We start from the raw sequence: 70312 nt of genomic DNA, 5'->3' as shown, positions 1-70312 counted from the left end.
CCGTTCTAACCGGCCACTTGCATTAACCAGTACAGCAGCAAGTAGGTGAGTCCTAATTACAATAGTTGTTAATACAAATGGATTTGGATGAAGAATGAGCATAAACTGAGATTAAATGTACGTGTGGATTAGATTAGAGGAAGCAGAGATGTGTGTTGTAGTCTTATTTTGCATCACATCCAGCTATTGTCTGACCCGGGGTAAAAACACACTGTCCGTGCAGGGGTCAGTGACTGTGCTCTGAAATGGGTACATCCTCAGACCGATAAAAAGTCAAAAGGACTGTGAAAAACGAGTAAGGACAGGATGCGTGTATGCACGCTTGTGTACACATCATCAGAGGATTAGCGGGGAAAGGGGTTATTAGAGGGCCAAGTTTAAGAACAAAAACAATTGAAGTGTACTTGTGCGTGTGCGTGTGTGCGTGTGTGCGTGTGCGCGCGCGCGCGTGTGTGTGTGTGTGTGTGTGTGCGTGTTCGTGTGCGCGTGTGTGCGTGTGTGTGGTTTGTGGTCCAGGAAAAATGTGTTGGCAACACCTCCTCTAAACTCCTAATCTCTCTCTCTCTCTCTCTTTCTTTCTCTCTCTCACCCCCCCTTGCTTTATGTACATATGCACTCTCACACTTTTCCACATACACACGCACACACCAGCACAAAGAAGTGGAGGAAACACACATCCTTCCTGGAGGCCTTGTGTAGGTCAGGCACTGACAGTGGGGCTGCTAATTTTGCAGGCCCCCCAGAGAGAGAGCAGCTCATGGGGTGGATGTTTAGACCCTCTCTGGGTTGGAGGACTGCACTGCTGCTCCACTAGACTGTATATATGCTTTGGCTTTTTCCTCTGGGAAATAATGATTCATATTTTTCTCTCTCTCCCTCTCTCTCTCTCTCCCTTTCTCTCTCATATCCTCCCAACTTTGCTTCCACATTTCTTTCCATCTTTCCCCCCTTTTCTTTTCTTTCTGTCTGTCTTTCTCTCCCATTTTCTCTCTCTCTCTCTCTCTCTCTCTCTCTCTCTCTCTTTACCTTTTTCTCTATCACTCTCTTTATCTCTGTCTCTCTACCACATAAGGTCTGTCTCAGGTGAGAAACCCTGTTAGTCCTCTACTCCATGGAGAGGGTGGTGTGCTCCAGCAGCCCTGGCCCAGGGTCGACCCAGAATACCTACAGATCCCCGACACCCTGGAGGTGTCTGTACGGGTGAGGCGCGCACGCACACACACACACACACACACGCACACATACACACACACACACAGATATCTAAATACCACTGTTATAATACAGATACTTAGCCCACACCACAAAGGACAAACGCATTCACAGACTATAATTTTCACACCTCAGGATTCACTGTTGAAAACTTTACCCTTAAGAAGAGAGTGATGAAATCCAAGCGTTCGTTTTTTCATGGCACGTTGTGTGATTCACTGAAAGGCGCTGGTCTAATATGACTGCTGTGCACTCAGTATCTTAGGAATCTGTGTGGTATTTATATTTCAAACAAGTGCCCTGCAGAATGGGTTTAGTGTGCACTTCCACCTGTTTTTGATACAACCAGCATTGCTAACACGTAGCAACAACGTTCCTGCAACGTCTTCACAACATCTGTGAGCGTTGTTTAGTTCACAGAGCTTTGCGTCGTGGCTTCGGAGGCTTGGCAGTTTGGTTGCGAGGAGTGTGTGTGTGTGTGTGTGTGTGTGTGTGTGTGCTTTCCCGGTCGAGAGCACTGGTATGCGGAGAACGAGAGTCTTCTTCGCTAATGAGGCCCTGTTCCTTCACAGGCATGTCTGTAATTAATCTGCGTGATCTTGTGTGTGTGTCTGTGTGTGAGATTGAGTATCAAGGGCTGGGTGTATATGGATCAAGGGCTGGGCCTTTGAGCTGTGACGATGAGTTAACCACAATTAAAGACTGTCTTGAAACCCAGCAGGAGCCCATTGAATTCCTCAGGCTGGGATTCTGTCTCTAAGCATGTCGTCATACAACAGAGAGAGAGAGAGAGACAGAGAGAGAGAGTGAAAGCAGTGAGTTGGTAAGGACGATGGGTCCTGAATAGCTGGGCTAATAAGACGGCAGAGTCCAGCTGTGGAGGGCGGGGTCAGTGACTCAGTTGCACGGAGATCAAAGTCTTTCAGAGAGTCCCCGCTGGTGGAGACGAGACCAGAGTCTTCTTAAACGTGACCTCCTCACCTTAGTACACACACACATCCACACACACACCCACACACACACATAAACACACACACACATACACATATAGACACATGATCTCTCTCTCTTTCTGGTTCATACATGCACACATACACACATACATACACATGATCTCTCTCTCTTTCTGTGACATACATGCACACGTACACACAGACCCTTTTGTTCACACGCTCTCTTGATCTGTTTCTCTCTCTCTCTCTCACACACACACACACACACACACACACACACACACACATTATATGTGCACGTACATGCAGTATATGAGCACTCCCACAGTGAAATATCTGCACATATTAACCTATGTATTCGTCTACGCATGCAAGAAAGCTTTGCATAGAACAAACACACACACACACACACAGAGAAGAGTCTGTCCTACATTCTTTACGTAACACGACATGTAAACACCCATCATTTATAAAGTGGGGAGACATATAAAAGCCAAGGCCGTGTTTTTCCTTTCCTCTCCTCTCCCCAGAGAAGAGCGTCACGGCCGCACCACTGGCGCTCCTCTCCGGCGTTTAGGAAGCGAAGAGAGGGAAACGCGCTCCGTTATGTTCAGCAGACTTCTGTCCTTCATTTTTCTCTTTCACTGGGATCTTAAAGGAGCTGCTGCGCTGGCTTTTAAGTGGTCTTGGCTTTCTCCCGTGTTTTCTCCGCTTTACAGAAAGGAGAAAAAAAAAACAAACCCATGCTGTGTGTGAGATTGCCACTGAAAGATTTGTGGTAAGGGATCTAGAATATCAAAGCTTTCATCTACGTTTTTCCTCTCTGTTACATTATTCATCACGTTTTGTAGACACCCCCCCCTCTACCACCACCCATGCCCGCCATGTCCCTGCCCCCCCCCACACTTTGTCTTGATTGGTTCTGGCACCTGCACGGGTAAGGTTTGGTGCTGATTGGGCATGGGTGTGCCGCGTTTGGGTTTTTTTTTTTTTTTTTTTTGGGAATTCCCAGCCCAGCGCTAAAGGGTTGGGTCCCATGGGGCCTGTAATGACAGGGTAAAACATCTCCCACAGTGCACCACCGCTTTCTGGATGCAGTACATTCCAGTGCACACACACACACACACACACACACACACACAAACGAAGCCAGATGATATCAGTAGTCAGTTTCATCACATCCAAAACCAGACACAGACACACACACACTGGCTGACACACTGAGGAGAAGAAACTAGGAGGACGCCTCGTAAGAGACAAAACATCATTAATTCCCAACCCTCTTTCTCCACCGATGATTCAGAGCTGAAATGTGTCCAGGTTTAAGAAAGAAATCCACATCTAAAAAAAAGACAGGAAAAACAGCTTCATCATAGAGAATGAGGAGACAGTGTGGTTAATCTCACTGACACTGTGGCCTGTTCTTTTTTTTTTCCTTACCTGCTCAAATGAATGTTTTGAACGTTATGGTTTCATTCAGAAATTCCAGTTAGCTGTTTTGGCTTTTGTCACTCACATGTTACCACTTGTCTCTGGTTTAAGCAAAGTTATACTTTAATCTCTTCAGATTACATTTGAACCTCTCTTACATCTCCTCCTCTTTATAATCCCTCTGCATTATGTTCTGACATCTCTCTCACTCTCTCCTCCTTTTTTCTCTCAGATTAATAACAAGACGTGCGGGACGGTGACAGTTCCTCGGCAGGTGGCTCAGGACACGGAGAAAGTCCGAGAGCTGGTGCTAGCGAGCCCGCTCGGCGACAGTCTCCTTGGTAACCGGGTCATAAAGAAAGCCATCCTCTCCCCAAGGACTGCCCTCATCAACTTCCTAGTGGAGGACTGAAGTGGGCGGGGTATCTGTGCCTCTTTTGAAGCCTGATTGGTGCACTTTTGCTGTCAACAGCGTAAGACTCGGACACAGACCTGAAAGTGTTTGCTGTTATTGGCCAGAGTCAGCGATGGCGTATGGACGAAGTGGTAGACGTGTTCTCACTTTGAGTGAAAAGAAAAAAGAAAAGTGTTGTATTTTGGCTATTTTTATATACAAAAAAAAATGTCCTGTTAAAGGAAAATAAACTGTTGATACAGGAGGTCATTTCTCAGTTCACAGCTCATAAACCAAACACGACGAGAAACTCTTTATTGTTTACTGTTAAATGAATAGGAAATCTATCTGTGTCCATGGTGATGACAGATAACTCATTTGCAGTGCCTCACATATTTTTTTTTTTTTATTTCCCAGAATGACATGTTTATCACCTTCCCTGCTGTTTGCTATTGTCACCCCCAGCCTGTGGTCCGGGAAGAGGGGGGGGTGTAATTTTGGCTGTTGTCCTCAGCCACTCCTAAGCTCTCCTGCTTTGGCACAGCAGCAGAGGTGTTTGGTTTGATTTGCTGGCTCCCTTCCAAAGCCAGGCATGTACGAGCCGATCCCTGTTTCCTAAAAATGGGAAGAAAGCGAGCTTGCCGTGCTCTCGGAGAGCTTTTGCGTCCCTCCTATCTCTCGTAATGCCGATAAGAGCCAGCCAGGCCTCGCGTCTTTCGCCCGGGCCGGAGCAGGTCCCGACACGGGCCGACTCTGAACGACTGAACCCGATTTAACAGACAGCGTAAGGCAGGCTTGGGCCACAGGCTGTCTCAATCAACCTCCGTTCCCCTCCCTGTTCTCCAAACACAGATAAGAGGACCTCAGCATGTCCTGCCCTAACCCAGTGTTTAACAGAACGTCCAAATCTGTCTGGCTTCGGTGAGTGTCATTGTGTTACTGTCTGTGAGCTGTGGAGAAGGCCCATCAGCAATTCTGTTCTACTGCTGACAGAGCCAGCGGCCTTAGTCATCGCATTGCAACATCGGAATTATTCAACCCCCCGGCCCCCCCCCACGCACACACACACACACACACACACACTCGCCTCAATACCCATTCCAAATGATATGACCGGCACTGACGCCAGCTCAGCTTAGCTCAGCGCTAAATAGCAAAAGAAAAAAAAATCCCCGTGACTCTATACATGCGTATTGCCTGGCTCCACCAAATATGTCAACAAATGATCCCCCCCCCCCGCCCCCCCCCCCTTTTAATTTTTTTTTTTTTTTTTGCTCCCAAGAGAAATTTAACAAAGAAAACCAGGCTGTTCTTTTGTAATTTTTTTTTTTTATCTCAGATGTTGATGGATGGTTGTCTCTTGAGTATCGAGGCCCTGGCGACAGCAGAGTTAGACAGTGTCTCCATTGTACATGAATAGTCTTCTTAACACAGCTAGAAGCTTCTAACTGACTACGCGTAATTCACAGCGACCGTCTCTGAAATCTATCTCCCTCCCGCATCCCTCGTGGCTCCGCTGCGAGACCATTTGAAAATGAGTCACCAATATTAAATTGCTGAGTTAGATCCTCCTCCTCTTCCATCTACGCTTTCTCCCGACGAAATGACCGCGCGAATCGGAAAGTCTTTCTCACCGAAGTTACGCTCACATGATCTGACATGATCTCACGATGACTAACTGTTTCTGAAATCACTTTCCTCTATTCCAGCACTTTCCAGCAAAGTTTAATATATTAACAGGCCTTCTTGACACACCTCACACTTGAAAAAAATTCTTTTGAATTCTGTTTTCAATAGAAGTCCCTGTATTGTTATAGTAACAATTTCCTTTAAAAAGTTGGCCCTTGAAAGACCTCTGTAGATCTCTCAAAGGCAGATGAGTCTTTAAACCGTTGGCATTTGTCAGTGTTTTGTTATCTGGTCACTGTGACTGCTATTGAGAGAATGCAGAGACATGTAGCAGATTCATTTAAAACACGCTCTAAAAAAAATAAGGACAGGATGACATCAAGGCTTATAATTCAAAATGTAAGTTTATTCAGAGATTTTCATTCCTTGCGTGAGAAAGCGGTTTATCCGGGGGACTAACTAAGCATAACGGTTGCCTTAGAAACCGGACCTGAAGAAACATTGAGACTGAAATTAATGACACAAAGACAAAGATTGTTCTAAATCTGGCGTATTCGCTTTGGCTTTCATTTTACATGAGGATTCTTAGCTGATAGATTAACCTAGACCGATTGCTGATTTGTACTATTTTAATTCATTGAGAATATGTTATGTAATGGGAGGGGCTGTTGCGTTTGAGTGATGTTAATGATTCAGAGCAGACATGAGTAACCGCATTGGATAACTTTCCTGTCAGTCATGTTCCTCCGGTTCTATTTCCAACTTCAGTCAGGATAATGTCAAATATCTTAATGAACGCTAAGATAAAAAAGAAACAAACACCAGTGGTAAGAAAAAAACCCTATTAGACAGAAACATGGCAAAGAAAATGATGGAATATTGTGAAATAAAAGAGAAATGTCAGGGAAAGAGATAATGGAGAGAGATAGTGGTGAATGAAGTTACAATAATGGATGATATGAAGACTGGAATAGAAAAGAGGCCATGTGGGTGTTGATCTGAGGTACAAACATTAATCTCCTGCTTGACTTACTGCATTTTCCCCTCCCTAACTTCTCTTATTCTTGACATCACCTCAAATCTAGCCTTTTTTTTTTTAAAGGGAGAGTCACAGAGGAGAAAGGAGTGTACAAAGACATGTTTCTGGATTTCATATTGCTGATAGAGGAGGTTTCGGTTGAATTTTTAGGTGAAAAAAAAAAGTTTTAGATGCAGGACCAGTTTCTTGGTCAGACATTAAACTTGGTCTTAGGGGGGACAGCACTCTGACTTAAGCAAAAGGATTCTGACGGGCTACAAATCCAGAGGAATTCTCTCTGTAATTCGTAACAGGACCAATTTAAATGTAGGGAAGTACACTCGGTGTACAACATCAGAACTACAGCTTCCGTCAACAAACCTGCTCTTTTCTCCTTCATTCCTGTAACCTCTTCAGCTGTTGTAAGATTCTCTGTGGGCCACATGTATGATTTGGATCACCTCACCATAACCTGAAGCCACTGATGTTGTTTGTCGTGGAGTAATGGCCTCAGTGCATTGTTTTTCTCTGACACCAATGAAATGTAAGACTCCTTTCAGATGGCACTGTTCATTATCAGTCAAATATCGCATTTATCAAATGTAAAATAGAAAAAAAAAGGCTGAGTGAAAATGACCTCATGAAAGAGAATCAACGAGCGTTAAATCTCGGCAACACGGAACGCTAATCTCCGCGAAACTTTGTTTTGTGATGTGATTTTGACTAATTTTGCGACTGGTTTATTGGAAACTCATCTCATTTTACAGGGTGATGTGCTGTTCGCAGCTTTTATTTATTTATTTATTTTAAAAGAAAAAAAAAAAATCTGGCCGCGGCATTCCACTCTCCCTTCGCTCTGAAGATAGAGTTGCTCCAGTGGAATGCTCGGCTCGCGGCTCGAGAGCGGAGTGTGTTTTCTCACACGGCACGCACGTCTCTGGTGATAACGGGAGCACACGGACGGCGGAACGCGGAGTCCGCTATCTGCCACCTGGCCCTCCCACTCACACGGCACCCCCCCCCCCCCCCCAATATGTTTGTGTTTCCCCTTAGCTGCTGGGTGTGTGTGTGTGTGTGTGTGTGTCTGAGTGTGTTTCTGTGTGGGTGGGGGGGGGGGGGGGGGGGGCAAAGAACTAAACTGTTTTCTCTTAACTGAACACATCTGCAGACCTTCCACTCTTTTTTTCCTTGTTCAATCTGGGTGGCTTTTTTTGTCAGGCGCCTGCTGCTGTTATTTTTCACCTTTTTTCATTCTTTCTTTCTTTCTTTCTTTCCTTCTTTCTTTTTTTTTTACATAAAAAAATCTTGCCCTTTGGCTCAATCTCCATCCAGCACAAGGCTGTAAATAATTATCTCTGATCTATGCAGAACTACTGTTAGCGAGTTAGTCTCCTAGAAAAATTTAAAACAAACAGATCTTAATCTTAAAAGAAAAGGTCCCTCCATGTCCAGATGTGGTTAACGTCTGTGTATCCACGCTGTACTAAAAAGTCTTCCTTCAGTCACAGTTAATTATGAGTGTAGCTCAGTGTCTGTGGTTTCCATGGTTACGCGGAGAAGGGTTGAGGCTATTGTACATACTTAATGACACAAAGAGGCTCAGGACATTGAAAAAAAAAATCTTAATTTGACAGGGGCAATTCTTTGTTTTGTTTTTTTTTTTGTTTTTTTTTTCCTTTTCACCGTCTCCTACCATTATACAATTAGTCTGGTATTGTGTCATGGCTCTGTGGTTTTTGGAAGATTTTTTTTTCCTTAATAAGAAACAAGCTTATGAAGCACAACCCAAAATTAAATTGGATAATTTTTGGTTGTCCTTTGCTATTTCTGCTCTAACGTGAATGCAGAACTGACTGATAACTTGGCCTCTAAATAACTTCATAAGTGGAGACTCTGAATCTGTGCTACTACAGGCGGTTGTGCTAACATCTCTTGTTTACCTTATTGCCATCTTGAACAAATTACGATGTACATCTAACAACAAAAGGCCACAGATTGCAATTTTAACAATGAAATGACTAGCTATTCGTGACTTGTAGTATACATACAATTAAGTTAGTCTGTTTTGTTCTACCACCAAATTCTCATAATTTAATTACCGCCTCTAATGTACTGCATGTAAGTTCCTCTGGCTGTGAAGACTTGCGTGGGAAAAATATAAACACGGACTGGCTGTAAAGACGAGGCCTGTGTTGTGGCGAACGTTTCCTTATTGTACAGATGGTTGCGCTCTATAAAGATTCTGCTGTAATTACAATACGCAACAAACAGAACTCGGTGCCTTCAGTCCCAGCGGTTCCAGGCTTTTTGGAACAGAACGTTTTCTAGAGCTGATTGAGATAGACGTGCAGAGCACTATGACCGTTCTGCGCGCTGCGTTTCAATATTGACGTTTCGGTTTATGTGCAAACACTCTTCTCTCATCACTTTCATCAGAGGTGGCAAAAGTTAAAGTAGAAGTAATCTTGCTAAAAAAAAACTCGTGAAAAAATAAGAGTAAAATAGTCACTCATTTACAATTTACAAAAACGATTGTCAGTTTAACTGTACTTAGAGTACTTTCTTTGGCACGAGTTCTGCTTTTACTTTTGCCGCCTCTGACTTTCATCGCGTCACCTTTGCCCCGCTCGTCCAATGAATCTCTTTCTCGTCATGATCACTGCACAGCTGTCCTCGGTGTCCTGATGACGCTGAATCTTGTTGACTTTGCCATCAAAGAGTGATAAAAGACCGTATGACGTAGGCCTATGTAAAACTTTAATTTGAAGTACAATGTTTAAAGGGGACTTTGTTTTTAGCTGGTCCAATTACATATTTTAAGTACAGTCTTCATTTTCATGTGAATCCTGTTATTAAATGATTATTAAAACCTGTCATTTTCTTTTTTAAAACCTGTGAACATACAATGTGTTCTGTATATAGCCTATGTCATTTTGTGTTTACCTTCTTTATAAGATATATAAAGATTTTAATAAGTGGGACCATTCTGTAAAAACTATGTTAAGATGATCAGATTCCAGGGCCGTACACAAGCAAAAGACTGTTTAAAAGTGTTGATCTTTTCAGCAAAATGAACACTAAATTATTTATCAGCTTGTCATCTCAAATGCATGCAATCGCACGGCCTGTCTCCTTTACTTTCTTCCCTGGGACATATTTAGCCTCATACTAAATATCTCACGTCCATGGAATGTTATTACAGTTCATAGATACTGGTGTAAGGATTTGTATGATGACGTATCCTGTGAGCATAACAGATAGAACAGCGGCACGTGGACCTTTAAAATACCCAGAAGTGGTTTACAATTATTGCTTACCGATTTAACGAAACGTATCTGATACCTGGATACTTTTGCAAACAAGTCTAGGGTAATAGAAACATGTCAGTTGTCACCTCCTAGACTACAGTGACAAACAAACAAAAGACATAAACGTAAAGGTGCGTTCACATATAATTTATAGGACACGATGTTCAGCAGTCATGGTAAAAAACTTGTTTGTCTGTTTATTTGGTATCACAGTCAAACGATTAGTTTTAATGGGTACACAACCGACGACGGACTTGTCAATAGGCGCTTCCCTGTGTGTCTTTTACTGTTAACTTTGTAATTATGTTCACTGTACCTTTAAGTATCAAGCGTCCAGTCCCATGGCCAACGTAACGCACACCAGCCTACCTCTAATTTCCCTTCACAATAGTGGACCTTGTTCGAAGGTGTTTTAGTACGAGTTCAGCCCGTCGTCGGAAAATGTTTAAGTAGGTTGTGTCAACAGTAGTTCTGCCTCTGACAGCTACTAACAAAGTTGCACAGAACTTTTTGCGGACGGATTGTACGGTTCGCGCCATTGCGAGGGTTGGAACAGAACAGTCTCCGACTGTTTTACTTTAAAAGCCTGCAGCATCCTGTTGCAACCCATTTGAGGGAGCCGTCTGTCTATACGGACAACTTCGCTTCAGTTTCAACCGGGCTGGTTTCACACGGCGTTGGTTTCTTGACAGCGACAGACTTTTTGGTTTGATATTTAATAGCAGACATCGTATTTAGAAACTTACACCCTATTTTTAGACTTGACTGTCTGAAGTTGACCACTTTGTAGCGCATAGAAAACCGCTTTGTGAAAGATTGTTCAACTCGGATTTTAAGTAACACTTGTTAATCGACTTGTAATGTTAATGTTTGCTTTCCGAAGAATATTTTTTGACCGCGTGGAATTTTCTTAGCGTTTTAAGAAGAGCTCGAATCTTTTGGCATCCATACCGCTACTCAACATCAATGAATTAAGAACGCCCAGAGGACGAGTTGTCTGGAAGTTTGTTTATTTATTTATTTTTCGATTTGCCTGATAATTTGGTAAGTTTCAACAACATGGATAAATACGATGATTTGGGACTTGAGGCAAGTAAATTTATTGAGGATCTCAACATGTACGAGGCATCCAAGGACGGTTTGTTCCGAATGAAACGGGATGCAGGCAATAACCCTGACTTTGAAGAAACCAGGAGAGTATTCGCATCTAAAATGACTAAAATTCACATGCAAAAACACCAAGAAGAAATGGCAAGAAACAACTTGGCGGTAAGGATGAACGGTGGTCACGCGAGAGCGTCAGACAACACTATTTACACCAAAGACCGGCCGCCTATCAACAGTTACAAACCGGGAGGCGAAGCGGCTGCCAAACCTCCTATACTGTCTGGCCCCACGCCAAGCGCGAGCAGCGTGAATCAGTACGTCTCTTACGAGGGACAGAAACAACATCCCGCCACATTGCAGGATACCCCTGGCAGCAGGGGCTATGGTTACGGCTCTGCTGTTGTTGCCCCTGGAAACTTCTCTTACAACCAAGCACCCTTGGCTACTCACGGAGGCCACCCAAGTGCTCCCTCAGGCTCTTGGTCCTCCCCCAAGACTGGTCTGCCCACCTCGGGTGACCGTAGTCCAGGAGCAACTCCTGTTTATCCCCCCCATCAGCAGCCTCCTCGCCAGGCTCCGTCGCCCTCCTTCACCAATAGTCTCCCCTCCCCAAGCTCCCCGGGTTTAAACCAGAAACAAGGAGTGACTCCACCGCTCCACCAGACCTCCCCATCTTACTCCCAGGCAGTAAAACCTGACTCCATCCCGGCATCTCCCACGGGCTCCTTCAGAGGAGGTGCAGACTGTCACCAGCAGTCTCCTCAGGTCAGCCCCATTCAGTACGCTCATCCTAACAACGTGGCCCAGAGACCGGCTCACGGAGACCTCCGACAAAACGGGCTCTCTCAGAACCTGGGCCCCCAACCGGCTTCGCCTGCTCGGGTGACTCAGCCATCGTACGGCCAGTCCTCCGCGCCCCCAGAGCCTTCGCTGGCCAAGACAGCTGCTGCTGCTCCTGCCACCACTCAAGGCCAGGTGACCGCAGTGGGTCCCCCTGTGCCAAGCAGCCCAACAGCCCCCTCCACGCAGGTGCTGGCGGCAGAACCCAGCCAACATGAAGGTTCCAGTTCCCCCAGAGCACTCAAACTGCCCTGCCAGACCCTCCACACGCAGACAGAACAGGGGCCATCTGCAGCAGAAATAAAATTAGAAGCTCTTACGGAACGGCTGGAAAAGGAGATGGACGCTCAGCCTAAGGCCGAGTACTTCGGTAAGCACAACTTGATCGCCCGGGTTTATTTTTCATTCTCTCTCTCTCTCTTACTCACTCATTCACTTTCTCTTTCATCTGCCCTTCTAATGAATTAGTGCCTAACATCTGCCTGACTGGAAAACCTTCTTGTTTGACTGTCTCGATATCTGTGTGTCTGTGTGTGTGAAAGAAAGAAAACAATGATATATATAAACACTGCAGGAGTGCCGCTAGAAATTTTGGGCCCTATGAAAGAATATAACATTGGGCCCCCCAAATCTTAATAGTATTATTAATAGTGTTCTATGAGGGCCCCCTGTCAGTGCTGGGCCCTTGGAATCGTCCTAGCCCCCCCCCCTCCCCCCCTCCACACACACACACACACACACACACACACACACACACACACACACACACACACATGCACACATGCACACACACACCCACACACACACCCACACACCGCCCCTGCATGAATGTGTATGTCTGTGTGTGAGAGAGAGAGAGTGAGAGAGATGTTGCTCCTGTCAGATCTAGCACCATAGGTGAGTATCTCTGTGGTTAGATTTATGCTACCACAGAATCTCTTCCTGTATTCAAACACACAGGGTTTATTCAGAGCAGCCTTACGTCAGGTCTAGAGTTAATCATTGTCTTACTTGTTTCGCCAGCCTTAAAATCTTGCCAGTTTTCCTTTTACATGTGTGCAGTAACCTCTTTACTTTAATGGGACGGCCTGAGGCCTGGAAAAGACTTGTTTCTTCATTTGGTCCCAGCCACTAAAAATCTGAAGAGGGACCCACAGCTACGTGAAGCCATTTGTTCTATGTATCAATTATTTTTACAGGCTAATATATGAAGTACATTTAGTTGGCTCTGATTTTTGGTTATGTGATGGCGCCGAGTGGATGTGTTTCAAAGATTTTTGGGAATCGAGGTTTTTCTGACTCTCTGTGCCATAAATTAGACACATTTTTTTTTTAGAAAAAAAGGATCATCCACACTACAGAAATGTAAACACTATTGATATTTCTAATATTTGCTTTTCTGGGTGTAAACTAGTCAATAGCCAGCTCAGTTTGAATGTGACTGGTTCATTGATTGGAGCATCTTGAACCCACTGTTATACAGTGACAGTGTTGGTCTTCAAGATGCTATCAGACAGGTAAGTAAACATCTGGTGCTTTGACATTAGTACACGTGGTCGGAGCACATTCACATGAATGCATAGTGTTCAAAATGACACAGAAATCGTTGACAGAGTCAATGCACAAATGTAATTCGTGTCAAATGACAATAATTATTCTTAATTTACCTTAATGCACTTCCTGCTCTTCATTTTATTTCAGAAGTCAAACTTTGTGTGCTGATATGTTCCATTTTTTGCATCACATTCTTAACAGTGCAGTTGGACATAACCTCACACCTTCAGCCAGAGAGAAATATTACTTGTTATTTCATGTTTGATTAAGCTTGGACACTGAGATTAAAACGCTAGGCTTTTCTCTCTGACTGCATACACATTAAATCAAAAGTTAATGTTCTATGTAGTGTCAAATTGCAAAACTTTGGCAAAAGATGAGGTAATGTTAAGAAACAAAAGTTAAAGAGAGGAGTTGAGAGAGAGAGCAGGTTTAAACAGCAGATGACAAATCCGTAGAGGGAGAGAGAGAACAGAGGGCAACGGAAGAGTTTTCCTTCGTCAGCAAAATCTTGAGGTTTTTTTTTTTTGCTACAGTTTCTGTTCTGTTTTATTAATATCTTTAGGATAAACATCTGAGCACGTTTCCCACTTCTGGAGCGTGTGAGTCGACGCACAGGAAATTGAAACGAGGTGGAGTTTGACCCCTTTCCCTGTGTGTTACATCCACCGTTTTTTTTTTTTCATATTAATTATTCTGCACGTAAGGACCGTTTGAAAAATCTGTTCCAAACCTTAGCGTATTTATAATACGCTTTCCATTCACACTATGGAACAGAATGGTACAGCTGATACTAGTCATGGAGCAGATTCCAAGAAAAACTTGGCAGTTTATTTAATGGTGATCAGGGGATAGCAATTCTTTAAGAAAAATAATAAGATTAAATCTGCTAATTTGGATCTAATGCTTAGACCTGTGATTGTCAAAAGAAAGAAAGAAAGAAAGAAAAAAAGAAAGAAAGAAAGAAAGCGAGTGATTCCTACCCATGTCTGTGCTCCCCTTACACTTGTTCAGCAGTCGTAGAACATTCCCTCTTCGCTAGTGAAAAAGATTCGTGCTGGAATGTCAGGGGATTGTAATTCAAAGCTCGGGTATCTCCCATATATTTTGTGGATGATTCCTGGTCCATGTAACTGTCATGTAGAGAAGATGAAGACAGACAGACAGACATACGAAGACATATGCAAACCTACATGTCCTGCAGGTGCTGCTGTGATGTGACATATTCATATATGCCTATATATATAAATAGCTTTGACGTTCTGACAGGACCTCTTGCGTTATACATTCTCTTATGTTCACACATGCTTTTATGGAAAAATACCTCTGTGTGATGATGTAGCCGCTGTGGCTCGGTTGGTTAGGTGCCCACTTCGCAATGTGAGGGTCAGGCGTTCGAGCTTGGCTGAGCCACAGTTGACGTCAACAAGGATATGCGGTCAGGTAAAGTGCTACAGCACCACATCCAAAGTCCCTACAACTGGGCACCACCTTAGCCCCTATACAAAAAAGGGGGAGTCCCTGGCATAAAACAGGAGTAGCAGCCTCTGTGTGACAGCACGCCATGCAAGGCTTGCGTTTGAAAGTCGGCTAGGCCGCTCACGGACGCGAATTTCCTCCTGACCCCTGGCCTTTTTTTTTTTTTTTCCCTTTTAGACCTATCATAACTCACGGCAGACTGTCACACCGTGTGACAAACGCCCCGTCACGTCACAGCACCATGCCGTGAGACAAATGCAGTCTCTGGCCTTGGACACAGTGAACAATGAGAGTGTTTCACACACAGTCAGGCTTTTCAGAGCTCTTTCTCTTTTTTCCATAGAGGAGAGTTGAGCTTTTCAGATCTGTCTGTGTCTCTCTCTCTCTTTTTCTCCCATATATTAGGACCATTATTTGTGCTGTAACTGTTTCTAGATATAGCACAGTAATGATATGGAACAATTTCTCAGACAGAAACTTTGTTGTCAGTTTTGAAGCATTAATCTTTAGTAATTAATATTACTTAGTTTTCTCACTGTGAAATAAAAAGTGATAGTTTCGGTTAAAAATCATGTATACTTTTATAGAGTCCTCTGAACCCCTCTGAAATGAATACATGTGCTCATTTTTTATTTATTCATTGCAAAAACAAAATAACTTTTAACAAACTTTTTTTCTTCTGAAGCATTGAACTCTGTTCTGACTGGCAAAGTTTGTATCCAAAGGTTCTGAGAAAATAAATATCAAGCCAAAGTGTTGCGCCAGGGGACTTGTAGGAATGTCTGGAAAAACGGCGGGAAGGGGGGGGGGTGGCGTATAAACGGTAAGAGCCACAGTATAGCTCAGAGATGACTGGGGGTCTGCCATTCCATAGAAATGGAAGAAAGACAGAAGAACTTCCCCTCTGTCTGAAGTTGGTTAAGCATAACCCCTCCCTTGTTGTCTCCTGTTGTTTGGGGAGAGACAGGCGGGTAAGAAATGGGGGGGGGGGGGGGGGGGGGGGGTGAGGTGGGATGGTGGTGGGGGGGGGGTCTTAGGAAAGAGGTATTGGCAAGAGGAGTGAAACTTGCGCTTACATACACAAACCCACGCACGGAAGACACTTAGTGTGTGTGTGTTTTTTTTAATCGTCTGTTTTGATTAAGAATGACCTAATCTGACTGTCTGCAGAAGGGTTTTTATCCTAATTCTACCCTGTGATTCTTGGCATCGACTCACGCTTGTCTGCTTCACTTATGGCAAGTCCTTGAGGGCTCTTCTGCTCTCTGGCTGTGTGATAGCACTGGCTCAATAAGTAGAAAGGGAAAACCATGAAGGAGATATTGTCAGTATTATTTCCAGGTGAAAAGTGAAACTAGATGTCCCCATGTGTTCTTTGGCAGCCCATTGCTTGAGCTTGTTTTTTTTTTTTTTTTTTTTTTTTTCTTATAGCCTGTTTATCTCGATAAGTCTTGTGTTCTCATGCTTTTTTTAAAAAAAAATTTTCTCCGAATGTTTTGAGCCAAATTCGTTTGTGGGTTGTTTACTGTTATTGTGATCTATGTTTGTTTGTACTTCTTTGGAATGGTCCATTCCTTTGGAGAAAACTCAAGGGCATTCCTGAATGGCATTATAAGCAGTCCGATCCTTAATGGAATCCGATGTATTTTTGTTCCCTTTGTCTCTCTCCGATGATCCATAGGGAATTTAACGAAGAAAAAAGGAACGGAACATTAAGAGCCAATTATAGTCTTTTTATATAGTCCATTATAGTCCTGTTTGGAGAGCTAACCCCTATGAATGGATACTGTGTGAAGTCTGAGCCCAGTTTTGATATTATGTGAGATTTAAAAATGCCAAATGCTCCACGAAAGGTCGATGAGACATCAACCTTCAAAATGGGATAGAGAAAAGCCCACTGAGAAACCGGTCAGAGTCCTATTGATTTTGTTTCCCAGCTGGAAGAGAGAGACTGAGTTTACCGATATGGTCTGTCATAGATAGTAACCTAAAAAAAACCCTTTGGAGCATTTGTAGTACGGGAATGATGAGGTCAGTGAACCATTAACAGCTAATCTTGCGTGCCTCAGACCTGAATCTGTTTGCGCTTCCATTTGACACAGAGGTCATTGGAGATAGTCATGGAGTAAAAATACGGGCACTAACCCCCCCCCCCAAAACCACACACACACACACACACACCCTGCCGCCTTCTCTGGAGACGAGAGAGGAAACTGATGCTTATTCCAGGAAGTTAATGATTTGTCGTATCATTCTTTTCCTGTCTTCTCTGAATTCTGTGCCCTGCTAATTTCATGAAGCTCAGCACAGTATATGGTTGATTGTATGTAGCTGACTGTTCAGCTAATTTAGTGAAATCAAATTGAAGGTTAATTTTGGTTTAATTTATCTCGGTGGTGTTATTGTATGACTTGAGAAGTCGAAGTCCTCTTTTCTGTGTTATAATGTTTATAGTTAGTGAATCTACAAATGCAGCATTTGTGCCTCTGTGATTTAGCTAAAAGAAACAGACGCTAACTTAGTTCAGCTGTTTTACGAGGTAAAAGTTGAGTAGCTCACTTTGACAGTTTGCTCTTTGAGAGGTGGAATTAGGATACAGATCGCTCTCTGGGATCTCCATCACTCCTCTGTCGGAGCAGCGTGTCAACAGCAGGGCTAAATGGTCCTTTCCAGGCCCCGTTCGGCGGCCCGTCGACAGACTTATTTGCTGTGGTGTTCGGGGAGGGAGCGTAACTCTGGTTTCTTGAGTCTGGTCTTTGTTGGGTAGGCAGAAGCAGTGGGTAGCACTTGGATTCATGATGTTTGTTCGATACCAGAAGAAACAGAGGGTCCTTTATAAGATTCCCGACACTCTCTCTCTCTTAGACTCTCTCTCTCTCTCTCTTTCCTTGGCATGGTCCTTTTCCTCTGGGGAAAGTTCCTCTGTGTTTAACGCTGTTAGCTTGGCAGGACGGTGCTGCCGGTCATGCCGTGTCTTCTCATACTGTGTACTGTTAACCATGCTAATGTTACATAAAAACAGAACGTACAGATGCGACTCACTGAGGACCATTCACAAAGCTGCTTTTGTGTGATCTCCAATGTCTTTTTAGCAGCGGTTGATAAAGGTCTTGTGACCACACGCTGTGCTTTAATTAAATTACCATGTTTTCCAGAAGCCATCTGAAATATCTCAGACATTGGTTGTTAGGAAGCAGTGGGGGATTTACCATTTATCACGGTATCTTATCCTCGCACCTCATACCTCGGGTCTGTCAAAGTATCAAAAACCTGGTGCTGCAAAATTAGCATCCTGAACTCAAAATGTTAGACAGTGTGGAAAAAAAAAAATTAAAAAATGAGCAGATAGTATTATTCCTGTCTCCTTCACCGGGTGAGGACGTTACGGCCTGTATCTTTGTTATGTAAATGAAATTTGCGTTCTCTCATTAGCGGTTTGGTGTTAAAGTGAAATGTCAGAGAAGTGACACTTAGTTAAAGGAGCCGCGCTGTCCTTTGTGTGGCTTCACTGTGAAGTAAATGAGCCTCATTACTGACACGGCGCTGTAATTGTGCGTCTGCTCCACATTTAAAACACCTCCTGCCGCGCTCTGTTTACATAGTCAGCAGAGGAGGTGGCGTTGCTTAAGGGGAGAAGAGAGAGAGAGTGAGAGAGGGAGAACAAACGGGGTGTGTCAGTCTCTCAGTGACATTCTTCCCTTGTCATAGAGTTTGCAGCGAACAGTATTCGTTGGACCCCATGATAGGAAATGTCACAACACGCTAAGCCTCAGCTGTCCGAGACATTGTGCTCAGTTGGTGTCCAGTTACAGTACAGTAGAGCACAGCACAACGCAGCACAGGGCAGGGCAGCCTGTGTCTATGCCAGCTGGGCCCACTCCCTGTCCTTCTTGCTTTCTGTCCTCTCTTTCTCACCTTCTCTCTCTCTCTCTCTCTCACGCACTCACACACACACACACACACACAGAAACATGCATATACATATGTGTTTTTCTTTCTTTCTTTCTTTCTTTCTTTCTTTCTTTCTTTCTTTCACATTCTCTCTCTCTCTCTCTGTCTCTCTCTCCCACATACATACACACACACACACACACACACACACATCTGTGTTCTTTCTTTCTTTCTTTCTTTCTTTCTTTCTTTCTTTCTTTCTTTCTTTCTTTCTTTCTTTGACATACTCTCTCTCTCTCTCTCTCACCCCCCCCCCCCCCTCCTCTCTCACACACACAGACACACACGTAACACTTTAAGTCTTTCCCTCTGTAACTCTCTCTCTGCAGAGGTTGCTGCGTCTTCTCTTTCCTCCTCATCCCCCCCCCCCTTTTTCCACTTCCTGTTGATGGAGGGACAGAGAGAGTGTGTCATAGGAGGAGGTGGGACCAGCATGCAGGAGGGAAGGAGATTTTGTCACCAGCGTGTGGGGCTTTGTTTGGTGGGAACCCTTCACGATTTGATTACCGCGTTCAGGGAACGAATTCTGGGCGCATGTGCCAAGCCAAACAGCTAAATCTGATTATATTTCCATCCTTAATGATACCATGTGGTAACAGCCCTCCCTTGAACTTTATTTTTCCTCCGTCTGGTGACTCCACACTGCCTCTCTCCTTAATATCAGAGCTGTTTACGGTTTTTTTTTTTTTTAATGCGTTAAAATGAAATGCCATGACCTTTAGCCGCTTACATGCCCCCCACACACACACATGCAGACCAAACACAAATAGTTAAGCTACATTTATCTGTGAATTACAAGGTCTTGTGTGGTATATAGCAGCATGTAATACATTATACACAAGGTCTCTATGAGTCGTAATCTGCTATGGGATCTGTCATTCATTTGGCTGTGTTTCTGCTTGTGTCTTAAGGTTTATGATATGAACTGTGTATTCTGTTGGTGTTTTGAGGTTTTTATGATATTGTGTGTTATGAGTTGTGTGTTCTCTTGATGTTTTGAGGTTTTGTTATGGGTTGTGTGTTCTCTGGGTTTTTTGTGGTTTATGGTATGAAATGTGTGTAGTGTGTATCCTGTTGGTGTTATGGGGTTTTTATGACACGAGTTGTGTATTCTGTTGGTGTTTTGAGGTTTTTATGATATGGGTTGTGTTTTATATCTGTGTTTTGTGGTCTGTGCTATGAATTGTGTTTCTGTTGTTGTTTTGAGGTTTTTATTATATGAGCTGTGTATTCTGTTGGTGTTTTGTCGTTTTTATGATATGAGTTGTGTGTCCTGTTGGTGTTTTGTGGTTTACAGTATGAAATGTATGTGCTCTGTTGTTGATTTGAGGTTTTTATGACATGAGTTGTGTATTCTGTTGGTGTTTTGAGGTTTCTATGATGTGAGTTGTGTGTCCTGACGGTGTTTTTTGGTTTACGATGTGAACTGTGTGTGTTCTGTTGTTGTTGTTGTTGCAGGTAGCTGTGTGAAGTGCAGTGCGGCGGTTTATGGGGCCACTCAGGCCTGCCAGGCCATGGGGAGTCTGTACCACGACGCCTGCTTCACCTGCAGTGCCTGCAGTAAGTACCCACAAAACATCTCCAACAGCACGCTCTCTCGCACACACTGTCCTTTCTCTTCCGTTTTGTTTTATCACCCTCTCTTCCTTTTCAACCCTGTTTATCTCCTCGACAATCTGTGTTTATTCCCTAACAGTCAGTTATCCATGGTTGTTCTTTGGTTAGAACCTAGGGAAATGACTTAATGCAGGTGCGTGACGAAGTTTTAAAGCAGAACGTTACCCGTTTATGTCCCCATTATTTGTGCGCGAGTTTCTGTTTGCAGCTCTGTGTGTGTGTGTGTGTGTGTGTGTGTGTGTGTGTCAGTGTGAGTCTGTATGTGTTTGTATGTATCTGTGTCTGTGTAGCCTATATGTGTGTGAGAGAAACTGCAGTGGACTGTATGAGAAGGTAAGCAGTGAAGTGGGAAACTGTAGGTAAGTGGTGCTGTTGAAGGTTCAGTGGACTTTTGCCTGTCCAGTGTGAAGCTTCTCTTTTTACACTGGAAGTCAAGTCAATGTGTGCTGGGGGGGGGGGGGGGGGGGCTCTGGGGTTTGGGGCCAGGTGGGTTTTAGCCTTCATCTCCAAACAGAGCCTTTATTTTCCACGTGTCCCTCGTTCCTGCGAAATGTACAGATGCCCTCCCCCACCCCTTCACACATGCACACACACACCCACCTCTCCACACACGCACACACACACCCCTCACATGGCTTCGACTCACATGAATCCATCCTCTGCCTGAAACGCCGCTCCATCACACGGTGCCTTTGCCTGATAACACTTAAATGGGGTGAGAGAAGAAGAAGAAAAAAAAAAAAACGACAGCGCTGTTATTAAACCCTCTCATCCGTTCCGCTGCCACTACAGGACGGTTGAGTGCTCTAATTAAAATCTCTCTCTCTCTCTCTCAATTACCCGCGGAAACTCGGCAGGAAAGCTCCTTGCCTCTGCCGTCAGTCATCAGCTCCTGCTTCGAGGACCTCTGATGTAGTCCGTCGATCATATTAAAAAGAACCTTCGCCGCCGCGGTCGCATACATCCGTGTGCCCGTGCCTTTTTTTTCCCCTCCCGCGCCTGGATTGGCCTAACACACCTGTGTGTAGGCGAGAAGTATTCTGGGTTGCGTGTAGATAGGGAGTGAGAATTCACACTGCATGCCTGTCCCTCCGTGCTTAGGGGGGCCCTGAAGGAGAGGAGCCCCTGCTGAGGAGGAATGCAGGAGAAGGGATCAAGCAAAAGATGAGCGTATGGACTCGTGGTGTGTTATGTCAGCTGGGTTAAAGGGAGGGTATGGGGCACAGGGAAGAGTTAGAGGGGCAAGACAGTGTGTCGAATTCTCTGGTCACATGCTATGCTCTAGTCACAGCACACACACACTCACACAAATATAAACACACACTCTCCCTCCCTCTAACTCATACACACACACACACAGGCGCACACACAGGCGCACACAGGCGCACCAAGAAAGAGAAAGAATCAGAAACTCTGGAACCAGCTGTTCACAGTTCACAGTTTTCTTTCTCCCCAGCTTGCTCGTTCTCTCTCTCTCTCTCTCTGTCTCTCTCTCTCTCTCTCTCTCTCTCTCTCTCTCTCTCTCTCTCTTCCTCCCTTTCTGTCTCCTTTCGCGCTCTCTCTCTCTCTCTTTCTCTCTCTCTCTCTCTCCAATCCCCTCTGTTGTTGCATAACAGAAAACATCTATTACCCAGTACCACAATACTTTCACATGGGAGTTTTGTGGGGGAGCTGTTGCTTTCAAATGGGGGGGGGGGGGGGGGGGGGGGGGGGGTTGTTAAAGAATTTAGATCGGGATGAGACAGGCTGCATCAATGCTTGGGTCATTTTGGGCTAATCACTGACTGATTTAGTAATGTTGTTGTTTTTTTTTTGTTTGTTTTTAAAATATATAAATAGACCGCCTCTCGGTACTCCTCAGAAAGCAGGGGTTACGGTCACTCCAGCTGTAGAAGCAAACCCTCATTAGAATCCCCTCAGTAGTGGAGGCTTTCTTTGTGCTCTGCTATCAACACATTTGGACAACTCCTGCAAGCCCATAAAAAGGGAAAACAGAGAAAGTCTTTGAAGAGAGCTAAGCCCCCCGCATAAGATTTCAAACTCAAGTGAGAAGTACGAGAGATTACAGAACCCACATATCCAGACACACAAGGAACATCAGAGACCGGGGAGCAGGAAATGACATAGACGGCGTGGGTTGTGCCAGTGTCTGGGTGGTAGGATGTGACTTCCTTTTCACATGCCTTATTTTTTCTTCCGAGGCGTGTGTGTGTTTTTTTTTGTTTTGTTGTTTTTTTTTTTTTTAATTTGTGGCGCTTTGTGCCATCACCCTGTAAGTGGAGTTTTATGGTCTGCTTTACTTTACTGCCTGTCCATACCCAGTAATGCATATCTGGACAGAAAGCCCTGAGGTCAGTGTTTTGACGCCTCTGTGGTCCAGAAGTTCCTCCGTTCCTGCCTCTGGATGTCATTCTGACACCTTGGCCTTTTTCCCTTCCCGAACTCGATTTGGCTTCATCTGATATTGTAGGGTTTTTTTGTTTTTTTTTGGGCTCCTCTGTTATCTCTCTGAGTTTGGCAGGGCTGGCAGTAGAGTTGACTTTTTCTCCTTTTCTTTTATGTGAGAGAACAGACTGCTGATTGTCGCGAATCTGTCAGGAGACAAACTTTCTGCTTCCCGTTGAACTCCGTCTTTTTCCCGCTATCTGCCCCATCCATCAGCCAATCCCCTGCCTCCAGCTGAACAAGCAAGAGTGGAGCTTCACGTGTTCGTTTTGTCTTTCTTTCTTTTTCTTTCTTTCTTTCTTTCTTTCTTTCTTTTAATACAACAATTAAATAAGTGGTATCTTGAGATGGAAAATTCAATTTCCACACAGTTAAGGCTCTTTTTGTGAACTGTGAACTGAACGTAACCTCAGACAAGCATTTCAGTGGGATTTCCCTGATAAAAGACCGCTCTGATTCTCTTTGGTGTGAACTAATGCTTTGCTTCTGTTAGATTAATGGTCGTTTTTAGCATGAGTGTTTTTTGTTTGTTTGTTTGGTTTGTTTTGTTTTTTAGCACCTGAGGGAAAGTAGGATTAAACGAGATTCAGAAAGATTTGGGCCCTTATGTAAAACCAGGTGCTTGTAGGCTCTCCCAAAAAGAAAAAAAAAAAAAAAAAAGGATAGAGGAAGATATACTCATTTATCTCTAGTTATTTATCAAGTTGTAATTCTTTTGCATAAATTGAATGTCATAAACTGAAGTATTTCTGTGGCTCAGCTGGTTAAAGTGTGTCCATGTGAGTCTGCTAGTCTGCCAAAAATTCCGGAACGTTCTGTCTTTTTTTATTTTTTCTCTTTAGAGGGAGAGAGTTCTAAAGCACTTCATTTTTTTTTTTTTATCAGGGGAAATAGCCTTCATTCTTTCCCCCTGCTTTCATTGAAGAAGGACAGACCCTGACGTTAGACGTTAATGAAGTTCTTTTCATCCCCAAACACTCATGCTGTTCTCTCAGCGATGCTGAAAAAAAAGGAGAAACAGAAGAATGTGAAAAAAGAGAAAAAAAAAAATATAGTATTAGTTCCATTCTTTCTTCTAGCTGGGTTTTTCAGAGGGAGGTGTGGACCCTAGTTCTTTTCTTTTTTTCTTTCTTTTTTTGTTGTTTTTTTCGTTGGTGTCTGCTAAAACCCAGCAGTCTCTGTTCTTTCCCCAGTAAGACTTTGAAACACTGGTGGACTCAAGACTAGTGCTGAGCAGAGCAAGGTCTATAGTTAGATAACATCTTGGCTTAAATGTTTCTCTGTAGATTTTTTTTCTCACTGCTCACTCTTAGCAGACTTATTCTGAACCCTCAAATTTGTTTTTTTTTGTTTGTGTATGTGTGAAGACTATGATGTTTTATAGATTCGAAGCAGATGGATTTTGGGGGAATGTCTACGGAAATTTCCTTTTTTTCTATGCATGCATGTATGTATGTATGTATCTATCTATCTATCTATCTATCTATCTATCTATCTATCTATCTATCTTCTCTGGAGAGCATTAGGCTTGCCAACCCATCTGCAATCCTGTCTTCCATGCTTCTTGTGTGACTGACAATTGTATCCTAGCAACAGATTGTGCTGTCACATCTGTCTGAGGTGTTGCTCCCTCAGGGCAAACCCATCATCTCGTCAACCTTATTACTGGCAATCACAAAACTCAAGACCTTACTCGGTATAGCAGAATGGTAGTTCACCCCAGACTGTGGTTACTCTGTATGACATCATAATTATCATTATCATCATCATCATCATCATCATCATCATCATCATTTGGGGCAGCCAATGGAGAACATACATATACAAAACCATCTGAAGATGTTGACATCCTGGCTCTGGTGACCTTATACCTAGAAAGGGTTTACCATCAGTGGAGCTGGTTCACTGTGTATATTTAAATCAGATTGGTCCCATTCAGTGACTTAAGCTACCTGACACTGAGGTATTTGTTGCTCTTTTTAACGTGACTAAGGAGGAAGAAAAAAAAAAAAACCTCCTTACTTTGCATTTTTCCCCCTCTGGTTGTGGCTGCTGCCAACAGTTGGGTGTTTTTCATATGATTCAACACGCACTCGTCCCCCATCTGGAGACCTACAATGTGCAACCAGAAGAATTGGACCCGCAAATATTTCCACAAAGTCCAGCTGTTTTCGCTAGCCCCCCCCCCCCCCTTCACTTTTTTTCTTTCTGTTTCTGCTCTCTGCTAGGAGATGAAGGCTGCTATTGATGTCCTTTTTAGGTGTCCTGCAAGGGTTAAACATATTACAACCCCCCCCCCCCACCATGCCCCCTCCCTTCCCTCTGAAAATATGTGGAATGTTCCCCTTTCCTGTGGGACAGGGGCTCTGTGAATGTGAAAGGGGGAGGGGGTGGTGGGGGGAGCAAAAAAAAAAAAGTCTTCACTCAGACAGGAAGCGCTTGCAGTTAGCTCCAGTCACATGGAATGAAAAGACAGAGAGAAAGAGAGAGAGAAAGATAGAGAGGGAAAAAAAACAGACGAGTGCGAGAGAGACGGAGGTCCACGTGGCGCTCACCTTCTGCCTCGTGCACACAGAGAGAGAGAGAGAGAGAGAGAGAGAGAGAGAGAGACAGGCGTTAAATCGTTTTAGCGTATTCGATAATTAGATTCAAACAAACACCATTACCCTCATGTGGTATTTTTTTGTTACTGTAAGGGCCAACAGCTGATATCTCCCCCACCTTCTGTCACAAAGTTGTGTTGACACATTGGCTTAAATCATGGAAATGTTTATTTGATTTCTGTGTCTGGGGGGATTACCCGGGACCAAATAAGCTCCAGATTCCAGTTTTTTCTTTGTTTCCAGAGGCTTCTGAACTTGTGCACGAAGCGTAATCATCTGGAAATTCAGATGTCTTGAATTAAAAGGAAGCGACACCATTACACCCGTGTTATAAAATAGTACATCTATTCATCAAAGCTGACTGTCAAGCACGTGTTGGGGAGTCCAGCACGAAAAAAAAAAAAAAAAAAACGCTCCAGACGCATCGTTCGCCTCTTACCCATTTAAATGAAATCCTCACATTTTGCTAAGTTTCCCTTTGGGAATTGAAATGGGAACCGTATGTCCTCATAATGCAGGATAATGAAAAGTCTTTTTGTGTGTGTGTCTTTTCAGTTAACCTGTGTCAAAAAGTCCTTGAGTAAAGAGACCTCAAAATTCTCTCTCTCTCTCTCTCTCTCTCTTTCTCTTTCTCTTTCTTTCTCTCTCTCTCTCCCTTTCTTTCTCTCTGTCTGTCTGTCCTCTGCAGGTCGAAGGCTGAGGGGAAAAGCCTTTTACTATGTTTGCGGGAAGGTTTTTTGTGAAGAGGACTTCCTGGTAAGTGTCTTGACTTTTTGACTTGCCCTGGTCTTCCTCATACACATTCCTTCAGTACTGTTACATTCAGGTTACACAGCACTAAGGTTCAGCTGAACCTTCAGGGGGTGTTTGGCTCAAATTTGTACTGACACTCTATGTGTGTGTGTGTGTGTGTGTGTGTGCGTGCGTGTTCATGTGTGTGTGTGTAATTCCGTCCTGGGTGTAAGTTTTTGTGGAAGATTGAGTGGGTCTATGGGGTGTGTGTGTGTGTGTGTGTTCCTGTCCGTATGTGTGTGCGCATCAGTACAAATCCTCACACATTTTTGGAACATCTGTTCCTGCTCCTTGAATTTTTCCAACATTCACGACCATCTCACACTTTTCTCTCTGCCTAAGAGGAATCTGTCTTTTTACAAACACATTAGATCAAATTGTTTACTTACGCTTTTCATCTCCAGATTTCCTCAGCTGAGAAGTGTGGGAGTCCTAACAAAAAGAAAAGAGTTATATTTTTGCACTGATGTCAAACGGTACATTTTGACCCAAACATCTTATGAGGGCAAAAGTATGTATTAGTCAACCCCCCCCCCCCCCCCCCCACACACACCACAAGCGCTACATGTGTTTAAGACGTGATTACAAAGTGCGGAGCTGTGTCTCACAACTGGCTGTCACGCTTGAGCGCACACCAGCTGGGCTCTCTCGGCCAGGTGAGAAAACCAAGGTCGCTCTCCGTCTCCCTGTTGATTGGTTGTTCGATGACAACCAGTCGCCTGCGTGGTCACAGATGTTCTCGTGCGAACCGCGTGCTCCTTCAGGTGTTGGCGCGCCGGTCGTGGATGTTACGCAACCTGTGTCCGGGCGTGGAAAGACGGATATTCCGTGTCGGGAGAAAACGTGTCGATAAAAAGCAAAAGCTGTCCTTGAGGCTTCATGCAGGTAATCCTGCATTTCTTTTTTTTTTGTGCAGAAACAGACAGATTAGGCGTGGCACGAGAGAAAAGGAGAAAAGGAACGGCTTAAAATAAACTCGGCGTGATAGGACGACACGCCAAAGAGACGCACGAGTGGCTTTGTGAAAATAGAACCAAATTTGTTCCATGTTGACTGCTAATTAAAAGCTTTAGATAGTTTTTTTTTTTTAAACCCAGTTTCTTTTTTTTAGCTACTCGTTTTCTCCTGTCGTTCTTATGGATCTACTGAAATGTTGTGTTTTGGCCATTACGCTCTTCCTTTTATTTCACGAGACATAAAATAACTTCTCCGTTTGTGCCAGAAGAGGCTTCCGACACACTCTGACCCTAGGTCCGTTAAAAAATGTTCCCCACACTTCACCTGAAGTTATGACCCTGAATAAGTGTCTTTATTGTCTACTTCCCAAAGGCGTGCGTGTCTCATGACTGCTGGCCTTAGACTGTACTGCTCCTAAAATGTGCCTCATGAACTTTTTAAAGCGGTTTATCCGTCGCTTATTAATTATGAAACCCACACCGATTAGAGCCTGAAGAGAGAAAACTCTAGTGTTTCAGTAGCTTTTCTAATGATCTCTGATCTCTCTCTCTCCTTTCTCTCTCTGTTGCTTTCTCTCTCTCCTTATCTTTTTTTCTCTCTCTCTCTCTCTCTTTCGTTCTCTCCCCACCTCAATCTCTTGCAGTACTCTGGATTCCAGCAGTCTGCAGATAAATGCAATGTGTGTGGACACTTGATCATGGATATGGTGAGTGAATAACACTGATGCTAAATACCACAGAGATGATGATGATGATGATGATATCTATTTAAAGCCCACACAGTGTATCATTCACATTTGATTGAGACACACACATACACACACACTCCACTGAAACAGCTAATGAATAACACAGTTGTCTAAGTGTGTACAAGGATTGTTAGTGAGTGATGACAGTGTGGGTTTGGTAACTCCCACAGTCTGTAACATCAGCAAACAGAAGAGATGAAACTCCCCCTTCAGTCTTTAGCTGACTGGACGCCTTTGCACCAGACCTCCCTGTCACACACACAGAGCTAGACAGATGACAGAATGACTATACTGCATTACAATGCACATGCATACACACTCACACTTACACATACACACAGACACACAAAGGCACACGCACACAGTAACTCTCTTTCAGCTGTGTTGGGAACATTGAGACATGTGTAACTTTTCCCATCGGCACATCTGGAGAAAAGATTGGGAGGGAAGTGGTTATTTTTGTGTGCTGTGCGCTCTCTCTCTCTCTCTCTCTCACACACACACACACACACACACACACACGCACACACATATAGAGGGGTTTAAATGAGGACATAATATTGTGAGATCATAGGCCTTGCATTGTATACATCATCTGGGTCTCTGAAGAATTTCCTTTGACATGTGTCCACATATGTTCCCCATTCACACAGACAGCGTGTGGACTGCACAGACAAAAACCTAGCTCTGTTTACGTAGCCTCTGTCCCCAGACAGGCGCTAAACAGGATGGAACATATTTTAGTTGAGTCATAGACAGCGTGTTAAAGGTGATACACCATACACCCTCAGAATGTCTCACAGTTTCGGTGAGGAAGACTGAAAACGGAGGGGAATAGATGCTTTATTGTGAAGTTAAGACGGTGGACAATTCAAAGCTCTGTTCCCTGTTTCCAGATCCTGCAGGCGCTGGGCAAATCGTATCATCCCGGCTGCTTCCGCTGCGTCATCTGTAATGAGAGTCTGGATGGAGTCCCCTTTACTGTGGACACAGAGAACAAGATCTACTGTGTGAAAGACTACCACAGGTGCGTGTGCGTGCGTGTACGTGCGTGTGTGTGTGTGTGTGTGTGTGTGTGTGTGCGTGCCTGTGTGTTTTTCCTGTGAGACGGATCCATGAGTGGGTGTCACACTTGTGTACATAAAACAGAACCCAACCACTCCCCTGATAAGAAGGAGCGTTAAATCATAAAACAATCATCTTCATGCTCCTAAAGCTATAACTCTGCAGTCATATTTGTCATGTGACAGAGATGATCTGTCAAGGTTACGGCATCTGGAATGCCGGTGAAGCATGAAAATGATGTCAGTGATGGATAATCAAGTGACAGTTCATCTACTGGAAATATTCAGCTCGAGGTAAAAATAAAATGACTAATTTCGTATGAACTTAATGGAGGCCCTACCAGCTGTTTTCGCAGATTTCATGCTTTTGCATCTGGTTGACATTAACAACCTGACCAGTCGGGACTGATGGTTATGTTAGTGTAATCGTGTATAATTGTGCGTAGTTTGTACGTGCGTGCGTGTTTATGTGCACATGTGCGTGATGGCCCGTAGAGAGAACATTTAGTTTCCGAAGGGGGGGGGGGGGGTCACATTTGTGAGGTAGGGGCCACCCCTTGGGGAAGCCTTTTAACTTGGCTGTGTTAGCGTGCTTTTGGCTCTGAATAAAGACAGGAAAATAAAAATAGAAACATTTGAGAGTCTTTCTTGAACCCCACATTGTGCTCCCAAATGCACTCAAGTCAAGAAAAACGCACAGCCATGTGTCACATTGTGTGTGTGTGTGTGTGTGTGTGTGTGTCTTTCTGTCTCCCTCATTATACCGTAGCAGTGTGTCACTGTCCTTGTCACAGGAAAGGAGAGGACAGTTTGAAAGAAAGAGCATGATGAGCACAGCAGTTTCAGGGGTTGAAAAGAAAAAAAAAAGAAAAATCACATTAAAAAGACGAGAGGAGAAGTCGAGGACGAACTGAGGGAGGAGAGAAGACGTGAAGGTTCGAAGTGATAACTGAGAAAACCGAAGGAAGAAAGAGAAGCGAGAAGAGCAGAGAACGGCGTACCCGTCACATATAACGATCGAGTGAATCGTCAGTACTCTCCAGTCAAGGCCTAGTGTCTGAGACAGAGAAATGACACCATGGGATTCTATGGCCCATTTCACTTCGTTGGCAGCGGTCGGTGGAGGGGCGACTGTTAAAACCATCATAACCTGTACCAGTTCTGTTAGTCTCAATCTGTCAAAAAGAAAAAAAAAAAACCCAGAAAAACTCCAGTGACTGCCTGACAGGGCAGAATCATGAGCGACGGAATTTTCTCACCAGGAATTTTTCATTTATGAGTCAAAAATGTCTGCTGGCAGTTGGAAGATTTGAATGGAAGATTTGAAAATTCTTTTGAAATGTTTGCGCTCTTCGTTAGGTCACATCGAGCAGGAAATCTGCCCAGTAGGTGTTTGGAAATTCAACATCTTAGCCCCTTATTTTTCTAGCACATGTTTACACAGACAGACAGACAGATAGACAAATAGACAGAGAGAGAGAGAGAGAGAGAGAATGTTTTAAATTCCCCTCTCATAGATCAGGTGTTGGCCATATGTGGAGAGGGGACAGCCCATGGAATCAAAACTGCACACTCGCTTCCTCCTCTTGGTTTTTCTTTTCTTTTTGAGGTTTGCCTTTTCTTTTTAATGCTTCGAGAGACAGGGAGACAGCCAACACATCTGCACATGCAAACCCTCCAACCCCCCCCCTCTCCCTTCCACATTCTCTCTCTGAGTCAATTCTTTGTCTTCCCAGAGGGAGAGATTAAAAAAAAAAGAGCACATTTCCATCCTTGACTACCCCTCTGCATCTCACAGTATGGCTTTCTTTCAAGACTACTCAGCCGTGTACTTTATCATAATTCATTTAATTATTTATTTATTTATTTTTTTTGTCATTAGGGTCCTAGCACCAAAATGCGCCGCCTGCAACCAACCTATTCTTCCCTCTGAGGTAAGCTTCCCGAACGACCAACAAAACGATCCTACATCATAATCCAAGATACACGATACAACTGTCAATTCGATTTTATTTTTTTAATTCATCTTTATTTGTGTCATCTGCTGATACATGAAGGGTACGCGGGAGGACATTAGAGCTGACGTCTCTCTCTCTCTCTCTCGCGCATTCTCTCCTAGCTTTGTTTTCCTCAAACAACGTTTAGTTCAGGTTCCTGACCTGTTGTCAGCCTGCTTCACCCCCGAGACTTCCTGGCCTGGTCCTCTTAAACATGCAGAGCAGACGTGGGATATTAACAGGGTTTTTTTGTTTTTTTTGACCAGAATAGAGAGGCTTCGGCACGTGTGTTTAGACCCCCTGCGTCTTCCTGTTGTAAACCTGAACCAGATAATCCACACAGAGTCACCCGCATCACATCCGATGATCGTATGTCCTGTCGACCCCCCCTCAGGTCGTGCTCCAGAATGTGGAGGGGGGGGAGGGGGGGGGGGAGTGATGTCTTGAGCATGTGGCAAATTAGGGTCATCCACTCGGGCATGGTGCTGCTGATTGGGGGGGGGGACCAAAGGCCAATCAGATCATTCGATTACCTCTCTTCCTGGCCAAGGTTTCAACTTAAGATCTGAGAACTGAGCTGAGCGTTTTATGCAGTAAAGAACCTCAGACAGTTCTTAGTGCTTGAGACTAAATATATTCTCTGTTTGCCCTGTTTGGCATATATACCCCCCCCACCCCCCTCACTGAAGAGTTCACTGATTTACACCATCACAGAGAAACATGGAGATGCTGTCAGAGCTGCGTGGCCTGATTAGGATGTTCTCTCTGGGGTTGGATGTGTTTATAGTCAGCGTTTATAGGAGCGATAACATGGAAGTGATTTAGAGAAGATTGTTATTGGGTGGCAAGGGTGTTGTTGGTTATTTTGATGATATGTTTTAGAGTCATAGCACCCCCGTGTTTCCTGTCATCTGTGACCATACCATTTCGTGCACCCCCCCCCCCCCCCCCACCCCCGACTCCCTGCAGGAGTCCATAATTAGAGACGACCCCATTGGAATGCAGCCCCCCCTCTGTGAACAGCATAAGGGTAGAATTCAGAACACAGACGGGGGCTTGGGGGGGGGGGGGGGTAGTTTGTTTTGCCCATGCATTCAGGCAGTAGAGAAAACCTCAGAAGAATGTAGCCATGGCAGGGTAATGACTCAGACCGGGATCACCGCTCCGGATTAGACCCACGGTTCATAAAGTTCAACTCGCGTTAATGAATGTTGAGTCAGGCTAGTAAAGGGTTAATGGAGGAAAAATGTGGCCATGTCGCTGTTCCTCTCCTCATTTCTGATGGGAGCAAATCAGATATCTTTGACTATTAGTCATAACTGTATCCCTGAGGCAAAAGAATGAAAATTTGAAGGGGGGGGGGGTGTACAACCCCCCTCCCCCTGCCCAGGGTCAGGGAAGCAGAGTAATCAGGGTGGTTTGTGGTGACGACTCCAGCTCATGTCACTGTATAGCTCAGGGGAGGGCTGTGTGGAGAACTCCCCTCACTGGGTGGAGCTGTAGGACTCAGAATGACCGAAATGTAATAATAATAATAATAATAATAATAATAATAATAAAGATGTGAGCGTACACTGCTCGACAGTGACTCTCATCAGAAAGACTCCCCCTAAACCAGAGGCCCGGTGATGAAATGCCAGATGCTCGATAAATGTCATTCTCAACAAAAAACAAAGGGGGGAGAATGGATATGCAGTGGAATGAAGTGGAAAAGGGGAAATTGAGTGGAATGATTCATTTCTCTCTGTGATGTGTGTCTTTGGCCTAGAATGATTTAATCAGGCACTGAGAAGAGACAGGTTCATTGTGTTTGGAGAGAGAGTGAGAGAGAGAGAGAGCGAGATAGCTGCGTCGATGAGTGTTTATCTAACCTGGTTCTTTGACGTAGGTGAGTGATATTTTTAACCCAAACACAGTTCAGAACCTGGTTTTCACTGTTTACCTCCACAGGGATCTGACGAAACTATCCGAGTAGTGTCCATGGACAAGGATTACCACGTGGAGTGTTACCACTGCGAGGTGAGATCAGCTCAACCTTTACTGTCATATTACAGTCAAATGTATCATTACCCAAATGTCCACTCCATCTGCAAACCCCTCACTCGATATCCTCTCCCAGACAGAACTGATTGGTTCTGATCACAAAGCTGCCTGTGTGTTAAGGAAGTTCACATGTGGCCACTGGGCTGCAGGGTCATAGTCTCGGTGCAAAGGTCGTTTGTCATGCCCTCCACACCACTGCTGCCATACCCCTTTTTCTGTGTTTAATTGAAACCCTTAAATTTGCACCGGGGGGGGTCCCTCAGCGTAGCATCCTGCCCCGTCCTTATACCGTCCTGTCGCGAAAAAGGATAGACGGATATTGCTATAAATGAATCATAAAAACATATAGGGTTGCTTTTGACCTTTACCTTTTGACCTAATGGCTTTTTAAAAGACTCAGCGACTTTAGTGTTGAGGTTTCATAACTAATTCAAAATCTGAACTGTCAAATCCAAAGCATCAGTTAAAGCGGGAGGCATTTGACGTCAGTGTTGTGCTTTGACGAGTGCATTCCTGTGGTATACGTGACACAGTGGGAATGTCGGTAAAAAAAAAACTCGGCCACTCTTCAAGGAGATTTCAATGACGGCTTGCGGCACACGTCAAAATAAAAGGACGAGATTTTTATGTCATGTTTTGAGTCAGCTTGTGTATGTGCCCCGGTATGTAGATGGGCCATAGGGGACCAGGAGGTTATTTAAAGTCAGGTGGGAAAGTGCTCCACAGCATAGAGACAGAGAGAGATAGAGAGAGAGAGAAAGAGAGAGAGAGTGAGAGAGAGAAAGAAGGAAAAAAAGAAAGAAAGAAAGAGAAAAAGAAAACAAAGAAAGCTGTCTTTGTCGCGTCTGACTTTCCTGAAGTGCCTATCTAAGTGTGTCAGAAGTTGATTGACAGCCGGTGGTCGGGGAGTAGTCACAGACAGAAGCTGTAGTGTAATGAAGGCTCTGAGGAGTGCTTGTTTAGTCGCTCCGTGTGCAGTGGCAACATTAAACGGCTCGTAAGAGCACTTACGCACTCAGCTCTCCTGCTTAAGACGGCCACTTTGCTTTTATTCTGATGGGTAAATTCAAGGTGAATTTGAGGAATCCCTTTCATCTTTTCTCCCCTCCCAGAGCTCTGAAGAATACCAGCCTTCCATTTTTTTCCCCCTCACTTTCACTGGTCCAATCAGAAGGACCTGGAAAAGGGTTGTTTTTTTTACCTCGATTTTCTGTGCATTTTGTCTTTTTCAAAATTCATCTGTGGTTTCTGATTTTTTAGTAGTGTCTAATGATGTTCCCATTTGAAAAAATGTTTTTGTTATTTTTTAATGTAGTATGTAGAATTAGATGTGATTTGACGCAAGTGGTGCTCTCTCAAAACAGGAAATCTGTCTTTTTATGTGTTATTCAGTGCATGTTATATCTTGAAATGACATTTCTGTGTGCACTACTATTGTCTTTCAGAAAACATTTTTTTTTCTTTTCTTTTTTTTTTCTTTTTAGATGTATTTGTGTCAGAGAATTCACAGCTGTACAAATGGCTGTCACATAAAAGCAATTTCTGCCTCACATGACACCATGGTCTGAGCTGAATTTTGCTTTACAGGACTGTCATATGGAGCTGAATGATGAAGAGGGCCATCGCTGCTATCCGTTAGACGGACACCTTCTCTGTCACGCATGTCACCTCAAACACATCGAGCCCGGTGCCTCTTCTCCCGCGGCTGCAAATTTCCAGCATCAGTTTTAGATATCTGGTGCCCTCTGCTGGCTGATTTCAGACATTGCTATAATACGTGCCAAAGCCAAACACCAGGATGGTCTTCTTTTTTTCTTTTCTTTCCGTCTTTTTTGTTGTTGTTGTTTGTTCGTTTGTTTGTTTTTTACAATCTCAGGTGAAACTGGGGTTGCAGGTCGTTGTAATTAAAAAGCAAATGTGTTTAAATGTTTGTTTTTTGATTTAAGAAGACAGAACTGTCGGTGTTGTCTGGAAAGTCATTTTAATTTTACGTTTAGAAATCACTAAAATGTTAAGGATGTGAGATGATAAAGTATTATTATTAAGAGAGTATTCATTTCATCATACTGAGGTATTTGAGTGGATGACTGGATTTTGAGCCAATAGTTGTGCCACGTTTTTTGTTTTTTTTTTAAGTATGTTCCAGTTTTGAAAAAACATTCAGCTCTGGATTAGGCGCACATCATATCTGATTTTTACCTGAATAAATATGTGTGTTTTTCTTTAAACGCAGCTTTTGAGAAGGGAGAGAAGAGAGATGTGTTCTGTATGTATGTACGTGTAAGAGAGAAGAGCGAATGCTAAACCGCTTGAGAGGGGCCTGCATTATAAATTTTGTCATAATCCTTTTTTGTATTTAAATATTATTTATCCATCCCTATCGTAGAAACGGCATGTTTAGAAGAATGAAGATAATTCTACCTATAAATATATATATATATATTTTTAAATACCACACACTACATACCACGTCTGTTAGTCCTTGTCGTTGGAAATATGGCTGTCTTTCCCCCTCAATAAATCAGAATCTCGCAGGGATACTGGTATGTTTCTGTCACTACCTTGGTTTCAGGATTTGTTATTCGTCGTGTAATTTAGCAGATGAGTGACTTAAATAACAGGAGGAAAAGAGGCATTTATGTATGCTACTACGTAGAAAAGCTCAATTAACGCCCTTCTCTGATTGTCCAAAACTGCAGTTGTCTGTGATGATTTTAATGCTATGAGACGATTGCGATCACGCTATTTTAATAAAACGATCATATTCTATTACTAATATAGTGTGCTGAAAAAAAGACGAATATTCATGTACGTTATTTTTACCAATAAATTTTCGTTGTGGTGTATCTTGTTTGTTGTGCATTACTGAATACAGTTCACACAGTGTATAATTTGCTGATATTAGTACTCTGGTGTGCAAACTAAACAAAGGTAAATCGTGTTAAATAAATGTAAAAGTAAATAAGTAAAATAAACAAACGTGATTCAGCATGGGAGACCCCGACCTTTTGAAAATCTTAACACCAGTAGTGCATTCACACCCCAAAGTCCCACTGAATGATTTGATTAAAAAGTGCTGGTTAACAGCAAAATCGAATTTACAGACCTAAGCTTTCATTGTGGCCATATTTATAGTCGCTGCTGCCTCACCTCTCATGAACATATTTTATCTAGAATGAAGCCAGTGTTCACATAAGTTTCAAAATTAGCGGGCCAACGCATTTGGCGAAATCTAACGACAGGCCTACCAATAACTGTAGATCTGAGCATGTTAGTTCGATAGTGACAATAAACGTAAAATATTGTACCAAAGTTTTTAAAAAAGGACCACTTGCCTTAAATTCTTCAGTCGGGCCAGTGGCGCAATGGATAACGCGTCTGACTACGGATCAGAAGATTCTAGGTTCGACTCCTGGCTGGCTCGAAAAACCTTTTCTCTCCAATTATACCCAATTCTAATCATTGATAATCGACCGGGTTGCTACCTACAAAGATTGAAATACACAACATATTAGAGCTTTCTTTCGGAATCCTCCCAAGAATTAACCGAGCTGTGGACAACTGGCAAATCAACAACAAGCATAAATGATTTGACCCCGGTAACTGCAAACCGTAATATGTCATTTGCAACCACCATAGTGATTATTGACAACATTCTTCTAAACAAATTGGAGGGCATATATATCTATATATATATGTAAATATTGGCGATATTTTTAGTTCAACCAACATGACTGCACGTCGCTTCTGATTATTTAAGCTAAACGTTCTTTTTAAAATCGTAATGACTGAAAGAAAAAGTTTTTCGAGCCAGCCAGGAGTCGAACCTAGAATCTTCTGATCCGTAGTCAGACGCGTTATCCATTGCGCCACTGGCCCGTTACGAGTTTTGTTAAAGAAATGTCACCATAAGAAGTTGGTAGTATAATTAGACATAATATAAAATTTCAACTGTGTTAATGCTTAGAGTACGCTGGTTGACAGTAATCTTTTTCAGTAACTTAAAATATCGCATCACACTTGACTGTACTGGTCGTTAGCTGACCTTTTCCTCAGAACGGCCTCATTCGGTAGCAAGCTAACTTAGCTGTTTGCTAACAGTTGAAGCCACCCCAGTTACAATGTGCTCATTCATTGACACGTCACGAAGGTCAGGCAGACGCCGATGGAAAGATGGCGACTACCTACGAAAGCTTCAAATTGTAAGTAGCTGTTTACTTTGTATTCTCGAGCTGGTCTGCTGTATCTGACCAGAACAGCCGCGTGTATCTTCGGCAATGCATTTCTTGTTGTAAGGTTGCCGAAAATCTGAGATTTATGGACATATAATTTACCATATTGAGCTAATCTACATCATTTGTTGCTAGTGACTAGTCATACTAGCACGAAAGATATAGCTAGCTGTCTAGGCGAAATGAATATATTTGAGCAAATTCGCCTATTTTGAACAATAGGCATTCTACAAAAAATCGATAGTTTGGAAGCTGCTCTTGACTCACATTTACTTGACGGAACGCACACAGGCACAGCAGTCACAAAGTGTAATGGGGTAACTTACGCCCAAAGTTCATGAAGCTCTACCTTGCTTCACCTGCATGTCTGTGCAACTGACGTGTCATATGTGTATCGTAAAGTGGCCAGGTCAGGTTAAACGGATCATTGCATTGGTAGGCTAATTATTTTGGTGGTTAAGATGCACTAGGACGAAGCTGGGCACTTAATGTCGCCATGTCTTAATTTCTTAGTTTTAGAGCACAGCTCTTTTCATTTAAAATACACGGTAGAATCCCAAAATAATGTAATAATGGTGTCATAATCTTTAAAAACACTGTCGTTAAAGTGTTAAGGGTCAGGTTGTAACGATCATCAATGTTAGTGATTCAGATTTTCTCCTCAAAAGGCACACGACTCCCGAAAAATTTTACATCGAGGCCTGTGATGATGGGGTCAATGATGTCCTTTCCATCGATAGAGTGTCTACAGAAATGACACTCACAGGTATAGTTTTACAATCTTACTACCTCATCTTGAAATGCTTGGAATGCAGCAGCGGTTTACGCAGAATTGTCAGAAGTTCGTTATACTTTCCTTTCCCTGTAGTAACAACAACAATAGGTGGTGGAGTAACGTAGCCTGTCTGCCCTCAAAGACTTGAGTAATGAAGAGCATAGGGAGTTTTGCCCTTTTGAACTTTAGAGTCTCGCAAAGAGTGGTACAAAATGTTTTATAATACTTGACTGGAGAATACTGATATAGCATTAACCAAAATCCTTTTGGTAAACAGTCGGATATGTTTAAAAACCCAGAATGTTGAGTTATAACAAGAAGACCCTGTGTAGACCTTTGAAAATGACATGTTTGCTACTGCTACTGCGTTCACCACACTCGGTATCCATGCATTACACAAAATATTCATGTTTGTTCTTTTTTTTCCCCTCAGTGAGAAAGGACATTCCTCCATCCGCCGTAACCCGACCAATCTACGGTATAATGGGAACAATTCGACTGGTGGCGGGTACGAGATCTCAAAATTTCTTTTGTTAAAAACATGAGCCCTCTTCGTGGATAAGCGTGTATTTAGCGTGACATGAAAGGCTTCTGTCTCGTATCTTCCCCTGCTTTTCAGATTATGATCATAATTTGAGTTTGACCTTTCAGATTATGATAATTCCCTGAGTTTGACCTTTATGTAATGAGAGGAAATTTGACATTTTGCCTGCAAGTTTGTACTGAATGGCCCTTTATATGTCCTAACCTGATCTGTTTTCATAGGCATGTACCTTATTGTAATCACAAAGAAGAAAAAGATGGGAGACTTACTGGGCCATCCCATTTGGAAGGCGGTTGAGTTTGATGTCATCTCCTACAAGAAGACTGTTTTGCACCTTACAGATAGCCAGGTTATTTTTGTCTTTTTTGTCTCCTTATGGGCTGTTCTGTTCTCCTATTTTTTCTTTCTTTGATTTCAGCCACAAGAGAACAAGCCTTATCCTATTTTTTTCCCCCCACTTCACCTTCTTTCCCTTCACCTTGTCGTCAAGCTCAAACTAAAGGAGAGGCAGATCTTAGGCAATAGTAGGACAATTAAAAAAAAAAACAAAAAAACACAACTGTCTTCATTATAGGAGTCACTTTCCCTCATCTCTTTCTGAAAACTTTAACTGTTGCTCAGTTATTTGACTTGAGCGTTTGCTCTGTTGTTAATTAAGAACGAATTTGACTGTTCAAGCAGAACGTCGAAGAAGATTTTCTTTCACTTTGGGGAACGTAGTATTTTGATGACAAAGGGACACGTGTCACAGAGCCCGGCTGGAAGTGACACTTAGACTTTGTCAGTGCCGCGAAAGAGAGACAGACCGTCTCTAATTAGAAATGAAACTAACACAAAGCGTAGCTCTATTGCCTGTCCTACATAACAGTGTTCTGTTTGAGACGGACAGTATGGCCAGATGTCTAAATGAATCAGAATGTGAAATCAGACAGAGCTATTCTGTTCACAGATCCGTTTCATCAAGCGCATCCACAGTGTATACATATAACAGAAGCTATTTCTTTTTTTTTTTTTCCCTAGTTGTTTCTCTAAAGATTTTCAGCAAATTATTTCTGTTTCTATTTGCAGATGCAAGACAACAAGACCTTCTTATCCATGATCAACAATGTCCTCAACACAGACGGTTTTTATTTCGCCACCAATTATGACCTGACGCACACCCTTCAACGCTTATCCAACACCAGTCCTGAGTTTCAGGAAATGAGCTTACTGGAGAGGGTAAGAGAGAGCGAGAACAAAAAAAAAAGAAAGAGAGAGTGATAACAAATTTCTAGAACAGACCCTGTTTTGATATGGATTGCTATTGTGTGGCATTATCTGAGATGTTATCCATTGTTTCCTGTTGTGTGCAGGCGGATCAGAGATTTGTGTGGAACGGACATCTGCTCAGAGAATTCCTTGCACAGCCAGAGGTAATGAAGACGCTGCTCACTGAATGAACAGTAGCTTTCAACCATCTTTACGACACAAGCTTTTAATCAGTAACATCCCATTATAGCTAAATGTGGATAGCATTTATGTGTCTGTCTATCTATCTATCTATCTATCTATCTATCTATCTATCTATCTATCTATCTATCTATCTATCTATCTATCTATCTATCTATCTATCTATCTATCTACATATATAAAACTGCTTTTACATACTCTGCATTCTCTAGAGTAATGGAATATCAAACTTTTAACCCAGATAGTAATAACAGTGAGATGGAAAATGGTTCATTTATTGTGATTCAGTGGTGAAACTTCATTAATGCTCTGTTTCTCTTACAGCTGCATAAGTTTGCCTTCCCTGTTATTCATGGCTGTATCCTTTCATGTCTGTGTACAAATCCAAACAGACACCGGTAGAAGGGAGGCAGCTTAGGTCTAAGTGTGTTGTGTTTTTGGTAGATTTAGTTTCATATTCATTTTTTAGGTGTGTAAGTATGACTGGGAGTTCTTCCTGACCATAAGATAGTAAGACTAGAAATCTATCTGGGTGTATCTACCATAGCCTCAACATATGAGAGAGAGAGAGACAGAAAGAGAGAGAGAGCACACAAAGAATGTTTAAATGACTACTGTCTTGATGTGTAATTTGTCCTTTCAGGCACTAGGTGGAGGCTTAAGTGCATGTCACAGCTTTTAGTTTTTCTAATTTCAAATTTTGAAGCATTTTGTCCTGGAGTGATCTCACAGCACATTGGTATATTTCTAACTCAGGAAAGGTTTCTGTTCATGGTTATTATTTTTCATACATACATACAAACACACACACACACACACATACACACACACACACACACATACATATATATCCAAATGTTTGGAAATATACACCTCACGCAAGTGAGATGATTTCATGGCTCACTGGCTCAAGTCTGTTTCTGAAAAGCCAGTGTCGTGTAAAATCTCGTTGTAGTGGTTTTAGAACGAGAAGGGGAAAAAAAAAAGTCTTTCGTTTCTGCGACATTCTCGTCTTTGTGATCCCGGATACGGTGAGTGTGTCCAAAGGTCAAGTGCCCCTTCAGGATGCATATCAGGGCTCCCTGGTTGACATGACCCAGAAGCTGTGCTTTATCAAAGCTTTTAAGGGGTTATATTTGGTAGGTGACTCACAGTGTTGACTCTCTGAGGAAAGCTCCGTCTACAGATGATTAAAATGTGAGGTATGACGGCCTGGTGTGTTGGTGTGTTGAGCTCCTTTACGTTTTGTTTTACTGTTTCCTTTTTATTGAAGATCTTATTTTTGAAGATCTATGTATGTTGTGTTGTGCTGTGAACTTCCTGATTGTATCCTTATAAGAAATATGAAGGTTGAAATCCTTGACTTTTTGGCTTTCCAGTCATTGTAATGAAGTCCTGCTGTATCAATGGTAAAGTCTTTGACTGGAACATCATTTCTAGGAGGAGCTGCTTTCGGGCCGGAGTACGTTATTATGTTCGAGGTGAGGAATGTCTGAGGTCATGGATGTTTTTAGGGCCACCTCCTTGACCCCCCCTGGCTTTTTAACCATCAGGTCACTCTCTAGAATACTGCTGCATGAGTCATCTCCAGAATGATGGCTCCCATGTCGCATTCCAGAATGTTCTGCTATGTTCTAGAATGTCAATTTGTGATTCGTATTATAGATTCATCCTGCGTAACAATGTCTTCTTTAGAGGGCTCTGATGGTTCATGCTATAGAACACCAGTTCATGAGTCTTAACTTAGAATAAATGGGGAATTTAATTTTCTTAAGAAAACTCTGGAGTGTTTTAGCAACATACTTTCGAACAATGGTTCCCAATCCTCTTCTCGGAAACCCAAAGCCCTGCACATTTCAAATCTCTCTCGGGTCTTAACACCCCCTAAACACAACTCGTCGGCTAATTATCAAGCCCTTGACTAGCCGGAGCAGGTGTGTGTGAGAACGAGGAGGGACCTAATACGTACACTGCAGTGGGCCTCCAGGAGCAGGACTGAGAGACTCTCAGCCAGCACAAAAAAGAATCGCTGTAATTTATATGCGAAGCTGGTTTGTCATTCAGTGTTTCTGACATGATGTGGCTGTGGTTTACCCTCTGTCCCTCTTTCAGGAATCGACTCAGAAGGCCACGCTGCTAACTTTGTGGAAACAGAGCAGATAGTCCAGTACAACGGAGGGAAGGCTTCCTTTGTACAGGCGAGTCACAGAGTCTCTTTTACATCAACATCAACTCCGTGGGAATAGTTAACATACCATCGCTTCGCCTCAAATTAGGGTAAAGCCAAATTTCAAAGGAGCTTTTTAGATCATCTTAGAAATATCCTTCCAAAACCTATGAGTGTATGTGTAAATCATGTATGGTTGTCAGAGATGAACATCCTAACCCAACGTGGAAATCTCCACTGTCAAAAAACTGGGGCGTATCTTTTCCAGTACAGGGAAAGTTACCGGAATGCTCCTGGGGCAACTTACTGTTTAGTAAGGCTTTATGGGAAACATGGGATGAAAGTTTGTCCTGAGAGAAACTTTGAAAGAGCTTCCACTCTATCCCCACATTTTTCTCCTTCGTTGTCTTTTTTTTTTTTTTCCCCTCAAGGGAACGTTACCCTGGCATACTTGTACATGCTTGAATAGTTTGTTGCTCCAAAAGAGCAGTTTGTTTGTTTTTTCTTTGTCTTTTCTCTGGAGTGTATGTATTGAAGTTTTACTGTAGCTTGTTTTCTGCAGGTTAGGCATCATCATTATGTGTATAAGATTTAGGTCTACTTGTTAAAAAGTCTAAAATATTGAAACGCTGAAGCAGACGGCCACAACAGTGATTATAACAGCAAAATGGAGTCAGTCCCAAAGCTATTGCAGTCAACAATAACAGCAGTGATGTGTTCACCCCCCCCCCCCCCCCCCCCCCACAGACACACACACACACACACACACACACACACACAAACAAAGTGATGTTCTATGCAATAGTCAAAATACCATTCCATGCTTTTGGAGCTGTTGCAGACAAGCATGTTTTGTGTTAGCATGAAGAACAGAGTCAAGACAGAAAAGTATTCAAATCATACGTGCCCCCCCCCCCCCCCCCTTTTTTTTTTTTTTAAATCTCTCTTTCCACTCATCATATTTCTGCAGACTAGGGGTTCGATTCCCTTTTACTGGTCTCAGAGGCCTAACCTGAAGTACAAACCAAAGCCACAGATCAGCAAATACGTCAATCATGTAAGACCTGTTTTTTTCCTTTTTATTCAGCATGTACCTGCCTAGTACAGAGAAACACAAGATATTCTGAACCATTAGTGTAACTACACATCTGTCTTTTTTATAAAGGCTTTCTTTGACACTGATTTAATTTAGCAAGCGCACAGTGAAAGCTGAACGTAACATAATATTTGTTTGCTGTGTCCCTGACATTCATGTGTGATCACTGATGTCAGTCATGCATGTAGGTAATTTACTGTTGGAAATGTTTTTTAAAATAATAAATAAGGAAAGGTCTCTGCATTTTGAAGAAAAAAAAAAGGTTTTGATTTTTTTTTTACTTGCCATTGGACTGTTTACATGCACTGTTCACTAAGCCTTCTGCTCCTTTTTCTCTCTCAGCTCGACGGCTTCCAAAGACATTTCGATTCCCAGATCATAACGTATGGAAAACAAGTTATTTTAAACCTGGTACGGATTTCATCATATTTACCACTAAGTAGTCTCTCTCAGTCAGAAGCCTTGTCATTACTGACTTATTTTCTCATCATAGCGAATTTGCAGTTTTTAATGTACTCTGTTTTATGTTTTACCGCGAAGTTTTGTCTTGATTTTAACTTTTTTTGCTCTGGACTGTGTATGTCTTGTGTTGGTAAGTGGTTTCACGCGTTTCACTTCTTCTCCTGTCTCTAAGATCAATCAGAAAGGTTCGGAAAAACCACTCGAGCAGGCTTTTGCGAAGATGGTGGCCAGTTTGGGGAACGGGATGGTTAAATACGTAGCGTTCGACTTCCATAAAGAGTGCAGTCGAATGAGGTGGCACCGTCTGCAGATCTTAGTGGACACGGTCGCAGAGATGCAGGACGAGTATGGGTGAGCGTCTGAACTGTCCCCTCGATAGGGTTGTCCGTTTCGCTTGCGCAAAGTTTTACCGGCGTTCTAACAAACGGAAAGTCGTGAGCGCACACACAAATTCACGTCGTAGATGTTCAGCGTCGGATGTTGCCTCCGGGAACGTGGGGCGGGTTGGCCTAAAAAAAGGGTTAGGCAGGTAAGGTCAAAGGTCGCAGAAGAAGGGTGTGGTATCATGCAGAGAAATAGATTGGCATCGCTGATGTTTGATTGCAAGATTGTTGGAGTTCAAAATGACAATTTGTGTGACTTATGCATCCTCAACATGTTTGGATTGCTCAGACTGTGGCGTCAATCATTGCTGTAATCAAACAAACCAGACACTGAGCTGAGGGAAGGTTTACCACTTGTCTTACCTCCTTTCCAAATGCTGGAGAAACAGTAACAGTCGTAATAATGCTAAAAATAATTACTATTGTTTATATTGAACATATGGCGATCCTGAGAATGGAAGTTTATGTTAGTCTAAGATCGATTCTGCCTGTTAGTCAGAGCACAAACATGTTATTTTAAAGGATCGACAGTCCCGGAAGTGTTATCGTTTATCGCTTCGCCTTTATAAGGATACGGCTTCATGTTTTTATTTGTTTGCTCAGACAAAATCGTCAGCTGTTATTGCTGCTTTTCATAAATCAAGTGTAGTTTGAAGCAGATTTGAAGGCAGTTTGATAGTTCTGTATAACAGAACCACTAATCGACGTCCTGACCGAACAAAACGGTGATGTTTTGCTTTTAAGTGTCTTGATATTGAGTTGACAGCGCGGGTCACAATGCTGCGTTTGTGTACAGCTACTTCTTGGTGGACGCGGATGGAACGGTCCAACTCCAGCAGGAGGGGACATTTCGCAGTAACTGCATGGACTGCCTGGACCGTACCAACGTCATTCAGAGTCTGCTGGCTCGCAGGTCTTTACAGTCACAATTAGAGGTGAGATCAGTGTGTGCTCACTCAAACAAAACATGGAGCTATAGACACAAATGTCAAGTGTGATTTTATTTTTTTTTTTCTCTTATACCCCTTTTTTTTTGGCAATTTCTTTTTTTCACCTGCTTTGATCTCAGTTGGCTTCTTTTGGTAAATGCTTTGTGGAACTTAAAAGGAAAGTAACCAGTTCATTTGACTGGTGCATTTTTATCTCTTTCCTTTCACAGTTCTGGTTTGGAAAAGACATTGCTTATTTTTTTTTTCCTTTCTTGTGTACAAATAGCAGATTTGTAGTTGGAGAGCTATTGGAGCTGTTGTTTCTTTTCCGTACTCACTGAACCGAACATAACAGTGCCTGTCTTTAGCCTCTCTCGCTCTCACGAAAACGGACTTTGTATTTTAACAGTCTTCAAATGGGCCATTATCTTTATCAGGAAAGTCTAAACTGACCCGCTGCTTTTACAAGCATCTGGTGATCGTAAATGAAATAGCTGGTTCTGTATAGGTGCATGAACATGTTATGTGAGTCCTGGGTCATGCTGTTGTTTGGTGTTGTATCGGAGATAGCGGAGATAATAGTATCAAGGTCTCCCTCATAAAATGTCGCGCGCTAGGCACCAGTATGGCGGGTATCGCTTTAACCCCTACGCCTTCTCCATACTCTTTTTGTCCGCAGCGAATGGGAGTTCTCCATGTAGGCCAGAGAATCGAGGAGCAGGCCGACTTTGAGAAGATTTATAAAAACGGTGAGCGTCTTCCCAGTTCAGAGTTTGCTTAGTACCTTTCATCTTTTACTTGTGTGTATCTTTTGAGTTTGTTATGACTCGCTCCCTTTTTTTTTCTTTCTCTCTCTCTCTCTCTCTTCCTCCTGTTGCAGCGTGGGCAGACAATGCCAATGCTTGTGCCAAGCAGTACGCTGGCACAGGGGCTCTGAAGACGGATTTCACAAGGTGGGGGAATCCTCACTGATCTTCCATTCCTCCTCACAAATAGCACAACACTAGAGCCAAAGTCCCTGACTCTCACACTGAACAGACACGCAGCGGCGTGTCCTGACCGTTCTAATGACTTTAACCAGCAATAAACCAACACCTAGCACACCCCACACTTCACAAGGTCAGGCTGAAGGGATTTTTTTTTTTTGTATGGCGGGTTTTGGTGTTTTTGGAATCTGAACCAGTCGCTGAGAGAACTCTCATGTTGGGGGAGAAAACAGAAGTAAACATGGGTTTGTGTGAATGTGTGGTTATTCAGAACTGTGCATGTGTCTGTGAGTGAATGAGTGAGAGTGTGACAGAGAGAGAGAGAAAGAGATCATTACAGTGTACCTGTAAATGAGAGGTGACTTATTCAGAACTGTGTGTGTGTCTGTGAATTAGTGAAAGAGAGAGTGAGTGAGAGAAAGATAGAGAGATCATTGCGTTACACTTGTGAATAAGATGTGACTTATTCAGAACTGTGTGTGTGGACAGAACTGGAAAGAGGACCCACTGGGGCTTGATGATGGACGGCTGGAACTCCATGGTCAGATACTACAGGAATAACTTCTCAGATGGCTTTAGACAGGTGTGTGAGAGGTCAGATGGGATGGGGGGGGGGGGGGGGCAGGCCAAATTGGTTAAAGGGGAGAGCAGTGGGTGTAACAGTTTTGCACCCACAGTTCACGACCTGTGGATTAACCTCGTTTGCCCTTCTCACTCATCTCCGACACAGGACTCCATTGACCTTTTCCTGGGCAACTATGCTGTGGATGAGGCAGATATGGGCTCCGTCCTTCACGAGCCCAAAGACTGGAAGTTCCTCACGGTGAGAGGCGGGGCTAGCCTGTGGGTTACTGTGACAACACTGGTTAGAAGTGTCCAGTTATTTTAATGCCCTCTGCTACAAAATCAAAAAAACAAAACAAACTAACACCCCGCCCCCCCCCCCCCTTCCTGTCTTTCCTTTTCTCCAGCTTCCCATCATTATGGTGGTTGCCTTCTCCATGTGTATTATCTGTCTGCTGATGGCGGGTAAGAAAGTTCTGTCCAGTTTTACTGACTGACTGTCACTGACGCACGCAGTCAAGCACTTTCCATCAACTTAGATAAAAAAATAAAAGTTTGCAGGAAATAAAGAAGCCAGTATATATTCGGTTGATCATAAAATAATGATGTACGGTAAAAAGAAAAGAACTGTTCAGTGTACAGTGGCATAGTTTAATATGAACTCCTATGATGATTTTATGGTGGTTTGTTTGAGTTAGGCCTAGCTTCCGTTTGTATGTTGAAGTAATCGATATCTTGGGGGGGGGGGGGGGGAGAGTTTTTGTTGATGTACAGTGTAATGTGGAGATAACTGAAGTTTGTTACTGTGAAATGAAACGGCCCAGGTGACACGTGGACGGAGACGTTGGCCTACGTGCTGTTTTGGGGAACGGCGAGCTTCGCCACCGGTGGTTTCATCCTCTTCAACGGCCGAGACTTCGTGGACGCCCCGAAGCTGGTGCAGAAGGAGAAGATGGACTGAATGTGTGTGTGTGGAAAGCAGCTGGGTCCCGCAGACTCTTCTTCATCCTCCTCTTCCTCCTCCGCCCCATCCTCTTACTCTCGGCTCCGTCAGGGCTGGAGCCTGTACTGATGCCGCGTCTCCGTGGAACGGGAAGATGGCGGAGTCAAACCAGGAGGAATAAGAAGGAGGAGGAGGAGGAGGAGGGGAAAGAAGAAGAGTGGGGGCCAGACGGGGCCTGGAAGGTCGTGTGTCAGAAAGACAGTAACTTCACGTCTTCATACTGCAGCTCACACATGCCTGCTGCTCTCCACACTGTTGTCGTGTCTCGGAGGAGGAGAACAAAAAAAAAAACAGGAAAAAAAACCCCTCCTCTATCACCAGCCTTGCACTCTTTTCACTTCAAATGCTTTACCAATGTCCCGTTGGAGCACTTTGGAGTGGGACCACATCCTTCTCTATCTCTCTCTCTCCTACGGATGCCTGGACCATATCATGTTCACTCACCTACTGCCATGAGGGCCTGGCCCCATTCTCTCGTGGCGTACACATACCGAAACGCCGTGTTTTTCGTCGGTGGCTGTTTTTCCATTTTGACGCCTGTCGGCAGATCCGTGCTTCTTCATTTCATTGGTTTACGTTGATTGAGGAGGCGGGGTCGAAGGTGGCAGGGCGTCTTTAATGGAAACTCCTTTGTATTCGAAAACATCGCCATTGTAATCCCGGTATAACCATTAGGAGTTAGAAATTTACCCAATGGTTAGACACTAGAGCCAAGGATGTATTTGGACATTTAGCGAGTCATGTTTTTGTCTTGGTCTTCCCTCCACAAGTCGGACTTTTTCTTTTTTCCTCAGTTTGTTTATTTCTCGTAAGGTCCATCATTTCAGCCAATGAAGAGCAAACATCATTTAGAATGAAAAATTTCATTAGTTGACCCCCGGAGCAATGAGTCGGTCCAACCTGTGCTATGTTAGGGTTAAAAAACAAAACAAAATTGATGATGTTAACCTGTAACAAGAAATGGGACCAAAGTCTCATTGTCCAGTGGGAAAAGAGTTCTTAAGGGTGGCGGATACACATCTGCTTTCTTTCTTTCATCTCTCTCTCTTCTCTCTCTCTCTCTCTGTTTGACTGAATTTTCTGCATCTTAGGAAGTGGCCTGTCACTAAATGGTGGCATTTTAAACCTCTCTCTCTCTCTCTCTCTCTCATATGTGCTTTTATTTCTGTGACTCTGTGGGAGATGCCGTGCAGTCTTGCAGAGTCCACTGGAGGAACGCCTGCCTTAAGTTTGGGAAGAGGGATCGTCCGCAAGAGAGAACTGTACATAAAATCATACTGCATTGTTATTATTGTAATAACGCAGGAGTTCCTGCTCCTCTGTGACATCCTGCTTATCACAGAATGTAAAAGGAATATATCTGTAATATTGTTAGTATTAAAAATGGATGATCATGTTATCTGCATATCCTGTTACACTCTGTTTTTCCCCAAAAAAACCCCCCATCTATCCATCTATCTATCTATCTATCTCTCTCTCATGTATCTCAGAATTAAAATTCTAAAGTATTAGCTTCTAACCCTTATGCAGAACTGATGTTTAAGTATATGGAGTACTTACGTTACATTTGTTTTTTCAAACTCTTTCCTATATACCAACAAACCAAAAAGTTGTCTTCATGCTATTTTTACAATGAGTGTTTGAGGTATTTGGACAAATAAGAGATCTGTTGAATATCTTACTTGAGTGTACAACTCCCACCCCCGCACTCACTCTCTCTCTCTCTCTCTCAACACACACACACACGTGCATGCGAAAAGCTTAATGGGTAACTAACCGAGACAGAATTGTGATTTGTAAGCAATCGCAAATCCCAGATTAGTCCCCCCCCCCCACCCCCCCCCCCACCCCCCCCCCCCCCCCCCCAATTTTATTCTACCATGAGTCTTAATGTAGGCTGAACAACTTGTTTATGGCAATAATTAGCAGGTGTGACCTTGTAAGCAAAAAGTTATTGGATCATATTCACAAAATCAAGGTTAATCATTACTCATTTACATCAGTTACCATTTCACCCATAGACATGGTCTTTTCCTCCTCTTCCTGGAAGTCATTTTCTTTATATATATGCGTGTGTGTGCATATACATATACACACGCACATAAACACGTGTATGTATATATGTGTGTGTGTGTTTAATTGATTACATACTAGCTTTCATCTACATTAATCCAGTCAGTACATTAACAGAGAGGAGAGGTGTTTGATGTCTTTATGTGCTCTTAACTGTGAAACGTGCCAGATTCCATTTGGATCCTGTGCTGACATTCCAGAGCGAAATTCCGTAACACCAGTTTGTTTTGAATTTCAGACCCAGTCCGAAAGGGGAATAAAAGGCTTAAAATGCCATTCCAGATCAGTCAAACCCAGCTGACAAACAAGTGCAAGTTGACGGTGAGGGCACTTAGACACGCACACCACTGGCAGCTAGAGGTTGCCAATTAAGAACATTTTGTCTGCGTCGCCTTGATGCCCAGACAATGAAGGACAAAATGTCGTTTAGGAATAAGACATTCATCGACACAGGACCGCGCATGTCCTACCGGCTCCAGCCATGTGTAAACGTCTTGAGGGGCCAGAGATGGGACGAGAAACAGGCCTGCTACAGCACTCATGAAAGCCAAGTAAAAAAAACGGCTATTGGCCAGTAGCACTTTTCAGGCTGACTGGAGTAGTCGCTGGAACAGACGCAGCATTTTGTGTGTGGGGAAATAGGGTGACCATCCATCCTTTTTTTCCCGGACATGTCCTCTTTTTCGGACCTAAAAATGTATTTTGCCTCCCACAGTCGCCAGTCATTGTGTGCATCTATACATTGCTTTTACCTTTTTCTATACGTCCCGCCATCTCGCACGCCACCAATGGACGGTCATGTGCACTACCATTCCATAAACATTGGTTAATAAGGTCTCTTGGTTGTTACTGCGGTGTTAACGGTAATGAATGAGATGCAGTTTAAGAGAGCCGAAACGCCACCAAACTTGAATGGAAAGAAAAAAGGTCATCTTGTAATGACTTTTACAAGATGGCCTTGCATAAGTGTTTCATAACGAGCATAACTGTTATTAGGCTAATATTTGTCTTACTAAAGATTAACCGGCTATGTATTGCGGCATAAGCACCGATGCAGTTTCACATTGCATTGTCAAGCGTCAGCCTTACTTACTTCATACTTTCAACGACAGGAACCAAAAGTGACATACACTCAAATTTCGCCATAAATTAGGAGGGGAATGCCTTTTTTTATTATTTTTTTATTTTTTTGGAAAACCAAATATGGTCACCCTATAGACACAGTCACTCTATAGACACTGTAGCGTTGCCAGGCTTCCATCATATATCGTTGTAGACTCTAAGAAGGGTGGCATTTTACTGTTCATTTTAGTTTGCAATATTTTCCGTTCTCTCTTCCACTGTCTCGGAAGATGAGGTTTAGGATTTGGGCAAGGACGCATCTAACGTGATATAGCTGTTAGGTCAAAAACAGCAGCGGCTGGGTCTAGTCTGAGTGTACCATCCACAAACTTTCAAAGCGTCGTTGTTTGCCACAACCAAGCGCATTGCAGGCACAGTTTCAAAGCTGCGACACTGTGGTCTTTCCTTGCACGCAGCGGTTGTTTACTTGTTAACATGGGTAAGGCAGTACATGCCACTTTCTATTCCAGACGCTGCACTCCTGTCTACCACTGCAGAGTAGTGGGGAGAAAGTTGGCATGGGAGAGAGACGACTGCCATGTCCATACTGTCCGACTTGCAGGAGTGAACTGGATTGGGTTTGTCGAGGTAACTGTCTTGATGCAGGGACAAAGCGTCATTCAGGCGGTTGGTAGGGCTGTGAAATGTTAGGCCAGTCAAAGCCTACCGACCGCCGACTTTCTCTACAAAAGCCTGGAAGATCTGAAGAGCGCTGCTCACCTCCTAGGGTGTAGGCCCGCTATTAAGGGTCGCCTGTTTCAAAGTAACATGGTGAAAAATCGGGGGGAAGTGTCAGTGAGCATGCAAAAACACGACACAAAGCCGATAATTTATTTACGAAGCTTGTTCGTTTCAGCTTGAAAGGACACACAAACAATTTACGACTTCACAAGGACACATCCTCCTCCTTATCCCTCTCACTTCATTTTCAAATACAGGTTTATAATTCTAACGTGTCCGTCATCGAGGCAAACACTGGAGAAAAATCAACAGGAATGAGTGGGCAGTAAAGAACCCTGAGCCAAATCGCTCGTGTCAGTATATTATATAGCTTACACACCTGCTGGAGTCAATAAAAAATTTAACATTGATAACATTGCTATAGGATCAGTTATCATACATTCAAAGCGATGAGATATGAATATAGTTATAATTAACATTTGTTATTAGAACTAGGGACTATTAAAATATTCTCTCAAAATTTCTCTTAAAATGCCCATAATAATAATAATAATAATAATAATAATAATAATATAATTACGTGCATTTTAGGAAGAATATTGAGAGAATATTTTAATAGTCTCTAGTTCTAATACCAAAAGTTAATTAGAACTATACTCAATAATAATAATAATTTATTAATTCGGCGGTGAAGTTGATAACAGCATTCCTCTTGGTCCTCCCTTATCTTATATTTCCACAGGGAGGCGCCACACGCAGATTAGAAAACGTATTAATTTCCGGTGGCAAAACAGTTCAAATGCCGTTTCCAGTGCGATGTAGAAGATGAAGTAGTTCAACCTGTCAGGGTTTAGATGTGATTTTTCCTCCCCACAATATAGCGGAGGATTTCTTTGGAATCTCATGTCATCATGAAACTTGTTAGGTATGTTCGCTCGGCCGTAGGCGCACCGCTCAGTTTACATGCGATACTTTGCAGTGCCTAGGGTCGCTTGGCATTGCGTTTCATGAACGCTGGACAAGTATAGATTCCCTCCGTAGGCTTTCACCTGCAAGGCGAAGGAAGATGCATACGATACTATGTAAAATCCAAAAAGAGCCGATGAGCTAGTTACGGCTATTTTTATGGCCCTCATGCATGAATATTTAGTCCATAAATCTTTTTTTTTTTTTTTTTTTATGGCCGAGCTTTGCGTGTGATTCAGTGGGCCCTAACATCGTAACTTCACGTGTGGCTCCTCAGATTTTTGATTAAGTTGTGTCACGAGACTGTGACCATTGAACTGAAGAATGGTACGCAGGTGCACGGCACGATCACAGGTACGTGTAAAGCTATGGGTCACGGCTTATTCCTATGAACGACGTCACGAATAGATCAAGGTTAACATAGACGAATGGTGTGTGTGTGTATACAGACTTGAACAACATCAGCTTCAGTGTTCCCTTCTCTTCATTTTAGGCATTGATGTCTGCATGAGCACGCACCTCAAAGCCGTGAAGATGACTCTAAAAAACAGAGATCCAGTCCAGCTGGAGGCCCTAAGCATTCGTGGGAACAACATCCGCCACTTTGTCCCGCCAGACAGTCTACCTTTGGACATGCTGCTAGTGGACATAGAGCCCAAAATCAAGTCCAAGAAGAGGGAGACAGGTAAGTGCAGAGACAGTAAATCACTGGTTAGACAACCTTACCTAAACTGATCATGTGGTGTTTCAAAGGCAAAGACTGCTGTCCACACCGGTCTTGTTTTTTTTTTTCTTTCTTTTTTTTTACTCTGGATTTGACATCATCTGAAAGCAATTCATTAACAGAACAGAGTTCTTTTTAGGCCTTCTCATGCGAAAACACCAACTTAGTTGTTGTGCAGTTTCAAGTAAGGCTTCTAGAATGTTCTGTTATTTCTTTATTCGCTTACTAAGCTGATGCTGGCCACAAGAGAACTACCATCACAAACCGACCACTTGCAGCAATCGGATGTCTTGGTTTGTTAATGTGTGGAAGAGATATTAATGTCCAGTAGTGTGAAGTCAGCAAATTCCACTGATTTCAAGTCTAGGGTGGTTTTTTCTCCTTCATTAGGCACGTAATATTTGGCTTCTCCCGAACGTTTCTGTTAAGCTTCAGGTTCATAGTCCTGTCTGTCGTGCACTTGCTTAATTTTGCTCTCTCTCTCTCTTTCTTCCTCTTTCTCACTCTTTCTCTCTCACTCAGTGGCTGGGCGTGGTCGAGGAAGAGCTAGAGGAAGAGGTTGTGGGAGGGCAAGAGGAAGAGGAGGTCAACGAAGACAAAGGGTCGCTGACTAATTCTACTGGTCTTGTCATGTTTTTCTTTTATTTTGCTGCATCAAGGACCGAGACCTTTTTTTCCCTGTTCTTCCTCATGCTATGTATTTGCCTGGATCATAGTAGAAGTTTTGTTCTTTTTGGAAAAAATTAAACATATTTTTGTTCACAAATTGGTGTAATTTGTTCATAAAGAGTTGTCCTCTTGACTTCTTTAAGCTCAACTCGAAAACAGCTTTGTTGTTGCTGTTTTTGTTGTTGTACAGTGCTTGCTTTCATGAACAATGCTTTTTCTCTGGGCTTTAGGAAAACAATGGAATTTCTTTTTCTTCCAGCAAGGACTTACAGATGGCCAGTTACGTGTATTGTAAATATTTATACTCTACACAGTTCAAAAATGCCCCAAGCTTTCTTCTCCACGATAACATGTCAAACAATCTGCACAGACTGTTTTTTTACAGAACCAACTCTGGGTTTTTTTTTGGAGATATAGCATCAGATGGAGAGGGGAGAAAAAAACCATGTAACACCATGTCTTATTAAAAGTTTTATTTACTTTCCATACAGGTATTGAAAATAGACACATCTAAGCAAATGTTAAACCACACTAATTATGAATGTTTTTCATTGAAAAGTACAGTCTATACAACCTACCTCAGTTTTTGCAGCCTTTCGGCTGAAAGAGCAAAAACTTCAAACTCTGGCTCAGAAGACAGACAGCACAAACTCTCCCCTGGCCCTTTTCGTATTATTACTCGTTTCAATTAAAACATTTTACACTCCTTATTCGGAGGACTAAAAAGGCCATGTTTGGTGAAGTGCTTTAGACAGTACAGTAAAATTTGAAGCAGTTTCAACACCCTTCACAACCGAAGGATGTAATCACAAACCCTGTTTAATAGTCTTGGCACATCACTAACAGTACTTGATTTGAACCTATCTTAAATACTTAATGTCTTTGGAACAGGTTATAGAGACCAAGAAGCAGTGCCTTAATATATTTTCTGTAGGTATAGTAATTCACAAATAGCTGACCTGGTTGGTGGATTGATGAGGTATACCACAATGATGTGATTTTTAAACAGTGTATTGTGTCTTCTTGCTTGTACATGATGTAATACTAGCTAGCATGTTAACTTGAAACACACTCCCCAGACTCTGTGTGTTTGGTACTTGATAACCAGTTCAAGGCTCAAAGCAGAACTGTTGACCTTAAAATCAAAATCCTGGAAGACCTGATAGTGTTTGTCCTCAGCTCTTAATTGGAAGTTGATTTTTTTCTTTTTTGAAAGTGTGGAAAGAGGCGTGTGTGGTCAACAGCCAATCAGAGACCATGGTGGTGGATTTGATATGCAGGAGGGCTTGGGCTCTCCAGGACTGGTTCTCTGATTCTGTAGAACCCTGGAGTGGATATCTGCCATACCAACTCCAGGTATACAAACAAGGAGACCTCATAATACCCTCAGCGTGTCACAGTAAATCATTCGTTTTCATCTCAAAAAAACGAAATTGAAAAAAAAAACAACAAAACCTAACAATTTTTAACGTTGCTACGACAAGTAATTTGTTAAGTGAATCACAACGTACATTAATCACTGTAAAAATATATATATTTACAAAGAGTTTACATTTTCAAGTGGTTCCACTTGTGAGCATTATCGTTCATGTTCAAGTGTCCCAAAACCATTTTGGCAATTAAAGCCTTAATTTTTGTTTTAAATAAAATGCCTTTCCAAGCACGCAGTACTAATCAGTTCAAATAATTTGATATATTTTGATCTCAACTGGTTTTGTTTGTAGCCTAATGTTATAGTGTTCATCTTGGTGAGGTAAAACCCACCATCAAATATCAATAAACTGTTAACCACTGTTTTACATGTACAGAGCTTGAACGATTAATACAAAAAAAAAAAAAGTCTTTGCAGATGAATTCATATTTACATCATTACTAAGTCAGTCAAAACTATCACAAAATTTATATTCTGCCACTAATGAAAAAAATCCAGATTGAACCAGATTGGAAAAAAAACAAACAAACAAAGAAACAAAAAAAAAAAAAACAACTAGAAAAGAAGATTATCGTTCAGTCATTGAAAAAATGCCAAAAGTGCAATAATGTTCTGTTTTTTTTTTTGTCTGGGAAACACAGTCCGGTACACGTTGAGTGGCTCGACCCCTCGTCTGACCTTTGGCATGGAGTGGTATGGATCATGGTGTAAAGGAGGTGGAGGGGGGGGAGAAGCTATCGGTTTGCTGTCAACGAGTCTCTCAATTGCCGTCTGTTCGCCCCGTTGCGCTTACACTCCCGACGACAAGGTGGGAACGGTGCTCTCGTGCGTCGACGACCCCCGTTGCTTTCTCCGACAGAAGACGTAAAGCGCCGTGAGGGGCACGCAGCTTACCGACGACACCAGCAGCAAGCCGATGAAGGCCTGACCGAACGCTGGGTACTCCGTCACCACCGACTTCCCCTGGAGACGAGGGAGAGCAGAGAAAGACACGGAAATCGGCCCTGGGTTATATTTAAGTCCGCGCACGAGCACATATGCAGTGTGTTTGTTTGTTTAATCTTTAATCTGAAATGGGTGAGGGACAGATCCATATACTGACAGTGCTTACGTCACATAATCTCGTGCCTGGAACTACACGGATGTAATTCATTTTAGAACCGTGTTATTTAAAATTGAGGGCGCCTATTGATAATGATGTTTAGTCCACAGCTGGACTTTATCTGTGTCTAGAAAATCCCCAGAAACAAAGTCCTCTTGCAGCGGATCAAAGTGATCAGTGTAAACAGGTTTTAGTCTTGAACTCACCAGGTCCTTGTCCCAGGCCTGATATGTGGGCGTGCCTCCCTGGATGTAGTTGACGATGTAAAAGATGAACAGGCTGACAAGCAGGAGGGGGCTGATGGCTACCCACATGATCTTCCAGTACCAGTTTGGTCTGTGACCCAGCATGTCCTCAATATCTTTTTCAAACCTATGAAAAGAGAGAGAGAGAGAGAGAGAGAGAGAGAGAGAGAGAGAGAGAGAGACAAGATGAGAACTGCACTTCAAGCATATTCAAGATCGAGAATTAGTGGGTAACCGAGTGTCCTTGGTAATCAACCAATCAATTGATCAATTAACTAATCCTTCATTCAATCTATCTATCTATCTATCTATCTATCTATCTATCTATCTATCTATCTATCTATCTATCTATCTATCTATCTATCCATCCATCCATCCATCTATCTATCTATCTATCTATCTATCTATCTATCTATCTATCTATCTATCTATCTATCTATCTATCTATCTATCTATCTATCTATCCACTACAATCACTTTTTGCATGAAATGTAATGCAGTTTAGTTTAACTTAGGTTAAATACTGATTCTATCTATCTATCTGTCTATCTGTCTATCTATCTATCTATCTATCTATCTATCTATCTATCTATCTATCTATCTGTCTGTCTGTCTGTCTGTCTGTCATTTCTCGAAATGGGATATTTAACAAAAGGACAAGACATTGTTTGTAAATCATATTAACAATAGAGATATGAGTTTTCTGCTACAGAGTTTGAGTTCAAAAGTTGTTTTTCTTGGCTAAGGCGTGTGATAAGAATGTGGGAGAGGCCTGATTTTTTTCTCGGTTCAGTTTATAGACGATTATGTAAGGAATTATAAGGCATTAGAGACCATAAGAACGATTTTCACACAGAGGTTTCTTTTTTTTTTAAGAGCTGAAAAGTTAAACTCTGGACTTAGAAACTTCCTTCTACAGCCATGACAGCTGCTTTGGATTAAAACACAAGAGCATTTTAAAGAGATTTTTTTATTCTACATTTGTTTTTACAGCCTAGATACTATTTTCCATTCTTAAAGGTTTTAATACACTGAAATTGAACTTTTCTTGGAAGTAAAGTGTTGCCCTGAGTAGTTTTTGAAGGTTTGTGTTACTACTTCCAGAAATATGTCTGTTTGAGGGGGTAGGATTGTGTTTATCCTTGGAATACCTCTCGTACTCAAACGAAGGGAATTTTCAGCTTGTCTCTGCATGTTTTTTTTTTTTAAGCAAGTAACACCAAAATAATACTTTCTCTCTCTTGCTCTCTCTCTCTCTCTCTCTCTCTCTCTCTCTGTATATATATATATATTCTCTATTATTATTCTTTTATATTTACATGTCTGTAGTCAAAACAGATCACTGAAGGGACTCTGGACCTCTACAACTTAATGAGAGAAGAGTTGAGTTGTATGATACAGGGACGTTAATCATTGAGGGCTATTTCTGCGCGAGTCCTGTGTTCTCAGAGATGTGTTTTAATGTCAGTTCTATGAACTCTTATTACCTTTTCAGTCCGTAGACAAAGATAACGGCGATAATTTCGATAAGCACAATGAAGAGCAAGGAGAAAGTAGCTCCGTATTCGTTAAACATGGTGAACCAGTAGTTCCCGGAACGAGTGGTGAAGCCAAAGCCGAGCAGGAGGCAGAAGAGACACACCAGACCTGGAGGAGTTTCACAGGAGAGCTGGTCAGTGATTAAGTGAGTAAGTGAAAAACAGCCTCAAACCCAAGAAAACACTGTAGTCTCTGAACAAGACCCCTAAAACAAACCCCCTCCCATTTCCTCTGGCTTTTAAGAAAACCCCAAAACTAATAAAACAATTAATTAGGCAGTTATTATACTGTGATTATACTTTGTCTGTAATATATGTAGATTTGTGGACCAAAGAGACTCTTGCTTGTGTAATTGTGGATTCTCTGTCTTTGCACCAAAGGTTTTGGGGTGTGTGCACTCACCGTTGATGGTCTCGTTACTGAGGTTGCGGGACAGGATTTTGAAGTCGCTGAGCGGGGTGATGATGGCTGTCACGTTACCCAGCATGCTCCCCATCCCCAGCAGCAGGAGCATGATAAAGTACAGGACAGACCAGAATTGGGACACAGGCATGTTCTTTATGGCCTCACTGTAGACTATAAAAGCCAGGCCGGTGCCTTCCACAGCCTGGACAGAGAGAGAGAGAGTCATACACATTCAAATGACTGACAGACACACACGTTTTCCCTTGTTTTCCCTTGTTTTAATACATTTTAAACTCCAAAATTATTGGATACACCATAAATAAATAGATAGATAGATAGATAGATAGATAGATAGATAGATAGATAGATAGATAGATAGATAGATAGATAGATAGTTGGATAGACGACAGGCAGACAGACAGTCAGGTAGATAGACAGATAGATAGATAGATAGATAGATAGATAGATAGATAGATAGATAGATAGATAGATAGATAGATAGATAGATAGATAGATGGATAGATAGATAGATAGATAGATAGATAGATAGATAGATAGATAGATAGATAATGATTTATTAAAAACAATATGTAACAAAACTCAAATATTGTTTCAAATTTTCAAGTAGAAAGGCATTTAAAGTTACACTTCACAAAAAAAAAATTGAGAGTAATTGCCTCGATTTTCCTAAGAGATTAAGATTATTAAAAAAACTCTTTTTAATAATCTTAACTCTTTGGGGTTTACAGTGTGCAATGGATGGTAGTGATTTGTTTTACAAGCTCTGATCTGTACATGGATGCAGTTTGAGAGCTGGTCTTTTTCTGTGTTGTAAGAATTTCACTATCAAGGCTTCGTTATCATGACACCGATGAGTAAAAGTAAAACCTAACTGTAATTTCAAGATAAGGTGTTTTAGGAGGATTTATTTTTAAACTGGTATGATAATAAATGCAGATTTGTCAGCATGAATAAAGATTCACAGTCAGATGACTACTCGCATGACAGTAACTCATGTTTTCCCTTCTGTGTTCAACCTGGCAGCGCAGTCAAGACGGTGGATATTTCAGAAGTTTAGTCCTTGATGACAACGATTTTTTAAAATTAAATCTGAACAGCAGCCACAATTTGAAAAAAAGAAGGTATGAGTATAACACAGTGTCACACCTTCACACCTACACACACATTAGGCTCATCGTTCTGCTGTGCCAGTCAGTCAAATAAAGTTAGCTGATAAACACTGGACTACTGCTAAAGGTGAACGCTTTTTTGTGATGCCTGAAAAAAACTTTCTTTTGTTTACTGCCTCGTAAAAAAAAAAAAAAAAAAAAAAAAAGCAAAGCTTTTTTCAAGGCTAAAACTGTTAGCTGGAAGGGGGTGTGGAGTATGACTGACAGCCGTTCGTCAATGAGAGAACACTGGCACACAGTTATCTCTGTACCAACCTTTCATTCAGTGTTGTGGGAGTTGTTCTCGGTTTAATTTAGTGCCTTATCTACGACGTAACAATGACTGTATACTTTTACGGCACAATAAAAGAGTTACTGTGAAAGCTTATTCAAATCTGCTCATTATCAATATATTGGAAATATAATCCATGTTCAGCCTATATCATTTAGAAACTCAGTCTTGTGCCACGTGGATTTATTGAGTTAACTGTCACAAAACCTTTAACTGTTGTGTTTTGATTTCTGTCCAATTTCGAATCACTGCACGGTTTAGTTTTCCCTCAGAATTGATCAATATGTAAGACTGTCCGCAATTTCTACCGATTTCCTTTAATGTTTCACCTTTTATTGCTTATTACCTTTTTCGTTTCGTTTCCTGTATGAAGATAAATAATAATGAGAAGAAATATGAATAAAAATAATTACAGTGTCTAATTCTGCCTCTAGGTCACAGGACTCCAGCTTCGCGCCCAGGCCAGCGATCTGGTCGGGATATGTTTGATTCAGTTGTGTGATCCATTCGGTGATGTTGTTTATGCTAACGGCATCCTCTGACAGATCGAATGTATTAAGAAGCAACACCCGCACCCTGGGAAAAAGGAGCGAAAGGTCAGTTAAAATACACACAAAGACATTTTTTATCACAGAAACGACTGTTGTTTCTCCATTGCTCAGTGATGTCCCAGCTATGTTTGATGAAGGTCAATTGAAAATGTGAACATTAGATTTATATGATGTGAGAAAAAAACAAACAAAACAAAATGCATGAACGTTTGGAAACAGGATATTTTTTGTCATGACAACACTGAAAAACCCTTAAGATGCATCTGGAAAGATTCTGCAGAAAAAAAAAACCTCTGCTCAGAGACCTGCTCAGGTTAAAACCAAATACAGAAAAAATGGATCTTTAATTTGTTAAGTCATCCTAACTCTGTTTCTTCAATTAATTGTATTTACAATCTATTTTACAGCTCACTTCCTTATGAGTTTTGAGGGCACCTGAAAGATCAGATATGTAATTGTCTCCATAAATAACATTAGAATTGCAGTTTTATCTTGGAGCAGGTCTTTACACTGTGTGATAAGATCGTTGGGAGATCACGAAAGGCTAAAGTGAGCAACACCTGAATATTGCCATGGAAGAAAAACATAAAAAAAAAAAAAGAAAAAAAAAACGAGTTTGGAGATAACTGAGGCGGTCGTTAATCTTTTGCCTTGCACTAATCTTAACATGATCTCCGCGTACAGCTAAACAAAGATCATGATCTAACATGCTGACTCCATTTGCATGGCAGTAACTCTTTGTCGGATTTCAGTGGAAAACTTCCTAGCAGGTGACACAGCGTCGCGGTTCATTATTAGGACACGCTCAATACGACATTCCTGCGGTTAGGGTTTTGGTTTTTTTTTTTTCATTCACTGGGAACTACCACATAACATCTCTACTGCGTTCAACAGATGTCTGCCACCTCATGCCTCACATGAATGGAAAATTTTCGTGTCACCCACCTCTCTAAGCAGCTCTCGTAGTTGAAGGTGGCTTTGAAGCCATAGATGGAGAACGTAACGATGCTGGCGAATATCGAGGTGCCGCTGTTTATGAAAGAGACCACGATAGCTTGCTTCTCGAAGTTATTGTTGTGCTGGTTGTAGCTCGCGAAAGCAATCAGGGAGCCAAAACCAAGTCCCAGAGAAAAGAAAATCTGGGTGGCAGCGTTGATCCAGGTCTGAGGATTGGCCAGTTGCTCCAACTATGAGGAAAGTCAAAACCACACGTGAAAAAAAAAAGAAATAAATAAATAGTGCAACGATCCACAAAATATCTTACAAGAACTTCTTTCCAAACTCACGATGCAATTTTTACGTCAAAGTGCGCAACGGGAAGTCAGTAGCAGGACGTCATTTAGATTTCTGAGTGAAATATTGACTTAAAAGATTGCTGCAAAATGAGGTGTGAAAGAACTGGTGGTTTGAAACAAGCGTTCAGAATATTCACTTGGTTTTTTTTTGGGGGGGGGGGCAGAATTTTCCATTTTCCATTTCTGATATGGAAAAAAACAGCTCAATTAATAACCACATCTTAGATTTGTAAACACTTCCTTCTTGAAAATGGACGTTATCTCGTATGATAGCGAGGAAACAAGCCGGTGATAGTGTTGGTGCACAGCAGGAGAATTAGGCTGATAAAAGATGAAAAAAAAAGCATCTTTACCTTTGGGGTGAACATGTACTTTACTCCATTCAGGGCCCCGTGAAGAGTAAACCCTCGAACGAGGTAGATCAAAAGGACCACGTATGGAAACGTGGCAGTAAAATACACCACCTGGAAGAAAGGAAAAGGTCAAAGTTTTCAAACTGTTGACAGAAATTTGACCCACATCTGACCATTTCATAACATTTTGAATCCTTGTAAAGCAGGGCTTTAAATTGCAACAGTTCTTCCGATAGTGCTAAGAAGGAGACATCACAGGTAGCGGAGAAGATCGTAACTAGCGTCTGCGATCGTAAAAAAAAAAAAGGGAAAGGAACGGCGACTGTAAACCAAGCATTGGTGACTTAAACAATGAGCACAGCCAGCAACTTCGATAGTGTTTTTGTTGACATCTTTTCACCCTCTACCCTATAGCATTCCCTTTCTACTGATTGATTACGCAATGAAGTAGGTCAGGGTTAAAAATCTTTCCTCCTGCTGTGCCTTTCTGATTCCTCTCAGGGAAGATTAGCTTTGTCTGCTTAAGGCGACTGGAAATCTCCACTTGCTTCACAGCTGAGATGTATTCCTTACACAACTGTGTGACTCAGCGATGATCTGTCGCTATCATATCCTTTTTACACAAAAAAAGACGTCAGCAGCTTTCATTTTTTGTTGTTTCTCTTTTTTTTTTTTCCCTTGTCCGCTATATGTTAGGACTATTACCGTGTTTACAGCACCTATTTCTACATTCTAACCATTAACACAAAGAGGAAACTGTCTGGTCTAATTTGTTTCTGGGGCATTGGTTAGAGATGGGGGATGTTTTGACACCTTCATGTAGTCTATGTGGGCTTACTTTTCCTGTGGATTTGACTCCTCTCACGATGAAGAGGTAGACTATCAGCCAGGCTAGCAGGAGACACAGAGCCTGTCCCATGTGGACCGGGCCATTCTCGTTGATGGAAGAAGAGATGTTCAGAGTCTCTCGGTAGAAGAAGTACTGCGTCGGCGTGGCAACCTCACATTCCTCCAAGTATCCAGTCAGGTTACTGTTCACTGGGCATTCTGCCCATGGCAGGACAGACTGTACAAGACACAGAGTCAGAAACGGGGTGTTCAGACCACTGAATGACAAAACACTGAAAGAACTACAAAGCTTAGCATGACCATTTACACAAACTGGACAAAATGCTGGCCTCGTATAATAGACTCTTAATTACAGATAAACTTGCTGGATGAAAAAAAACACCACTTACATGTGCAAAAGTTAAAAAAATCTACACTGGCAAACCGATATTTAGATGAAGCTATGCTGAAGTGATTGACTCACCTGAAAGGAATGGAAGAGGTACCAAAAACTCCAGGCGTTTATAACATTGTAGTAAAGACAGAGATAGAGCGAAGTCACGACACTGGCTAGGCCTGGGGAAACAGCAGAGGTGCATTATAGCACAACAAGCTTTATGTCATCTTACTTTGTTCTTTATTCACTGCAATGATCTGCAGTAACACAGAGGAAATCTAAACAAATACATTACAGTAAGACACACCTAGTTACAATGATTCAACACACACACACACACACTCGCACATGCAAAATCATTATTTTAAGGTGGGGACTTTTTGTATCATTTTGGGTTTTTTTTACTCTGGAAATCATTTCATCACAACATCCTTACTCTAATTAAACTGAGTGTTCATGCCTTTTGTGGGGTGGTTCAGGATGTAGCGTTAATCATCATATTCGTAGCTACGACTCACCTACTCCGCCCAGGTATGGACTAATGGCACTCCATGCCCCGATGCTGCCCAGACGCATCTTCTGTCCAATGGCTAACTCCATGTAAAACAAGGGTATGCCCTCCAAAACAAGCATAATTATGTATGGTATCATGAATCCACCTGCAAACAAGGAGAAACACACAGACATACATTTATTCATCTGAGCAGAAAAAGACAAACAGACACACTAGAGATCTTTATCTAGTTATATACGAAAGCAAAAGCATTAAACATTGTTATCTTATTTTATTTATTTACTTGTTTATTTCGTATGCATTGATGCAAGCGGAAAAAAACTATGCCAATTTTTAACCAGGTTGTTCCACTTTTTTGTTTACATTCTTCACGCTAGGTATTCATTTCGGGGACAGCTGCAAAACTTAAAGAATAACCAAAAATGCATTCACATACAAAACCGCTATCCTTTGTTCACACTTAGAGTGATAAAAACAATTTTTGAGATCAAATCCTGAGCAACTGAGAGTTGTTGAACAAGGCTTGTCGGGGGGGCTAAGTCAAAATCACTTTCTAAGATTAGACCATTCTAACAGTACCAGTTACAGAAAACAGACTAATGAAATTCCTGTTATGTTTTGGCTACTAACTCTACATCTCCCCCCTCATTTTTCTCAACTGTTAGTAACTCATACACCCCTGTCACAAGTTTACTGAACCATAAAGCTAAAGAATGACAATAGGGCTAAAATTCACTCAAAGTTTAAATGGAAAAAAAAACCCCTAGACCCCCCCTCCCTCCCCCAGAAAACAGTGATCATACTATTTGAACAGAGATTTTCTGTTTTTGTGCCACTGACTGAACCCATATGAATCAGCATTCTAACGGTGAGAGCGGATTATTCCGGATAAGTGGCAGTTATTCAAATAGTTGAAGGTATAACCACAAATCACCTCTAAATAACCGTGACTCCCACATTTCTGGACATTTTTGTTTGGGGATCACGACATTTTCAAATGTGGCACATGCTGTTTATGGTATTACAGTTCAGCTTAATAGCTGAATATGTTTTCTTCTATTATGACAAGAACATTTTGAAGAGAAGACAGCAATCCCCATATAACTGTAAAGACAGTTAAACATTTTAACTTGCTGACTATGATGAAAAAAAAAATCCCTAAAACAAATTTTGGAGGACACTGAAATTGTTTAAAACATTTTTTATACTTGTCCTTTTGGTTACCTGAACCAGTCTTAGAATTTGTGGGCTCTCCCTACATTGACCACCATTCTCTGCATCAACTGGGAGCTTAGCCCCTAAAGAAACACAGCATGTTATGGGCAAATGGTAATATACACACAACACAACACTGTCATAGACACATGTACCTGACGCCTTTATTTTTCTAAGTGGTAATGTTTAAACATGCAGGGTTTTGTTTTCCACCAAGCCCAGCAGGAGGTTCATAAACTACAGCTGATAAGTTAAGATTCAGATCTTTCAGCACTGTGAAACCCAGGGTTTGACATGTTATTAGTAGATTAACATTTATCAGCTTCTTTTTCTTTAAACGTCTATTAGTTGTTGTTGTTTTTTTTAAACTATTCATTTGTAGAACAGCTATAACACATGCCTTTATAATATAGAACCACAATGCCTTTATCCATTGCCACGTGGTTATAGCATTATAATTCACCACAAAATTACGCTTAAAAACTATCAAAACTAACTCTTAATTGCTGGAATTTCTGTTGATGTTTCAGCATAAAAAACTAATGTATCTGTAGAGCTTATTGTTTGGATGAGAATACATTAAAAACCGATATCTTCAACAATAAATTGCCAAGCAGCTGCCAAGTCAATTGACTGTTCTAGGTGAAAAAAGTAGGCAGATCCTGTTTGACAAAGCTCCACTCCTATCCAGGAATATCTGTGTTAACATCTTTATCCAAGTTTCAACAAACAACACAATTTGAATAATTATCAGATATACATTACTGGACTGAATTCTTAAAGTAAATTGAAACATAAGTTTTAGAGCATGAATTCAAGGAAACCAAAGTTGATGAATCAGAACGAAGGTGACATGCCAGTTAAAATCCCGTGTGATCTAGCATTAACAGATATTACTGTTTTGCGGTCATGGAAATATTTAACTAAGTAAGAGCAACTCCTCAAAAAGATTTTAGGGATTTTCAAGCTCTCTATTAATCCCTGAGTGCCTGACAAAGTCAAGGAGTTGACTAAAAACAGTTGTGGGCGAACTAAATAAAAAATAAATAAAAAAAATAACAGCAACAACAAAAACACTAAGCTGCGTGTCAGACACTCTTAACACTGAACGCAGGGAACACCACCTGTTGCAAGACGGTGGAGGGGGCACTGAGGGAGAGTGAGAGAAATAAGTTTTGTCTCTTACCTCCTCCGTGCATTTGACAAAGGTAAGGGAATCGCCAGACATTTCCAAGCCCCACTGCGTAGGAGACGCATGCCAGGACAAACTGCATGGGGTTATCCCACGATGGTCTCGCGTCTTTTTCCATCGCCGTATCCTTGGAGTGCTGTCAGCTTGGGTGAATGGAGCAACTGCCACAGAAGACCGAAGGTTGTAGTACTTTGATGGAACCGCCCTGTCGGGAAAATTGACAAATCCTAAGATGGACCTAAGAAATACTGAAGGAGCAAAAAATAGGCTACGAATGTTCTGGCTGCAGTTGAGCGACCACCTTAAAAGCGAGAGCATATAACCTAATGAAGTGCCCAACACGAAGGGGAGGGACATCATCTTTAATTGACAGAGCTTGCGTAATTCAGGTAAATGTTTGATTGTGGTGTCGCTGACAGAGAAACCCTTGTAATATTTTGTTATCTCCCCAACAGATATCCTCTCCGAGTCGTTTTTATTACAGCCGTTGTAAAAATGAGTGTATTTGTTTAATGTTAAAACACAAATAGTACACTGTTGATCCATTCAGAAAAAAAACGCACTTCCATTAGGACCAGGCAGCGCCAAAGTACTCGTGTAGTTTTGCCGTCCAATGTAGTGTCGTAACCCCTCCTCCAAATCAGAGAGTAAATCGCGGCAACACATGAAACCTACTCTAAAATCGGGTGTTACATAAGTGTCACCTCGAACAGAAAATAAACTAAAAAATAACTTTTATAATAAGAGACGATTGTCATTGGCCGATAATAAGGTAGACAGTAACTCTCGAGTCATGCATATTTCGATGGCGCAGTAATAAGGAAAGATAAAGAGGGACTTAGATTACACTTCACTGGGACCGACGATGAATTTAATCTTAGTTTCTGGTAGCGCTGATAACATAAAGTACAAAACCTTGTACAACTACTTAATTTATTTCCAAGTTTTTTTTTAAAATAGAAATATCACATACTTATAACGAGATAACGAGCAAACTTCCAAGGTTTTAGTGGAAAACTATAACTGTGTGCTAGGAAGACACGCTGAGTCGACACAGCAGTTAAAGCAATATCAATTCCGGCCACGGTACCATTCTTTAAAAGTTAATATGATTAAAGCGCATGTTTCTACCGAATTATTAGCACGGGAACGACAGTTCAGTTATTTACTAGTTGGGTAATATTTTACTGTTGGTGGTAGTAGAATGACATTCATTAAGCCAATATGTGAACCCATGGCTGCAATATTAAAATAATAATAATAACAACAACAACAACAACAATAATAATAATAAATCTACGATAAGTAGGTACAGTAAAGGGTTCGACAAGTTTTGTGACAACAGTTCCAAGAATAGCTGCTGCTCTATGTTCAGTAAGAAATACAGAGAATAATTAAATAAAATATATGTATATCCATGACGATTTCTATACAGAGAGATATCATTAACGCTCTACTTGTTCAGTGTAAGAGCCAACAAAGAGAAATACTGAAAAAGAGGAAGAGTGAGGGGAAACCTGTAGCGATGTTCAGGTGGAGTTTGTCCTTACCCCCCCATACCTTAGACACCCCCCCCCATCTCACCACCCTTTCATTTTTTGTCCATTGACCCTAACCTTAACATGTGTTGACTGCCACGACACCTTTCAGTGGGAACTTGTGGGAACTTGTGTTTCTTCAGTACTTGTGGGAAAGTCATAAATATACACTAAGGGCCTTGTTAAAAATGGACAAGGACCTCACAGATACCTGAGTGACAGCATGACTCCTCAGATGAACCTGGAATAGTTACCCTCCTATTTCAAACATGCCATATCTCTGGAACTGCAACAGATTTGACAAACATAGCTGAGAATGTTTCGGACTTTCGTGACTCCTAACTTGCATTCCATTTAAGCTTAGCTTCAGTTATGTTGTGATGAAGCCCACAACTGTAGTGAGGTCTTTTATTCCACATATGTCACATCTGACTGAGATGATAGCTAAATTTAAAGGGTTTTTTGTCGCATCCTCTTTCTTCTAACTTGTTTTCTAATGCTGGAAGCATTGCTTCATCCAAAACAAATTATATAATGCTCAGCAATTAATGGGCTGCTGTGTGGTACTGAAATCTTGCCACAGAGGTAAAACAACAACAAAAACAACAACAACAACAAGAACAAAAACACTGTTAATTTCCAAACAACCAACAATAGCTCCTCGAACCTTCCGGGATTTAGACAAGATTTTACAAAGACGATGGACTTGACAGTAGCAGCATAGCTTTAAGGAAGCAGCTATCCCTCGGCGCTATAGCCCTCTGTAGAACTTTTGTCTCTGATTTGCGCAATTACGCGTATGTTGGGGCTTGCTTGCCTTGTCTACCCCATACTGTGAAGAGTGTTTGTGGAAAAAGTGAAAGACAGCGGGAAGAAAACTTTCCAACCGTCGGTGAGAGATCTAAGTGACAGGTGTGGAGCTGCTCTAAGCAGGTCTTAATGAAGGCTAAGATCTCCCCAGCGTGACCCGAATGTCACCAATCTGCTTCTCCGGGCCAAAATACTTGGTGTAGGAGTCGGTCACCCTCGCAGCTGCCTGAATTTGGGAACGGATTGCGGAGAGAGGCGACTTCACATTGAGAGAGACAGCTGTACAACTGCATAAAATGTTGTTTCTTCTCATGTCCCACTGGCAAAACACCCCCCAAAAATCTATTTGTCCCCTGAATCATCCCTTTGATATATAAGTTCTGTTTATTTGAGGAGTCCGCGGTTTCGTAAGATTTGCGGTAGGGACGTTTTGAGCCCTACTGGGAATGTGTGACCGTTGGCGTAGAAAGATGAAGATCGGAGGGGGTGGAAGGTATTGCAACGAGGTCAAAAACGGGGAAATCTATTTTTTTTTCTAACAGATGTGGAATTCGGCACAAACTTGCACAGCGGGGGGTTAACATCTCGCCATGCTTTCAAACAGTCGTAACTGTCTCAGCTTTTAAGAGCAGTTTAAACTGGTTGCTCTGCTGACACCAAGAAAAAAAGGAGAACATGTAGGACACCGAGATTCGGGACTGGACCAGAGAGGACCGGAAAGTCAATTACAGTAAATGGCCCCAAACAGGTTTTGACATCTTGTCGCCACTGCTGCTGTGAGGAACATAGACCCCATGCCTGCACCGTTCGCCGCTGGAACGAGACCCCCCCCCCCCAACGTCTTCTAATCAACAATGGACAATTAGCGACTGTTTCCTTAGTCCGCTCTTTAAGACACATAACAATCTTATGCAACAGGCTCTTTGAATGGTGCTTTCACTTAATGCAGGCTGACGTGGCCCGACTGCAAACCGTAATGGCGTAGCTTTTCAACCATCACTCTAGATCTTCTCCCCTAGGCAGTGAATTGACCAGTAAAAGTGTACTCTTGCTACTGTAAACCATATAATCGGAATCGTGGATCCAACTATCTGACATCTCCGACATCTCAAATTAACAGCCCAAAATGCCAGTTAAATGCTTGGATCTTGGCTCCCCCCCGACCGTGGGAAACCAACCTGGGCCATGGTTTCCGAAGTGAAAAACAGCCTGTGACTGATGTTCACCATAGTAACCATGACCGAGTCGCTCTAAGAGCTGAGATATGGATGTGCGTTTGCTTTGTTTCTGTTGTTTGCGACAGGAAGCAGATATCAACCTTTTGAGTTTCAAGGACATCCCGACAAATGCAAAGACTGAATTAAAGACACTGCAATAAATGACTGTTCCCGTAATTTGAATATGGCTGCATTCAGAACAAATATACCTCCTTATATAACTAGAATTATTTGGCCTCATTTGAAAATCA

The 70312-nt window shown here is 42.2% G+C and overlaps 5 protein-coding genes and 2 non-coding genes across 8 annotated transcripts in view; 5 read left to right on the top strand and 2 right to left on the bottom strand.

Moving 5' to 3' along the window:
• lars2 (leucyl-tRNA synthetase 2, mitochondrial) overlaps positions 1–4167 on the top strand; it is a 35560-nt gene extending 31393 nt beyond the window's left edge. Inside the window, exons 20-21 of the mRNA XM_030784482.1 lie at positions 1073–1200; positions 3829–4167. Of these exons, the coding sequence (XP_030640342.1) occupies positions 1073–1200; positions 3829–4008 (308 nt within the window). The 3' untranslated portion in view covers positions 4009–4167. The remainder of the gene's footprint in view (positions 1–1072; positions 1201–3828) is intronic.
• A 6220-nt stretch (positions 4168–10387) lies between these two features.
• Positions 10388–35564, top strand: limd1a (LIM domains containing 1a). The gene is made up of 8 exons (XM_030784830.1): positions 10388–12262; positions 20335–20436; positions 26230–26297; positions 27934–27996; positions 28935–29065; positions 30985–31036; positions 33050–33118; positions 34730–35564. The coding sequence occupies exons 1-8, from the start codon at positions 11005–11007 to the stop codon at positions 34871–34873; spliced, it is 1887 nt and encodes a 628-aa protein (XP_030640690.1). The 5' UTR covers positions 10388–11004; the 3' UTR covers positions 34874–35564.
• Positions 35565–36493: 929 nt separating this feature from the next.
• On the top strand, positions 36494–36566 carry trnar-acg (transfer RNA arginine (anticodon ACG)). Its single transcript has one exon. It is a non-coding gene; the product is annotated as a tRNA-Arg (tRNA).
• A 382-nt stretch (positions 36567–36948) lies between these two features.
• Positions 36949–37021, bottom strand: trnar-acg (transfer RNA arginine (anticodon ACG)). The gene has a single exon. It is a non-coding gene; the product is annotated as a tRNA-Arg (tRNA).
• A 293-nt stretch (positions 37022–37314) lies between these two features.
• sacm1lb (SAC1 like phosphatidylinositide phosphatase b) lies at positions 37315–49101 on the top strand. Of its 2 annotated transcripts, none has more exons than XM_030784854.1 (19): positions 37315–37344; positions 38043–38140; positions 38583–38657; positions 38915–39042; positions 39762–39911; positions 40046–40105; positions 40467–40500; positions 41522–41623; positions 42255–42340; positions 43280–43366; positions 43748–43816; positions 44040–44218; positions 45047–45185; positions 45859–45928; positions 46060–46132; positions 46655–46748; positions 46896–46988; positions 47137–47194; positions 47554–49101. In XM_030784854.1, exons 1-19 carry the CDS (start codon positions 37316–37318, stop codon positions 47688–47690), a joined length of 1761 nt encoding a protein of 586 aa, XP_030640714.1. In that variant the 5' UTR covers position 37315; the 3' UTR covers positions 47691–49101. The 2 variants fall into 2 exon arrangements, with proteins under 2 accessions (XP_030640714.1, XP_030640715.1); XM_030784855.1 differs by having other exon boundaries at positions 38043–38145; positions 38591–38657.
• Positions 49102–50224: 1123 nt separating this feature from the next.
• On the top strand, positions 50225–53963 carry LOC115821502 (small nuclear ribonucleoprotein Sm D1-like). The gene is made up of 4 exons (XM_030785324.1): positions 50225–50356; positions 52832–52928; positions 53068–53259; positions 53821–53963. Exons 1-4 carry the CDS (start codon positions 50225–50227, stop codon positions 53910–53912), a joined length of 513 nt encoding a protein of 170 aa, XP_030641184.1. The 3' UTR covers positions 53913–53963.
• Positions 53964–56188: 2225 nt separating this feature from the next.
• Positions 56189–66626, bottom strand: slc6a20 (solute carrier family 6 member 20). The gene is made up of 11 exons (XM_030785323.1): positions 66491–66626; positions 64094–64234; positions 63663–63754; positions 63189–63416; positions 62351–62461; positions 61648–61889; positions 60565–60727; positions 58688–58892; positions 58234–58393; positions 56708–56873; positions 56189–56362 (listed from the first exon to the last, which is right to left on the bottom strand). Exons 1-11 carry the CDS (start codon positions 66612–66614, stop codon positions 56189–56191), a joined length of 1806 nt encoding a protein of 601 aa, XP_030641183.1. The 5' UTR covers positions 66615–66626.
• Between the last annotated feature and the right edge of the window lie 3686 nt (positions 66627–70312).

Source organism: Chanos chanos, chromosome 9 (genome assembly GCF_902362185.1).
Source record: "Chanos chanos chromosome 9, fChaCha1.1, whole genome shotgun sequence".
NCBI classification, from domain to species: domain Eukaryota; kingdom Metazoa; phylum Chordata; class Actinopteri; order Gonorynchiformes; family Chanidae; genus Chanos; species Chanos chanos.
This window is presented reverse-complemented; position numbering and strand designations above follow the sequence as displayed.

Coding starts and splice junctions, on each gene's coding strand:
- limd1a (XM_030784830.1), top strand. CDS start 11,005: ATGGATAAATACGATGATTTGGGACTTGAGGCAAGTAAATTTATTGAG. Junction 27,997..28,934: donor GACACTTGATCATGGATATG/GTGAGTGAATAA, acceptor CCCTGTTTCCAG/ATCCTGCAGGCGCTGGGCAA. Junction 33,119..34,729: donor TGGAGTGTTACCACTGCGAG/GTGAGATCAGCT, acceptor TTTGCTTTACAG/GACTGTCATATGGAGCTGAA.
- sacm1lb (XM_030784854.1), top strand. CDS start 37,316: ATGGCGACTACCTACGAAAGCTTCAAATT. Junction 43,367..43,747: donor TCAGCAAATACGTCAATCAT/GTAAGACCTGTT, acceptor TTTCTCTCTCAG/CTCGACGGCTTCCAAAGACA. Junction 47,195..47,553: donor TATCTGTCTGCTGATGGCGG/GTAAGAAAGTTC, acceptor GAAACGGCCCAG/GTGACACGTGGACGGAGACG.
- LOC115821502 (XM_030785324.1), top strand. CDS start 50,225: ATGTCGTTTAGGAATAAGACATTCATCGACACAGGACCGCGCATGTCC. Junction 50,357..52,831: donor ACAGCACTCATGAAAGCCAA/GTAAAAAAAACG, acceptor CTAACATCGTAA/CTTCACGTGTGGCTCCTCAG. Junction 53,260..53,820: donor GTCCAAGAAGAGGGAGACAG/GTAAGTGCAGAG, acceptor TCTCTCACTCAG/TGGCTGGGCGTGGTCGAGGA.
- slc6a20 (XM_030785323.1), bottom strand. CDS start 66,614: ATGGAAAAAGACGCGAGACCATCGTGGGATAACCCCATGCAGTTTGTC. Junction 63,417..63,662: donor ACCTCTTCCATTCCTTTCAG/GTGAGTCAATCA, acceptor TGTCTTGTACAG/TCTGTCCTGCCATGGGCAGA. Junction 56,874..58,233: donor TTTGTCTACGGACTGAAAAG/GTAATAAGAGTT, acceptor CTCTTTTCATAG/GTTTGAAAAAGATATTGAGG.